The sequence below is a fragment of the Chelonia mydas genome, chromosome 14 (assembly GCF_015237465.2).
Source record: "Chelonia mydas isolate rCheMyd1 chromosome 14, rCheMyd1.pri.v2, whole genome shotgun sequence".
NCBI lineage: Eukaryota > Metazoa > Chordata > Testudines > Cheloniidae > Chelonia > Chelonia mydas.
Genome location: NC_051254.2, coordinates 34,205,686 through 34,267,955, shown reverse-complemented (window position 1 = coordinate 34,267,955; position 62,270 = coordinate 34,205,686). Strand labels below are relative to the sequence as shown.

Below are 62,270 nucleotides of genomic sequence, written 5' to 3'. Positions count from 1 at the left end.
CAGAAGGGCAAGAAAGGAGAAGTTTTATTGCCAAATTACCATCAGAGGGAAGTGGAAAGGGAGGTAAAGCTGTATAATGGCATATAAGTGGTGAGGAATGGGCCTCTAGGTATGTAATGATAGTAGCAGATGTTGAGGAGTGAGAAATGGGCTGTTATACAGGCAATCCTCGGACTTAAGACACAATTGGTTCCTGAAAATCACATCTTAAGTCGAAACGTCCTAACTCGGAACCGAGAGTTGTAAAGTTGAAACCAGCATTGTAAAATGGATTTTATATTTCAATTTATAAATGTCAAAGTGCCCTTTGTCTTAACTCAAAGGTCATAAAGTCGAGGACTGCCTGCACGAAATAATGGCCAGCATGTGACAAGAGTCAAGAACTGGAAAGAGGCAGCTATAGCAAGAAGAATCCACTAGAAGAGAGCAGAATAACAGGCCATTATGCTGGGAAATGAACACTAGATTGCAGCAGAGTAGAGGAAATGGTGGGGGGGGGGGGGGGGGGGTTGCAGAAATATTGACTAATGACCAATAGATTTGAAAAAAGAAAAGGAGTACTTGTGGCACCTTAGAGACTAAACAATTTATTTGAGCATAAGCTTTCGTGAGCTACAGCTCACTACATCGGATGCTCTGAAACCTGTCAATAGATTTGAGTTGCCAACACGATAATGGAAAAGTTATACTGTAAAATGGCCACTAGGTGGCAGCATGTTGTAAGGGTCAGATATGAGCTGCTATTTTCAGAAGTACCCACTCCCTATGGCAACATCTATTTAATATTAATAAAGGTTGTGGTGGGAGTACATTATAACAGTCCATCATCTTGGACAGGCATCTTCCAAAAATATAAGCTCGTGTTTGTTCATCATCAAAATATTTTCCATATAGGATCATTAGACTTAAATAAAATGCAGTTGTACAAGTCACACTGTACAAGTCCCATTGGGCATTGTTAGCCACAAATCTTTGGAGACACAAAACGAACCATGTGGGAGAAAGGTTGAAGTGGGACGTTATTAAAAAGCGTGAAGACCGAATACAAATAGGAGAGAGCATTTACACTTTGTAGATAGAAGGGGAAGCTCATTTTCCAAAGGTAGATCAACTGTACCTGCTCATTCCTTCAGGTAACTGCAGGTCTCTTCAGTGAGAAAATCCAATTTCTGCAGAAAGAGGAGAGACAAGAACCTCAGCTGAGGATCCTGAGTCTGAGTGGCCAAGCCCTGAGAAATAAGAGCTCATCGCTTCAAGCTTGGGCTGCGCTGTGGTTACAGGTGAGCACCATCTTCCTGATTGCATTTCTATACCTCCACCAAATAGGGGCATTAATGTGCTTTGTGAATATTAGAGGGACAAGGTGGGTGAGGTAATATCTTTTATTGGACCAGCTTCTGTTGGTGAATGAGAGAAGCTTTTGAACTACATAGAGCTCTTCTTCAGATTAATATATGTAGTTTTAGGTTCACCGTCCCACAGCAGTGCTAGTCAGCGTTCACAGCAGCATTTCACAGAGATGGAGCTTGAGATCCATGTCTTGTGACAAGTCCTCAGTTGGGGATCTGCCCCACTGACACAAATGGAGCTACCTTGACTTACACCAGCTGGGGATCTGGCTCAGTGTGTGCCCCAATGGGATGGCAAGTGGTGCTAGAATCTTACTAGCCCAGATCACATATGCCAGATTGTTTCTAGACTCCGAGTTCAGGGACAGCATCTTTCCCCCCCACCCCACCCCCCAGTGCCTTTCTTGTTCCTGTATTTTCATCCCACACTCGTTATGGAGTGCAGAGGGTCACTCCCCACTTAGGGTTGAACATGAACCTGGTTTTGCCCCTTCCTAAGATCCACCCTCCAAAGACCTGTATTTTATTACTGCACCAGTCAACATCAGGCAACAGAAAAGGCATTGCCAGTCTCTGACAACATCACCATCACACCCAGAGGAACTAAGGGAGAATTTACGCCACTTCAGACTTTATGGCATAAACTGATCTCTTGTGAGGGGCTGAAAATTATTCCTTCTCCGACAGGGCACTGAATAGACCAGAATATATGGTTAGACTAATTTCCATTAATTCTAACAGAAGATCGTGCCTAAGCATACTAGACTACACTGGAAATCTCAGTCCAAAATATTGGTTGATGTATTTATTGATTTTGACTCTGGTCATTGCCAGAAGTTAAATACAGCATTTAAGCATCATTGTTAAGCTCTAGTATGTTACTAGATGGGATATGACAGTAGCTAAAGAAGTGGTCTGATCTGTCTTATCAGTACTTGGTTACCAGAGAAATGGTCTATTATGTTAGTCATTGCTCTGATATGGCAGAAGGAGGTCTACATTGATACCAATGATCTGTCCTCGGACTGAAACTCCTGGCACTTAGCTCTGAAGTCTACATTTAGTCTAAAACTTACACCCTGTAACCAAGAGAGGAACGTGCGATTCTGAATATTTATGCAATTAATTCATGAGACTTGATTAACTTTTAACTCTATGTTCTTCCAATTCAATTGCACAGTTTGTTTTCTTGTTCCTTGACTCAACCCATGGCAGACAGAGACTGGAAAAATCAAACAGTTGTCACAGAATTCATCTTCCTGGGATTTGGGGATCTCCCAGAACTGAAAATTCTTCTCTTCCTCATGTTCCTAGTAATCTACATCGCAACCGTGACTGGGAACATGCTCATCACTGCACTAGTTGTGACTGATCAGCACCTTCACACCCCCATGTACTTCTTCCTGGGGAACTTGTCCTGCCTGGAGACCTGCTACACCTCAACCATCCTGCCCCGGATGCTGGCCAGTCTGCTGACTGGGGACAGAACCATCTCATTCAGTGGCTGCATCACACAACTGTATTTCTTTGGGTCTCTGTTGTCTATAGAATGCTGTCTCCTAGGAGCAATGTCTTATGATCGGTATTTAGCGATATGTAAACCCCTGCACTACTCAACTCTTATGAACACCAGGTTTTGCCTCTACTTGGCTGCTGGGTCATGGTTAAATGGTTGTTTGGCTACTACAATCTTTGTATTATTCATGTCTCATTTAATATTCTGTGGCCCGAATGAAATTGACCATTTCTATTGTGATCTCATCCCATTGATAAAACTTTCCTGCAGTGACACATACCTGATCAAATTGCTGAATTTTGTACTGGCCTTTGTATTCACCCTGCCTCCATTCCTACTAACACTGACATCCTATGTGTGTATCCTCACAACCATCCTGAGAATCCCTTCCACCACTGGGAGGCAAAAGGCCTTTTCCACCTGCTCCTCCCATCTCATCGTGGTGACGATTTACTATGGAACCTTAATGATTGTCTACATGCTACCGAATCGCGACACATTAAACATCCTAAACAAAGTGCTCTCTCTTTGCTACACAGTCCTGACTCCCTGGTTAACCCCCTCATCTACAGCCTGAGAAACAGAGATGTCAAGGAAGCCTTGAGCAAAAGCAGTCAGTAAATATGTGGCTTTCACAAAAACAGGCAGTGAATCCTAGATTTAACTTAGCCTAAATCACCCAGGCAGCTTTGAAAACCTCAGGCTATCAGCCTCCACTGAAATTCATTTGAAATCCCCCATTGAAAATCTCACCACTAATGTGAAAAAAAATGGAGATGATCTGTATGGAGTCACTGAGACAGTGTTGGCAGTCCCGTGCTGTCTCCATGTAACGGAACATAGAGGAAAGTGAGATTGCGGACAGCTCTGTCACGCTCTCGTGTTCAGCACTGACACACGCAGAATGATGGTATTTTTCTCCATAGTCTTGTCTTAACATTCACCCTCTGTGAGGAGCGTGTACAGCGTCTGAAACGGCACAGAGCTGACATTGTGTAAGGCACAAAATCCACTAACGATCAAAGTAAATCCCTGTGTATATCCACTGTTCATTGTTTCTCTATGCTAGATACTTAAGTCTTGTAATCAAATTCAGACAGTCTCATACAAACAAAACGCAATGGGTGACATCATCATGTTTTTTGCTGCAGACCGTTTCTCATGCCCCTAAGGACACAACGGAGAATCCAGCTGGAGCTCAGGTCAGTGTGGTCCATCGAAGTGGAAGGACCAGGGAGGGAAGTGGCCATAACCATGGTCCCATCACGGAGTTTTTAACTGCGCAACAGGCAGAGTGGAGACCATTTTAACCAAGTTTTTATATCCATAAAAGCCATTTCTGATCAAAATTCATGTTTGGACAATAAAAATACTAACTCCTGATGTAGCTGAGATGGAGACGTAAGCCTGGGGAATCTGCCACCCTTGAAATTGTGCTTATTGCCATCATATCCATCTGCAAACAAACCACCTTCCCGACACTCACACAGACCGGATGCAAACACCCAGGCCCCAGCAGTGGCCTCTGGACACTTCATCAGGAACAGCTTCATAGCTCTTACATGGGCTAAGCCCAGCTGTGACCAGCTCCAGCAAAGCCACAGCACCAGGCTCACCGGGCCCTTGCAGGCGGGGAGGTTGGGCAAACAAAGAGGTTGTTCTCACAGCGAAGCAGTGAAAGAGACACCCCAGGTTGGAAAATTGAGGGGACACAGCTGTCCCTCTGTGCAGATTGTACACCAAGTAATGTCACAGTATCTTAGTTCTTGCTTTATCTCCAGCACTTTTTTGATCCACTCTGCCATTCTCAGGGGGTTGATATCCCCTATCTTTGTGTCCTTATCTAGAGATTTTACTATTAGGTCATTTCCCCCCATTTCCTTTTCCTGCCCTCCTATTCTTCTTCTGGTTCCAGAGACTCTACGTTTTTCTTTTTCCTTGCTTGCATCCACTCTTCTTCAGTCTTCCCCTATCCTCATGGTCTAGCCTGGTTTCAGTTCATTTATCTCTTTCATCTCACACTGCCAGCCAGCCAGCAGCTCCTCTGTCAGCCCATGTGATACATAAAGGTGTGTGTGTGTGTCCGGGGGGGGAGTAGCTTCCTTTGATGGACACCCAGCCAGCCAGTTTGCTGTAAAATCTCTCTTGGTAGCTGTTATTTACTTGCTTTACCTGTAAAGGATTAAAAAAGTCCCCTAGGTAAAGAGAAAAAAAAGTGGGCACCTGACCAAAAGAGCCAATAGGAAGGAAGAGCTTTTTAAAATTGGGAAAGAAACTTTCCCTTTGTCTGTTGTTCTCTGGGCTGGAGGGACAGAGCAGCCATGCTATAAGCAGCTTAAGCCAGGTATGATTGCAAATGACCAGATCATGCCTAGAACTACTTACCTGAACTCCAACTGTGTAAGTAGATCAGAATGTTTAGCTAGACACGATTAGGGTTATTTCTTTAAGTTCTTATTGGCTTGTGAGCTTCTCTGTGCTAACCCCAGATGCTTTTGTTTGCTTGTAACCTTTAAGGTGAACCCTCAAGAAAGCTATTTTGGGTACTTGATTTTTGGAATTGCTTTTTTAAAATCTAGCAAAAACCTAAGTTCCAAATGTATTTTCTTTCTTGTTGTTTTTAATAAAATGTACCCTTTTTAAGAACAGGATTGGACTTTTGGTGTCCTAAGAGGTTTGTGCATGTTGTTTGATTAGCTGGTAGCCACAGCTAATTTCCTTTGTTTTCTTTCTCAGCTCTTCCCCAGAGAGGGGCTGAAAGGGCTTGAGGGTACCCCACAGGGAGGAATTCCCAAGTGCTCCTGCCTGGGTTCCAAGGGGTTGGGTTTTTTTGCATTTGGGTGGTGGCAGCATTTACCAAGCCAAGATCAGAGAAAAGCTGTCACCTTGGGAGTTCAATACAAGCTTGGAGTGGCCAGTATTAATTTTCAAAATCCTTGTGGGCCCCGCTTCTGCACTTGGAGTGACAGAGTTGGGATTCAGCCTTGACAGCCCACAATCACCACTGAGACAACCCCTCTTCAGACCTTAAACACTTCCTGCCACACCCCATGGGCTTATATAGGGTCAAGGAGCCAATCAGGGATTGCTAAAACCACTGTCAGTCAGATCACTTGAGGCGGAACGTACCATGGTGTTCTACCACTGCAGATTGCGTGCTGTGGGGAGTAATCAAATGACAGGTAGCAACGTTGGTTGCCTGGTAGCCCTATAGACCAGGGTGAAAGTCCCCCCAGGCCTTACATCACCCCTGTTGGCAGTGCTGCCCAGCCAGTTTCTTCAGTAAGGATGATTTGTATGCTTAGCAGATAAGGGAAGCTTGTCTATAAAATCCAACATAATGGCCACCCAGGGCCGAGATTGTGTTTCTGAAGGTGTTAGGGAGCTGAGGGGCTCCTCCTTCCTAACTGAATGGATAAGGGACAGGAGGCCTTGGTGAATAGGACACCTAGTAAATTATGGAGCTTGAGGATGCATGTCAGCTCTGTGTGGGTGTGGTAATGGTCAGGGAGGTAGTCCCCTTTTTGGGACAGGGCATTGGTTGCCTTGTTCTGGGCTCCTGGGTGATGGTAAAATAAAAGTGTGTGAACAACGAGGCCTCTTGAAGCTGTCTTTGATTCAGCGCCTTTGCCCTATGGAGATACTCCATATTTTTATGATCTATGTATACCTGTATCAGGTGTCAGGCGCCTTCAGGATGGTGGCACCATTCCCCAAAAGTGGCTTTGATTGCGAGAAGCTCCATATCTAAAATATCATAATTTTGTTGTGCTGGTGTGAGTTTCCGAGAATAATAGGCACAAGGGAGCAGGTGCTGTTGGGGAGCAGATCTTGGGGAAGTATGGTCCCAATTGTAACATTACATGCATCGGTCTCACCGACAAAGGCCCATGTTTTGTCAGGATGGATCAGGATTGGAGCACTGGTGAAGGCCATCTTGAGTTGGTTGAACACCCGTTGAGCCTCTGGAAAGCAGATGAAGGAGGTTGTTTGTGGAGCACTGTCAATGAGGGTATCTGGTCCAAAAACCCAGGCATGAAGTGCCTATAAAAATTAGCGAACCCAAGGAAGCACTGCAGCTCCTTGATGTTCCAGGAGGGCCACCCAGGTCCGAACAGCGTTCACCTTCCTGGGGTCCATCCAAAGGCTCTCAGAGTAACCCAAGTACTCCATGGAGTGATGGTCAAAGCTGCCCCCCTTTTGTTTGCAACATGGGGAGTTCCATCTCTCAACCCATTCAAGTGTATCTCGTGCCCCTTGGAACATGCTGGATAGGGGACGACCCACTGCCTCCATGTCCCACAAGGCCAGCCTTCTGCAAGTGTTAGGGGTGGTCCAGACAAACTGTCAGGATCCTGGACAAAGGTAGGCAGGAGTAGTGGCAGGAGCTTGGGGTCCCAGTCAAGCTGAGGGTCAGTGTCAAAGACAGAGTCAGGAATTGGGCTGAAGCTCAATACCAGGTACTGGTGTCCCACTCTAAGGTTCCAGGGGTCGATCAGGAGTCAGAATCCAAGTCAGAGCAGAGGTCAGTACCCTGCGTTCAGGAACAGAGAGGCAGGGCGGTTGTGGCAGCTAGCTGGAATCCATGTTGTTCCCTGGCCACTTCCTGGTGCGCCCCATGGGCACATATGGGAGTCAAGACCACTGTCAGTCCGATCACTCGAGGTGAAGCTTACTGTGGCACACAACCACTGCAGATTGTGGGCCACAGAGAATAAATTAGGTGCAGCTGCTGGCAGGTGGCTGCGTGGAGCTATTAGTTACCTGGTAACTCTACAGGTTCAAGTCCTGCTGATACTTACAGCCACTTTGGGTGGCTTGCTCAAAGGTAGATAAGGGTTATATTCTGCAGGAACCCACCCGTGGTAGATGTAGACAGAACTCAATGGTGTGGTGCTCAAAAGGACAATCCTAGGAAAAGTCCCTTGCGGGAAATGCATGAACCAGTTTACTAGAGAGACAAGATGGGTGAGGTAATATCTTTTATTGAACCAACTTCTGTTAGTGAGAGAGACAAGCTTTTAGCTACTATACTGCACGAACCAGTGTAGTCAGGTTCAGACGCCCTTCTCAACCCCCCAGGGGACCTTTGGGCAGGAACCCTGAACTAAAGGACTTTGAAGTGGATAAAAAAACAGCCTGTGGCTCAAAGGGTTAATGTGATGCTTGGATATATAAACAGGGTAATCCAGAGTAAAGAGGCTATTTTACCTCTGTATTTGGCACTGGTGTGACCACTGCTGGAATTCTGTGTCCAGTTCTGGTGCCCACAATTCATGAAGGATGTTGAAAAACTGGAGAGGGTTCAGCGAAGAGCCATGAGGATGATTAAAGGATTCGAAAACCTGCCTATTTGTGACTGAACTCCTTGAGTCTATCTGTTCAGCTGAACAAGGAGCAGGTTAAGGGGTGAACTAATCACGGTCTGTAAGCAACCATGTGGGGAACAGAAATGTGATAATGGAGGGCTCTTCCACCTAGCAGAGAAAGGTAGAACAAGATCCAATGGCTGGAAGTTGAAGCTAGACAATTAATACTGGAAATAAGGCAGTTTTTATCAGTGAGGGTAATTAACCATTGGAACAATTTTCTAAGGGTCATGGTGGATTTCCCATCAGTGGAAATTTTTAAATCAAGATTGGGTATTTTTTTCTCAAGGGTCTGCTCTAGTTCAAACAGGAATTAATTCAGAGAAGCCTCACAGGATGGTGTTATCAGGAAGATCACTGATGGATTGTAGTTTCCTCAGGAAGTCAGTGTTGTCTCGAAGATAGCTGGGAGTGCTGGTAGCGTAGGGCCTGAGGAGGGAGTCTACACAGCCAAACAATCCTGCTGTCAGGGTGCCAATGCCTGAGATGATGGGGCGCCCAGGATTTCCAGGTTTATGGATCTTGGGTAGTAGATAGAATATCCCAGGTCGGGGTTCCAGGGGTGTGTCTGTGCGGATTTGATCTTGTGCTTTTTCAGGGAGTTTCTTGAGCAAATGCTGTAGTTTCTTTTGGTAACTCTCAGTGGGATCAGAGGGTAATGGCTTGTAGAAAGTGGTGTTGGAGAGCTGCCGAGCAGCTTCTTGTTCATATTCCAACCTATTCATGATGACAACAGCACCTCCTTTATCAGCCTTTTTGATTATGATGTCAGAGTTGTTTCTGAGGCTACTACCCAAGATCCATAAACCTGGAAATCCTGGGCGCCCCATCATCTCAGGCATTGGCACCCTGACAGCAGGATTGTCTGGCTATGTAGACTCCCTCCTCAGGCCCTACACTCCCAGCACTCCCAGCTACCTGCGAGACACCATTGACTTCCTGAGGAAACTACAATCCATTGGTTATCTTCCTGATAACACCATCCTGGCCACTATGGATGTAGAAGCCCTCTACACCAACATTCCACACAAAGATGGACTACAAGCCGTCAAGAACACTATCCCCGATAATGTCACGACTAACCTGGTGGCTGAACTTTGTGACTTTGTCCTTACCCATAGCTATTTTACCTTTGGGGACAATGTATACCTTCAAATCAGTGGCACTGCTATGGGTACCCGCATGGCCCCACAGTATGCCAACATTTTTATGGCTGACTTAGAACAACGCTTCCTCAGCTCTCGTCCCCTAACGCCTCTACTCTACTTGCACTATATTGGTGACATCTTCATCATCTGGACCCACGGAAAATAAGCCCTTGAGGAATTCCACTATGATTTCAACAATTTCCATCCCACCATCAACCTCGGCCTGGTCCAGTCCACACAAGAGATCCACTTCCTGGACACTACGGTGCTAATAAACGATGGTCACATAAACACCACCCTATACCGGAAACCTACTGACCGCTATTCCTACCTACATGCCTCCAGCTTTCACCCTGATCACACCACACGATCCATTGTCTACCGCCAAGCTCTATGATACAACCGCATTTGCTCCATCCCCTCAGACAGAGACAAACACCTACAAGATCTCTATCAAGCATTCTTACAACTACAATACCCACCTGCGGAAGTGAAGAAACAGATTGATAGAGCCAGAAGAGTTCCCAGAAGTCACCTACTACAGGACAGGTCTTACAAAGAAAATAACAGAACGCCACTAGCTGTCACCTTCAACCCCCAACTAAAACCCCTCCAACGCATTATTAAGGATCTACAACCTATCCTGAAGGATGACCCAACACTCTCACAAATCTTGGGAGACAGGCCAGTCCTTGCTTACAGACAGCCCCCCAGCCTGAAGCAAATACTCACCAGCAACCACATACCACACAACAGAACCACTAACCCAGGAATCTATCCTTGCAACAAAGCCCGTTGCCAACCATGCCCACATATCTATTCAGGGGACACCATCACAGGGCCTAATAACATCAGCCACACTATCAGAGGCTCGTTCACCTGCACATCCACCAATGTGATATATGCCATCATGTGCCAGCAATGCCCCTCTGCCATGTACATTGGTCAAACTGGACAGTCTCTACGTAAAAGAATAAATGGACACAAATCAGATGTCAAGAATTATAACATTCATAAACCAGGTTTCAGAGTAACAGCCGTGTTAATCTGTATTCGCAAAAAGAAAAGGAGTACTTGTGGCACCTTAGAGACTAACCAATTTATTTGAGCATAAGCTTTACTGAGCTACAGCTCACTTCATTGGATGCATACTGTGCAAAGTGTAGAAGATCTTATTATATATATATATATATATTATATATATTCATGCTTTGTGTGTATATAATAAGATCTTCTACACTTTCCACAATATGCATCCGATGAAGTGAGCTGTAGCTCACGAAAGCTTATGCTCAAATAAATTGGTTAGTCTCTAAGGTGCCACAAGTACTCCTTTTCTTTTATTCATAAACCAGTCAGAGAACACTTGAATCTCTCTGGTCACGCGATTACAGACATGAAAGTGGCGATATTACAACAGAAAAACTTCAAATCCAGACTCCAGCGAGAGACTGTTGAATTGGAATTCATTTTCAAATTGGAAACAATTAACTTAGGCTTGAATAGGGACTGGGAGTGGCTAAGTCGTTATGCAAGGTACCTATTTCCCCTTGTTTTTTCCTACCCTCCCTCCCCCCGAGACGTTCTTGTTAAACCCTGGATTTGTGCTGGAAATGGCACACCTTGATTATCATACCCATTGTAAGGAGAATGATCACTTTAGATAAGCTATTACCAGCAGGAGAGTGGGGTGGGGGGAGAGAAAACCTTTTGTAGTGGTAAACACCCATTTTTTCATGGTTTGTGTGTATAAAAATATCTTCTGTACTTTCCACAGTATGCATCCGATGAAGTGAGCTGTAGCTCACGAAAGCTTATGCTCAAATAAATTGGTTAGTCTCCAAGGTGCCACAAGTACTCCTTTTCTTTTTGCGAATACAGACTAACACGGCTGTTACTCTGAAACCTGATTTACTGTGTAATACTCTGATGCTGTGTGGCCCTTGTTTCTCCCTCCATTTTTGGTGATGTGCACTTATAACTCTTGAGGATGTATAAAGATTTGAAAGTCTAAGAGGAATCAATACCAGTACTGTTAGTCAGAATAAAATTGAACTGTATTTTACTTGCTGAATGTGAGTAAAGGATATCTTGATGAATTCCATACACTGAAATAACTTAGGGCTAGATCCACAAAGGGACTTAAGCATTGCAATGACTAAACTTTAGCGCCATACCAGCCAGTAGGAACCTCAGCCCTGAGTTTGGCAGTCAGGCTCCCTATACGGTGCATGGGGAGAAGTAGGCGGCTAAGAAAGGGATCCCCAGAGGCCAGCATGCAGAGCAAGGAGCTACCTCATCTAGCCAAGCAGAATAGCCGGTTAGAAGAGAGTTGCCTTAGCCCCATCTCTCCCCTGGAGTTAGACATTATCTCTGTTTGTGATTTTCAGCTGGGAACGCTAAGGGGGGTGGGGGGCACTCAACAGGGTGTTGGAGACCCAGGTTCAGTCCCCACCCCCCTCTAATGTGGAGCAGGGATTTGACTGTGGGTCCCACACTGAAATGATTATATTGACTGTACCCAATTGGACAATGAATTGGCTAGTGTGACTGTATAACACTGTCTTCTACAGGACAGAATCTGTACTGTTCGGTTGCTTATCAAACACTCCAGTAGACCAATCAGAGGCCTATAGTTCTGGTACAAGATTATCTAATTTGTACAATTCCTGTGGCACTGAAGATCCACATGATCCTGGAACTTGTCAGGGATTTGGGAAGAACTTGTTTGTACTTTATAATCTCAGGTTTCTAGCCTCAATGCTTGGATGCTCTGGGCTTTTCCAAGAAGCCGAAAGTAATTTTCCAAATTCTCACAGGAATTCAGTGGGATTTTGCTGTATATTGTATACATTACCCCCCTTTTAAAATCCCAGCCTAAATATGTAAAGCACCTTGTTCTACCTGCATTTTATCTGAGTTTCAATCGGGTAACATTATGAAATACATGTAAGCTAACATCAGAAATGACTTAGGAGCCTGTCCTGTTGACTTTCAGTGAGACTTCGGCTGCTAAGCCTTAGTAATGAAGACACTTTTGAAAATGGGATTTAGGCACCTAAATCGCTTAGACACTTTTGAAAATGTTACCTGAACTGATTATCCAATGTTATTGGAGGGGGACTGGGTACAAGTGTGGCTGCTATTGAAGGCAACAGGAGGTTTCTTTGGAGACAGTACAAGCTCAGCTAACTATCTTGAGATTTTCAAAGCTGCTTAAGGGAATTGAATGTGACATTGGTGTCTAAATCACTTAGAAAAGGAGGACTTGTGGCACCTTAGAGACAAACAAATTTATTTGAGTATAAACTTTCGTGAGCTACAGCTCACTTCATCAATGCATCCGATGAAGTGAGCTGTAGCTTACGAAAGTTTATGCTCAAATCAATTTGCTAGTCTCTAAGGTGCCATGAGTACTTCTTTTCTTTTTGCAGATACAGACTAACATGTCTGCTACTCTGAAATAAATCACTTAGGCAGCTCTGGCAATCTCAGCCATGAACTTTATTCCTAAGCCCTTTGCCAACTGTGTCCACATATCTATTCAGGGGACACCATCATAGGGCCTAATCACATCAGCCACACTATCAGAGGCTCGTTCACCTGCACATCTACCGATGTGATATATGCCATCATGTGCCAGCAATGCCCCTCTGCCATGTACATTGGCCAAACTGGACAGTCTCTACGTAAAAGAATAAATGGACACAAATCAGATGGCAAGCATGATAACATTCAAAAACCAGTCGGAGAACACTTCAATCTCTTTGGGCACTCGATTACAGACCTAAAAGTGGCAATTCTTCAACAAAAAAACTTCAAAAACAGACTCCAACAAGAGACTGCTGAATTGGAATTAATTTGCAAACTGGATACAATTAACTTAGGCTTGAATAAAGACTGGGAGTGGATGGGTCATTACATAAAGTAAAGCTATTTCCCCATGTTTATTTCCCCTCCTACTGTTCTTGTAAAGTGCTGGAAATGGCCCACCTTGATTATCACTACAAAAGGTCCTCCCCACCTCCTCCCACTCTCCTGCTGGTAATAGCTCACCTTTCCTGGTCACTCTTGTTACAGTCTGTATGGTAACACTCATTGTTTCATGTTCTCTGTGTATATAAAATCTCCCTACTATATTTTCCACTGAATGCATCCGATGAAGTGAGCTGTAGCTCACGAAAGCTTATGCTCTAATAAATTTGTTAGTCTCTAATGGTGCCACAAGTACTCCTTTTCTTTTTGCGGGATACAGGCTAACAAGGCTGCTACTCTGAAACCTAGAATTAGTTAGTTATTACTTCACAATCAAAATAACTTTCACCCAGGAAACAGAAATTTGTTTAAGGATGAAAAGTGTTTTCTCTCTCCATGTCTTTCCCTTTGAGACTAGAAGTTTGACTTTGCTGACATCGCCTAATAAAAAATGAAACACTAACTTTTCCTTATCTGTTACGTTCCCCACAGCAGTCGTGCCTCGGGAGACTGCACCTTCCCACAGAAGGATATATAATGAATCAGAGAAGACATCCCCCATTTGGCGCAGGGTGTGATGCACAGGACATGTTACCAGACATAACAGAGCCACGATAGCTGTTCTGGGATATGATGTTCTATGTACTGTGCACATGGAAGTATATAAATGTGGTGGAGAGAGAAGATGGACTGAATAACCTGGATCCTGGTCCCAGAAATGCTGCGTGAGGAGGTGACATCAGATTCAAGTTTGTGACTCACCCGCCTTAGAGGTAAATCTACCTTTTCCTGCCCACTTCTTGACTCTTGAGGTTTTTGAAGCAATGTAAGTTTGTTGGATTCCCATGAAATTAGTTACCTAAGGGGAATTTCACAATGATCTCTCTTTAAACTCTCTACCCAAAGCAATATGACTGAATTTGGAAAAAGAAAATATCTCTCAGGTCACTACTATCCTAGCTCCTTGTATGGCCCCCATCACCATGGTATCTGGGCACCTCACTGTTTTTAGAGTATCTATCCTCCCATCACCCTGTGAGGTGCTATTATCCCAGCTTTACAGACGGGGACCTTACACCCAGAGGGACAGATTTATAGAGGTGTTTCAGCACCTAAAGACACAGACACCCCTAGTGGGATTTGTAATCGATGGGCATTAGGTACCACACCTACTCAGGCATCTGTGTGCATTTTTACGTACCTACCGGCATTTGGAAATCTGGCCTGAAAGTCACACAAGGAGTTTGTGAAGAAGCAGGGAATTGAACCAACATCTCTCAAGTCCAAAGCGAGCTCTTCAAACACTGGCACATCCTTCATTCTGCTTTGAGCTTCCCTCCATACTACATACAGGACTGTGCCCTTGATGGCAGCTCTCCCCTCACTGGGGTGTTGAGAGCATTAGTGAGATGAGGTGGGTAAAACAGAGCTGATATTTGCTGCTGTGCTCAGAGCTCAGGGTACAGACATTGGCTATAAGTAGGCTTGGCAGAATTTGCTTTTCTTTTTCTTTTGCCCTTTTGATGATTAATATTGGGATTTTTACCTTTACGATTCTTCCCAATTTTTCACTATTTCAATTATTACAGTTGCAGGAAATGCAGTGGTGGTAGGTTGGGGTCAGGGTTAGGGCAGTGGGGATGCGGGGGGCTCCCAGCAGTGACAGCAGGGATACAGTTCACTTTCTGCCAGCTGAGGGGTTCAAGACACCAAAGTGAGAGGGGCAGGGAAGGCGGCTGCTCTGGCCCAGTGGAGCAGAGATCCATGGCCAGGGCTGCGCGCGTGTCACTCATGTGACAGCTGGGTGCGCACAGCTGTGCGGCCAGTGACACCCAACCCTGCAGGTGTAAGGCGCAGCGGGAGGCTGGACTAATGTTGACTGTTACTGATCTTTCCTGTTGTTGATTTCAGTGTCTCAGCTGATATTGACGTTTACCAGCATCTATTGACTGAAATCAAATCCTGCTGAGCTATAAGTGACAAAGAAGGCTCAAGGAAATCAATGGGCCCCATCCCTGAAGTCAGTGGAGATTTTATCTTTGACTTCACCGAGAGAAGGCTCAGACTGAACAGAATTATTCCCGATTTGTAAAATTAACTCTGTGCATAGCTGTACGCAGAATCAGGTCCTTACTTAGCAGTTAATAAAGATTAGTAAATTGGTCCAATAAAAGATATTACCTCACCCACCTTGCTTCTCTAAGGATTAGTAATGGCAAGAGAGATTGTGGCTCTCTCATCTGCCATTACTAACAAAAAGATGGGGGAGAGAGAGAATTAATATTTTTAACCAATGTTAAAGAAGAAGAGGATAAGAAATAGAGCAGAAATTTTTGTCAAATGGAATATTTTTGCATCCGAAAATGTCAGTTCATTGAGATCAAAATGTTCCATGGGTACATATCAATTTCTACAAAAATTTGTTTAGGAAAAAAGTTTTTGTACATATTTTATAAAATAATATCAAATGAAATAAAATATAAAAATAAACTAATATAAAATAAATTTAAATGATCAAATAGGATTCAAATAAAATACAATAAATATATAAAATAACATAAGTAATATAAAATAAAAATAGTCAAGAAATAAAATTAAAAATAGATAAATACATTTAAAAAAAGACAAAGTTGGAATGAAAACCAACATTTGAAATCATGGAATTGTTGATGAAATGGAAATGTGGGTTCCACACCACTATCATAATATGAAAATAGCAAATTGTATAAAATTAGAAATTGGTAAGGGGAGTTTTTTCTTGCAATAGAGGATAAATGTCTACCTAAAACGGTGGTTTCTAGCTGGACTTTTGTCTGTTTGTTTGTATATTTTTAATGAAGATTGGGTCTCCGTGTAGAGTGTCCCACTGCAGGACAATGAAATATTGTCCTAGGAAACGACAGGTATTTGCCTGTTTAGGATAAAAACTTTCAAAGGGCGCTAATAGCGTTAGACTGTCCATTTCCACTGCAATTCACCTGGAGTTGGCCGCCCAGCCACTGCAGTTCCGAGCCTTATTTGCTTGGTTTGTTTCTTTGTTGTGGCTTCCCCTAAAATATAAAATCCTGACCCGTTTCAGCAGTGGAACTCCAGCCTGTCAAAGGACACTGTTCTGCTTTGATAGACCAGGAAGTGAAATGTATGACTGTTTGAACCAATATCTATCTGTGTTTCTGTATGGTTGTACATGAGACCCATCACCACAGTACTTAGGTGCTTGGTGTGATCTGTCCAGTTACTACACAGGTTTCCAGAGAGATTCACGTTTTGTTTAACCTGCAGTCTGATCAGATGTGAAATCTATCCCAGGGGTCAAGTGAGATGTTTTTTTCCCCATTTCCCATCCCCTAGCCTCCACTCTCTACTTAGCTATTGTTCAATAGCCAGCTGGGGGACAATGAAAACAATGCTAATGTTTTACTGAGTGAATGTTCTTCATTTATATCCCAGAGTGAATTTCTTTCCCGTAGACACAACCTATGATGAATCCAGAACAGGGAAATCAAACGTCCATAGCAGAATTCATCCTCCTGGGATTCGGCACTCTCCCTGAACTGCAAATCCTTCTTTTCCTGCTGTTTCTAGTGATCTACATTACAACCATGGCTGGGAACATCCTCATTGTGGTGCTTATTCTGGTTTATCGCCACCTTCACAACCCCATGTACTTCTTCCTTGGGAACTTGTCCTGCCTGGAGACCTGCTACACTTCAACCATCCTGCCCAGCATGCTGGATGGTCTCTTGAGTGGGAACAAAACTATTTCATATAGTGGGTGTCTCACACAGTATTATTTCTTTTCTTCTCTAGTTGTTACAGAATGCCTTCTCTTATCGGTAATGTCATATGATCGGTATTTAGCAATATGCAATCCAATGCACTATGCAGCCCATATGAGTGGCAGGTCTTGCCTCCAGTTTATAGGTGGCTCTTGGACAGGTGGCTTCCTATGTACTGGCATAATAATATTGCCGATATCCCAGTTATCTTTCTGTGGCCCCAATGTTATTGACCATTTCTTTTGTGATCCTATCCCCCTGATAAATCTCTCCTGTAATGATCCTCACCTGATGGAAATGTTGGCTTTCACACTCAGCTTGATTTTCTTACTGGTCCCATTCCTAATTACCTTGATGTCCTACATCTGCATCATTGTGACCATCCTGAGAATCCCTTCCACCACCGGGAGGCAAAAGGCATTTTCCACCTGCTCCTCCCACCTCATTGTGGTGACCATGTATTATGGAACTCTACTGTTTGCCTATATGTTCCCAACAACCAACACACTGAGAGACTTCAAGAAAGTTGTCTCTGTCATCTACACTATCCTGACTCCCCTGCTCAATCCCCTCATCTACAGCCTGAGAAACAAAGAGGTCAAGGAGGCTCTGAGGAAAGCTAGCAGTAAATTCATGTTTGGACGACACTAACCCATCAATTTCCATAGGTTAAAATAAAATAGACATACCATAGGCTGGTTTAGTGCCTGAACTGAAGCCTGCTCTAGTCCAAGGTCGTGTTTCCATTAGCTCATTAGGCTTCCTGTCATACTCTTACAGAGTCACAGCCATAGGAGAAAGTGGAGACAGATAGGTCCTTAAAAAATGGGGTCACAGGTTTTAAGAGGTCTATGTAAGATACCACAGATGAGTACTACCGAGCTGGTGGGAGATTGGAACTTGTGGCTGCTCTAAGTTCAGACAATAAGGGGCGATTGTGCTCAGTGAGAGGGTGCAGGGATAATGGCCTCACTTGGAATGCTGAGCATCCATTCCTTGTACGGTGAGAGACTTATATAAACACACACACACATCAAAATACATGATTCCTTCATTATACAAATATGCAGTTGAAACATCACCATGGAATGCTAATGTTAGGAAATTGTATAATTAAATTGTGTTTCTTATAGTGTATTTCATCCCCAGGATTCCTTCAAAAAGAGTAGAAAAGCAAAAGGAAACCCTCTAACCTCTGCCACAGAACACAGGATGCCCATATAGTGCCCATCTATAAAAAGGGAAGTAAGGACAACTGGGGAATTGCAGACCAGTCAGCTTAACTTCAGTACCCAGAAACATAATGGAGCAAATAATTAAGCAACCAATTTGCAAACACCTAGAAGATAATGAGGTGATAAGTAACAGTCAGCATGGATTTGTCAAGTACAAATCATGTCAAACCAACCTGATAGCTTTTGTTGAGAGGGTAATGAGCCTTGTGGATGGGGGGAAGTGGTAGATGTGGTATATTTTAACTTTAGTAAGGCTTTTGGTATCATTTCACATGACCTTTTCATAAACAAACTAGGGAAATACAACCTAGATGGAAGTGAGCTGTAGCTCACAAAAGCTTATGCTCAAATAAATTTGTTAGTCTCCAAGGTGCCACAAGTACTCCTTTTCTTTTTGTGAATACAGACTAACACGGCTGCTACTCTGAAACCTAGATGGAGATACTATAAGGTGGGTGCATAACTGGTTGGAAAACCATTCTCAGAGAGTAGTTATCAGTGGTCCACAGTCATGCTGGAAAGGGGATAACGGGTGGGGTCCCACAAGGATCGGTTCTGGGTCCCGTTCTGTTCAATATCTTCATCAATGATTTAGATAATGGCATAGAGAGTACACTTATAAAGTTTGTGGACAATACCAAGCTGGGAGGGGCTGCAAGTGCTTTGGAGGATAGGATTAAAATGATCTGGACGACCTGGAGAAATGGTCTGAAGTAAATAGGATGAAATTCAATAAAGACAAATGCAAAGTACTCCACTTAGGAAGGAACAATCATTTGCACACATGCAAAATGGGAAATGACTGCCTAGGAAGAAGTACTGTGGAAAGAGATCTGGGGGTACTCCCTTGATGATTACTCTCTGGGAAAGGTTTTCCAACCAGTTATGCACCCACCTTACAGTACCTCCATCTAGCCTGTATTTCCCTAGTTTGTTTCTGCACTACAATGGAATGCTGATAATCTGTTCTAATCTACCAAGTTAAAAGCAGCCGACTGATGGAAAGAGAGGCCAGAGTGACTAATTCACAGTTTAGACACTTGCGCTGCATCTACGCTGCAGCCGGGGGTGGGGGGGTGGTGAATGGCAACTTCTGTAGACATAGCCACTCTAGCTGTACTCTAGCTAGCTCGCTAAAAATGGAAGCGAGAAAATGGTGGTATCGGCTTCAGTGCCAGCTGCACAAGCAGAATATACCCTGGGCAAAGGGGCACTGCAGGCAACAGAGAGTGAGGGATGGGAAAGGGGCAGCTCTGCTGTATCATGGATACTAGGGATAGCAGAGGGTGAAGGCTGGGAAAGGGGTGGCTATACTAGAAAATGGGCATTAGGGAAAGTCAAGGTTAATGTGACACATGTTTTATGCATCCTTTCTAATGATCTCTAGATGGCAGCTGTTCATATGGAATGGCAAATAGTCAGTAATTGTTAAATCCATGACTTCAGTTAAGAAATATTGCTTAAGTCATTAAGAGTCAATAATCTGGGAATTAAAAATTTAAGCCACAGTGTGTGAAGATTCTGGTCCATCCCTGTGTTAGAGCCAATTTTCCGTTTAGACATGTATCCTTCAAAGTGTTAGGCAATGGGATTTCCTCGCTGTCTGCAAGTTTTGCCGGAGATTATTTAAAAAACAAAACAAAAAAAGAAACCTCTTTTTCCAAAATACAATGATGTGAGCCACAAATGTTCCACATTTGGGCATTATGAACAACAAAGCTTTGTGGACGCACAATTATTCACACTGGTGATACATTGGACTGAGACCTTAGGACATGGTTAGGGAGCAAATTATGCTAGGAGAGGACTGGGAATAACAATCTGCTAGTTTGTTTTGCTTTCAGAAATAAGTGTATACTTGTATTCTTCTGTAAAGGCTGGAACAAACCTTTCCTTCAGGACAAGAAGCACAGTTTTGTAGTCAAGTTGCAGAATATATTGCAATACACATAACTGAAATGATTATATTGACTGTACTCAGATCGGACCATGAATTGGCTAGTGTCATAAATATAAAGGGAAGGGTAATCACCTTTAAAATCTCTCCTGGCCAGAGGAAAAATCCTTTCACCTGGAAAGGGTTAAGAAGCTAAAGGTAACGTCGCTGGCACCTGACCAAAATGACCAATGAGGAGACAAGATACTTTCAAAAGCTGGGAGGAGGGAGAAAAACAAAGGGTCTGGGTCTGTCTGTGTGATGCTTTTGCCGGGGACAGGACAGGAATGGAGTCTTAGAATTTAGTAAGTAATCTAGCTAGCTTTGTGATAGTTTATGATTTCTTTAAATGGCTGAGAAAATAGCTGTGCTGAATTGAATGGATATTCCTGTCTGTGTGTCTTTTTTGTCACTTAAGGTTTTGCCTAGAGGGATTCTCTATGTTTTGAATCAAATTACCCTGTAAGGTATTTACCATCCTGATTTTACAGAGGTGATTCTTTTTACTGTTTCTTCTATTAAAATGCTTCTTTTCAAGAACTGAATGCTTTTTTCATTGTTCTAAGATCCAAGGGTTTGGGTCTGTGGTCACCTATGCAAATTGGTGAGGATTTTTACCAAATCTTCCCCAGGAAGTGGGGTGCAAGGGTTGGGAGGATTTTGGGGGGAAAGACTTTGCAAACGATGTTTTCCTAATAAAAATAAACCCAGATAAATGTTTGGTGGAGGCAGTGGAAGTCCAAGGGCAAGGGGTAAAATAGTTTGTACCTTGGGGAAGTTTTAACCTAAGCTGGTAAAAGTAAGCTTAGGAGGTTTTCGAACACATGAGTTATGAGGAGAGGCTGAGGGAACTGGGATTGTTTAGTCTACGGAAGAGAAGAATGAGGGGGGATTTGATAGCTGCTTTTAACTACCTGAAAGGTGGATCCAAAGAGGATGGATCTAGACTATTCTCAGTGATTCCAGATGACAGGACAAGGAGTAATGGTCTCAAGTTGCAGTGGGGGAGGTTTAGGTTGGATATTAGGAAAAACTTTTTCACTAGGAGGGTGGTGAAACACTGGAATGCGTTACCTAGGGAGGTGGTGGAATCCCCTTCCTTAGAAGTTTTTAAGGTCAGGCTTGACAAAGCCCTGGCTGGGATGATTTAGTAGGGATTGGTCCTGCTCTGGGCAGGGGGTTGGACTAGATGGCCTCCAGAGGTTCCTTCCAACTCTGTTATTCTATGATTCTATGATCTGTACCCTAGAGTTCAGAGTGGGGAAGGAACCTTGACAGCTAGTGTCAACATATAACACTGTCTTCTATAGGACGGAATCTGTACTGTTCAGTTGCTTATCAAACATTCCAACAGACCAATTAGAGGCCTACAGTTCTGGTACAAGATTATCTAATTTGTACAACTGCTGTGGCACTGAAGATCAACGTAACCCTGAAACTTGTCAGGGTTTTGGGAACAAACTATTTGCATTTTATAATCCCGGGTCTCTAACCTCCATGCTTCCATGGTCTGGGCTTTTTGAAGAAGCCTAATGTAGTTAGGTGCCAAACTCTCATAGCAATTCCGTGGGAGATGGGTGTTTATTGTATACGTTACCAGCCTTTGAAAATCTCAACCTAAATGTATAAAACACCTTGTTGCAGCTGCATTTTATTTGAGCAGCAGCCAGCACGTCTCGTTTTAGAAATGCCATTGAGATAAGGGTAACATTTTTAAAAAATCTTCAGCAAACTTCAAAAGTGACATAGGAGCCTAAATCCCATTGCCTTTCAGTGAGATTTAGGCTGGTAAGCCTTCATAACTAAACACTTTGGAAAATGGGGCGTAGGCTCCTAAATCACTTAGACTCTTTTTAAAGTGTTACCCAAACAGATTGAATGAGCTTATTGGATGGGGACTGGGTACACGTGTGCTTGCAATGAAGGGCAACAGGAGGTTTTATTGCAGAAAATGAAAGATCAGCTAATGTTCTGCTGAGATTTTAAAAACTTTCTAAGGGAACTGGATGGGAACTCAGTGTCTAAATCACTTAAGTGGCTCTGAAAATCTCAGGTGTAAATTTTATTTCTAGGGTTAATGCGTTATTTCTTGACAGTCAGCGTAGCATTCGCCCAATAAAGAGAGAGATTTGTTTTAGCATTAGAAGTTTCTTCCCTCTCCAGGACTTTCCCTTTGAGATTAGAAGTTTGATTCTACTGACACAGTGTTTGGTTTATTTTTAGACAAACTTTTCCTCGCTTGTTACGTTCCCCAGAACAGATGTGCCTTGGGAGACTGCACCTTCCCACAGAAGGATATATAATGAATCAGAAAAGACTTTCCCCACTTGGCGGAGGGTATGAGGCACAGGGCACGTTACTTGACAAGACAATGGCACCTCAGTAGCTGTTCTGGGATATGACATTCTATTTACTGGGAACATGGAAGTACGTCAATGAGGTGGGGAGAGAAGATGGACTGAATAACCTGGATCCTGGTCCCTGATATGCTAAGTGAGGAGGTGACAACAGAGACTCCAGCTGCTAATAGACTCGCCTTAGAGGTAAATCAACCTTTTCCTTCCTACTCCTTTCAGCTCAAGGTTTTGGAAGAAACATAAGTCTGTTAGATAACTGATTCCATGGGAATCCAAGGGGAACTGGGCAATGATCTCTCTTAAAGTCCCAACCCAAAGCAAAATGACTGAATTTGGACAAAGAAACGACCTGCCAGGTCACTGCTATCCTAGCTCCCTATCTGGCCCCCATCACCATGGTATCTGGGCACCTCACTGTAGTGAATGTATCTATCCTCCCACCACCCCTGTGAGATGCTATTATCCCTGCTTTCCAGATGGGGACCTGATGCACAGAGGGACAGTTTTAAAGAGCGGGTTGGGCACCTAAAGATACAGAGAAAGTCTTAGTGGGCGTTAGGTACCACACCTGCTCAGGCATCAATCCACATTTTTAGGTACCTACCGGCCTTTGGAAATTTGGCCTGACAGTCACAGAAGTTGTTTGACAAAGGAGGGAATTGAAGCAACATCTGCCAAGTCCACGGTGAGCTCTTCAAACACTGGAGCATCCTTCATTCCACTTGAGGCTTTCCTCCATGCTACACACAAGATTGTACTTTTCTTTCTGGCACAGACCTCGCTGGAGCATTGGGAGGGTTAGTGAGATGATGTGGGTACAACAGAGCTGATATTTGCTGCTGTGCTCAGTGCTAAGAGAGCAGACACTGGCTGTATACAGGCTTGGCAGAATTTGATTTTATTTGTACAATTTCAACAAATATTGTTTTGTATTTTTAAGTTTCTTTGTATTTTTAACTATTTTAATTGCAGGAAATTCAGTGGTCGGGGAGGGTTGGGGTCAGGGTTAGGGCAATGGAGCTGCGGGGGACTCCCAGCAGTGACAACAGAGGTACAGGTGGCTCCCTACATGGCCGAGGGGTCCAAGACACTGTGGTGTAAGGTGCAGGGAAGGTGACTGCTCTGACCCAGCAGAGCAGAGATCTGTGGCCAGGGCTGCGAGGAGGAGGAGAACTATGAGCCCTGGGCCATAGCAGAGGTCACCCCTGAGTTGAAAGGCTCCATGTATGGGTAGAAAAGCTCTAAAGATATAGAGCAGGTTGCACAGAGGAGCCAAGAGGCCAGTGAAGAAGCTTGGCAACATGTGACCTCCAGAAGAGGTAAGCGGAATGTCCGGGTTCCAGTAACACAGACACAGGTAACTAACCGCTTTCATGTTCTCTCCACAGGTACCATTGCGGAGAGTGGACCAGATGATATGTCTGGGGGGAGAAAGCAGAAGGAGACTCCGCTGGTTGGAAGGCATGAGATGCAATGTCCTGAGGTTGGGGGTTCCACGACCACCACTCCCAAGAGGAGAAGGCGGGTGGTGGTGGTCGGGGACTCTCTCCTCCGGGGGACTGAGTCATCTATCTGCCGCCCTGACCGGGAAAACCGAGAAGTCTGCTGCTTGCCAGGGGCTAAGATTCGCGATGTGACGGAGAGACTGCCGAGACTCATCAAGCCCTCGGATCGCTACCCCTTCCTGCTTCTCCACGTGGGCACCAATGATACTGCCAAGAATGACCTTGAGCGGATCACTGCGGACTACGTGGCTCTGGGAAGAAGGATAAAGGAGTTGGAGGCGCAAGTGGTGTTCTCGTCCATCCTCCCCGTGGAAGGAAAAGGACGGGGCAGGGACCATCGAATCGTGGAAGTCAACGAATGGCTACGCAGGTGGTGTCGGAGAGAAGGCTTTGGATTCTTTGACCATGGGATGGTGTTCCATGAAGGAGGAGTGCTGGGCAGAGACGGGCTCCATCTTACGAAGAGAGGGAAGAGCATCTTTGCCAGCAGGCTGGCTAACCTAGTGAGGAGGGCTTTAAACTAGGTTCACCGGGGGAAGGAGACCAAAGCCCTGAGATAAGTGGGAAAGCGGGATACCGGGAGGAAGCACAGGCAGGAATGTCTGTGAGGGGAGGGCTCCTGCCTCATACTGGGAATGAGGGGCGATCAACAGGTTATCTCAAGTGCTTATATACAAATGCACAAAGCCTTGGAAACAAGCAGGGAGAACTGGAGGTCCTGGTGATGTCAAGGAACTATGACGTGATTGGAATAACAGAGACTTGGTGGGATAACTCACATGACTGGAGTACAGTCATGGATGGTTATAAACTGTTCAGGAAGGACAGGCAGGGCAGAAAAGGTGGGGGAGTAGCACTGTATGTAAGGGAGCAGTATGACTGCTCAGAGCTCCGGTACGAAACTGTGGAAAAACCTGAGTGTCTCTGGATTAAGTTTAGAAGTGTGTGCAACAAGAGTGATGTAGTGGTGGGAGTCTGCTATAGACCACCGGACCAGGGGGATGAGGTGGATGAGGCTTTCTTCCGGCAACTCACGGAAGCTACTAGATCGCATGCCCTGATTCTCATGGGTGACTTTAATTTTCCTGATATCTGCTGGGAGAACAATACAGCGGTGCATAGACAATCCAGGAAGTTTTTGGAAAGCGTAGGGGACAATTTCCTGGTGCAAGTGCTAGGGGAGCCAACTAGGGGGGGCGCTTTTCTTGACCTGCTGCTCACAAACCGGGTAGAATTAGTGGGGGAAGCAAAAGTGGATGGGAATCTGGGAGGCAGTGACCATGAGTTGGTTGAGTTCAGGATCCTGATGCAGGGAAGAAAGGTAAGCAGCAGGATACGGACCCTGGACTTCAGGAAAGCAGACTTTGACTCCCTCAGGGAACAGATGGCCAGGATCCCCTGGGGGACTAACATGAAGGGGAAGGGAGTCCAGGAGAGCTGGCTGTATTTCAAGGAATCCCTGTTGAGGTTACAGGGACAAACCATCCCGATGAGTCGAAAGAATAGTAAATATGGCAGGCGACCAGCTTGGCTTAATGGTGAAATCCTAGCGGATCTTAAACATAAAAAGAAGCTTACAAGAAGTGGAAGGTTGGACATATGACCAGGGAAGAGTATAAAAATATTGCTCGGGCATGTAGGAAAGATATCAGGAGGGCCAAATCGCACCTGGAGCTGCAGCTAGCAAGAGATGTCAAGAGTAACAAGAAGGGTTTCTTCAGGTATGTTGGCAACAAGAAGAAAGCCAAGGAAAGTGTGGGCCCCTTACTGAATGAGGGAGGCAACCTAGTGACAGAGGATGTGGAAAAAGCTAATGTACTCAATGCTTTTTTTGCCTCTGTTTTCACTAACAAGGTCAGCTCCCAGACTGCTGTGCTGGGCATCACAAAATGGGGAAGAGATGGCCAGCCCTCTGTAGAGATAGAGGTGGTTAGGGACTATTTAGAAAAGCTGGACGTGCACAAGTCCATGGGGCCGGACGAATTGCATCCGAGAGTGCTGAAGGAATTGGCGGCTGTGATTGCAGAGCCCTTGGCCATTATCTTTGAAAACTCGTGGCGAACGGGGGAAGTCCCGGATGACTGGAAAAAGGCTAATGTAGTGCCCATCTTTAAAAAAGGGAAGAAGGAGGATCCTGGGAACTACAGGCCAGTCAGCCTCACCTCAGTCCCTGGAAAAATCATGGAGCAGGTCCTCAAAGAATCAATCCTGAAGCACTTAGAGGAGAGGAAAGTGATCAGGAACAGTCAGCATGGATTCACCAAGGGAAGGTCATGCCTGACTAATCTAATCGCCTTTTATGATGAGATTACTGGTTCTGTGGATGAAGGGAAAGCAGTGGATGTATTGTTTCTTGACTTTAGCAAAGCTTTTGACACGGTCTCCCACAGCATTCTTGTCAGCAAGTTAAGGAAGTATGGGCTGGATGAATGCACTATAAGGTGGGTAGAAAGCTGGCTAGATTGTCGGGCTCAACGGGTAGTGATCAATGGCTCCATGTCTAGTTGGCAGCCGGTGTCAAGTGGAGTGCCCCAGGGGTCGGTCCTGGGGCCGGTTTTGTTCAATATCTTCATAAATGATCTGGAGGATGGTGTGGATTGCACTCTCAGCAAATTTGCGGATGATACTAAACTGGGAGGAGTGGTAGATACGCTGGAGGGGAGGGATAGGATACAGAAGGACCTAGACAAATTGGAGGATTGGGCCAAAAGAAATCTGATGAGGTTCAATAAGGATAAGTGCAGGGTCCTGCACTTAGGATGGAAGAATCCAATGCACCGCTACAGACTAGGGACCGAATGGCTAGGCAGCAGTTCTGCGGAAAAGGACCTAGGGGTGACAGTGGACGAGAAGCTGGATATGAGTCAGCAGTGTGCCCTTGTTGCCAAGAAGGCCAATGGCATTTTGGGATGTATAAGTAGGGGCATAGCGAGCAGATCGAGGGACGTGATCGTTCCCCTCTATTCGACACTGGTGAGGCCTCATCTGGAGTACTGTGTCCAGTTTTGGGCCCCACACTACAAGAGGGATGTGGATAAATTGGAGAGAGTCCAGCGAAGGGCAACAAAAATGATTAGGGGTCTAGAGCACATGACTTATGAGGAGAGGCTGAGGGAGCTGGGATTGTTTAGTCTGCAGAAGAGAAGAATGAGGGGGGATTTGATAGCTGCTTTCAACTACCTGAAAGGGGGTTCCAAAGAGGATGGCTCTAGACTGTTCTCAATGGTAGCAGATGACAGAACGAGGAGTAATGGTCTCAAGTTGCAATGGGGGAGGTTTAGATTGGATATTAGGAAAAACTTTTTCACTAAGAGGGTGGTGAAACACTGGAATGCGTTACCTAGGGAGGTGGTAGAATCTCCTTCCTTAGAGGTTTTTAAGGTCAGGCTTGACAAAGCCCTGGCTGGGATGATTTAACTGGGACTTGGTCCTGCTTTCAGCAGGGGGTTGGACTAGATGACCTTCTGGGGTCCCTTCCAACCCTGATATTCTATGATTCTATGATTCTATGAGAAGCCATCCAGCAGCAGGGTGGCCTTCCCCACTGCCAGGGACTCATCCTCCTCCTCGCAGACCAGGCTGTGTCTCTGGGTTCTTTCCCTCCAGGACCACAGCCTGTCCTGCACCTTTGCACCTGCAGGGATGGGTGTCACCGTGCTGTGAGAGCTGGGGCACAAGGCTCCCTGCATGTCTGCGGGGCTGGTGACACCCATCCCTGCTGGGAGCATGGCATAGGGGAGGCTGTGCTAATGCCGCCTGTGACCGATATATTCTGTTCTTGGTTTCAGTGTCTCAGCTGACAGAGACGTTTACCCACATCTATCAATTGAAACCGAATCCTGCCGAGTCGAGCTATAAATTTCAAAGAAGGCTCAGAGCATTAGCTGTCCAAATCCCATTGAAATCAAAGTATCCCATCCTTGAAGTCAGTGGAAATTTTATCTTTGATGTCCGTGACAGAAGCTCAGACTGAACAGAATTATTCCTGAGGTGTAAAATTAACTCTGTGCATAACTCTGTGCAGGGATCAGGTCCTTTCTTAGCAGTTAATAAGGATTAACTAAATGTGTCTAATAAAAGATATGACCTCAACCACCTTGTCCTTATGAGGATCAGTAATGGCAAGAGAGAGAGTCATCATAGAATCATAGGTCTGGAAGGGACCTCAAGAGGTCTTCTAGTCCACTCCCCTGCATTGAAGGTAGGACTTAGTATTATCTAGACGATCCCTGAAAGGTGTTTGTCTAAACTGTTCTTAAAAATATCTCCAATGATGGAATTTCCTCCCTAGCAATTTGTTCCAGTGCTTAACTACCCTGACAGTTAGGAAGTTTTTCCTGATGTCCAACCTAAACCGCTCTTGATGCAATTTAAACCTATTGCTGCTTGTCCTATCCTCAGAGGTTAAGAAGAACAATTTTTCTCCCTCCTTCTGTAACAATCTTTTATGTACTTGAAACCTGTTATCATGTCCCCTCTCAGTCTTCTCTTCTCCAGACTAAACAAACCCATTTTTTTCAGTCTTCCCTCATAGGTCATGCTTTCTTGACCTTTCATCATATTTGTTGCTCTTCCCTGGACTTTCTCCAATTTGTCCACATCTTTCCTGATATGTGGCGCCCAGAACTGGACCCAATACTCCAGCTGAGGCCTAATCAAAGTGGAGTAGAGAGGAAGAATTACTTCTCGTGTCTTGCTTACAACACTCCTGCTAATATATCACAGAATGATGTTTGGTTTTTTTTGCAACAGTCTTACACCGTTGACTCATATTTAGCTTGTGATCCACTATGACCCCAGATCCCTTTCCGCAGTACTCCTTCCTAGGCAGTCCTTTCCCCATTGTGTATGTGTGCAACTGATTGTTCCTTCCTAAGTGGAATACTTTGCATTTGTCCTTCTTGAATTTCATCCTATTTACTTCAGACCATTTCTCCAGATTGTCCAGATCATTTTGAATTTAAATTCTATCCTCCAAAGCACTTGCAACCCCTCCCAGCTTGGTATCATCCGCAAACTTTATAAGTGTACTCTCTATGCCATTATCTAAATCACTGATGAAGATATTGAACAAAACCAGACCCTGAACCAATCTCTGCAGCATCCCACTTGTGATGCCCTTCCAGCTTGACTGTGAACCACTCATAACTACTCTTGGGAATTGTTTTCCAACCAGTTATGCATCCACCTTATAGTAGCTCCATCTAGGTTGTATTTTCCTAGTTATAAGATGCCTTTTTAAAAGTTAACATATACCAAAAGCCTTATTAATGTTAACATATACCAAATCTACCCCTTCCCTCCATCCACAAGGCTGTTTATCCTGTCAACAAAAGCTATCAGGTTGGTTTGACATGATTTGCTCTTGACAAATACATGCTGACTGTTACTTATCACATCATTATCTTCTAGGTGTTTGCAAATTGGTTGCTTAATTATTTGCTCCAATATTTTTCCGGGTACTGAAGTTAAGACGACTGGTCTGTAGTTCCCCAGTTTGTACTTATTCCCCTTTTTAGAGGTTGGCACTATATTTTCCCTTTTCCAGTCCTCCGGAATCTCCCCCATAGAATCATAGAATCATAGAACATCAGGGTTGGAAGGGACCTCAGGAGGTCATCTAGTCCAACCCCCTGCTCAAAGCAGGACCAATCCCCAATCAAATCATCCCAGCCAAGGCTTTGTCAAGCCTGACCTTAAAAACTTCCAAGGAAGGAGATTCTACCACCTCCCTAGGTAACGCATTCCAGTGTTTCACCACCCTCCTATTGAAAAAGGTTTTCCTAATATCCAACCTAAACCTCCCCCACTGCAACTTGAGACCATTACTCCTTGTCCTGTCCTCTTCTACCACTGAGAATAGTCTAGAACCATCCTCTCTGGAACCACCTCTCAGGTAGTTGAAAGCAGCTATCAAATCCCCCCTCATTCTTCTCTTCCGCAGACTAAACAATCCCAGTTCCCTCAGCCTCTCCTCATAAGTCATGTGTTCCAGACCCCTAATAATTTTTGTTGCCCTTCGCTGGACTCTCTCCAATTTATCCACATCCTTCTTGTAGCGTGGGGCCCAAAACTGGACACAGTACTCCAGAAGAGGACTCACCAATGTCGAATAGAGGGGAACGATCACGTCCCTCGATCTGCTCGCTATGCCCCTACTTATACATCCCAAAATGCCATTGGCCTTCTTGGCAACAAGGGCACACTGCTGACTCATATCCAGCTTCTCGTCCACTGTCACCCCTAGGTCCTTTTCCGCAGAACTGCTGCCTAGCCATTCGGTCCCTAGTCTGTAGCTGTGCATTGGGTTCTTCCGTCCTAAGTGCAGAACCCTGCACTTATCCTTATTGAACCTCATCAGGTTTCTTTTGGCCCAATCCTCCAATTTGTCTAGATCCCTCTGTATCCTATCCCTGCCCTCCAGCGTATCTACCACTCCTCCCAGTTTAGTATCATCCGCAAATTTGCTGAGAGTGCAATCCACACCATCCTCCAGATCATTTATGAAGATATTGAACAAAAACGGCCCCAGGACCGACCCCTGGGGCACTCCACTTGACACCAGCTGCCAACTAGACATGGAGCCATTGATCACTACCCGTTGAGCCCGACAATCTAGCCAACTTTCTACCCACCTTATAGTGCATTCATCCAGCCCATACTTCTTTAACTTGCTGACAAGTTCCATCTTTCTTGACTTTTCAAATCTCATTGCTAAGGGCCCAGATATCTCCTCAGTCAGCTCCTTGAGTATTCTAGGAAGTATTTCATCAGGCCCTGGTGACTTGAAGCATCTAACTTGTCTAAGTAATTTTTAACTTGTTCTTTCCTATTTTAGCCTCAGATCCTACCCCATTTTCACTAGTGTTCACTATGTTAGATGTCCAGTTGCTCCTAAACTTTTTTGTGAAAACAGAAACAAAAATGTCATTTAGCACTTCTGCCATTTCCGCATTTTCTGTTATTGTTCCCCCGCCACACACAGTGAGTAACGGGCCTACCCTGTCCTTGGTCTTCCTCTCACTTCTAGTGTATTTGAAGAATGTTTTCCTGTTACCTTTTATGTCTCCAGACAGTTTAATCTCGTTTTGTTCTTTGGCCTTTCTCATTTTGTCCCTACATACTTGTGTTAGTTGTTTATATTCATCCTTTGTCATTTGACCTAGTTTCCACTTTTGGTAGGACTCTTTTTTGAGTTTCAGATCATTCAAGCTCTCGTGGTTAAGCAAGGGTGGTCTCTTGCCAGACTTCCTATCTTTTCTACACAGTAGGATAGTTTGCTCTTGTGCCATTAATAATGTCTCTTTGAAAAATTGCCAACTGTCTTGAACCGTTTTTCCCCTTAAACTTGCTTCCCATGGGATCTTACCTACCCACTCCCTGAGTTCGCTAACGTCTCCTTTCTTGAGATCTATTATCTTTATTGTATTGTTTCCCTCCTACCTTTACTTAGAATCATGAACTCTGTCATTTCATGATCACTTTAACCCCAGCTGCCTTCCACTTTCAAATTCTCAACCAGTTCCTCTGTATTTGTCAAAATCAAATCTACAACAGTCTCACCCCTAGTAGCTTTCTCCACCTTCTGAAATAAACAATTGTCTCCAATTTGGCAGATTTGAAAAAATGGCAGATACAACAGCCACAAAAAGAGAGAGAGAATTAATATTTTTTAACCAAATGTAAAGAAAAGAAGAATAAAATGTAGAGCTAATAAAAATGTCTCTTGGAATATTTTCCATCAGAAAATACCAATTCATCAAGATCAAAATGTTACATGGAAACTAATTTATTTCTACAAAATTTTGTTTGGGAAAAAAAGTTGTTAGATATTCTTTTATAAATGAAATGAAATAAAATAAAATTTCAATAATTTGAAAATTTGCAAATAAAATTCAATAACAATAAAAAACCAAGTAATCTAAAGTAAAAATAATCTAGAAATAAAATTAATGATAAATGTATTTTTAAAAAAGTCAAAATTGGCATGAAAACCTCATCTGAAATCATGGAATTATCCATGAAATGGAAATTTGGGTTCCTCACTGCTCTACTAATATGACAATATAACATTTCTTAAAAATTTCCAATAGAAATCATTTATACAAGAGAGGGTAATTTTTTTTTTAGCAAAATAGGTGGATTCTTGCTTTAAAAGGAGATTGGGTAACTGTATGACCAGCAGTAACATTTCCAACACTGGGGGCTAACTGCAGGGTTTTTCAAATTTCATTCTTCCTTGCATAAGATGGTCACCTGGCTGAGTCTCTGTATGTGGAGTGTCCTACTGCAGGACTATGAACTATTGTCCTAGCGAAGGACAGGTGTTTGTGTCTGTTTAGCAGAACCTTTTCAAAGGGCGCTAATAGAGTTAGGCTGCCAATTTCCCCTGCAATTAATTTGCAGTTGGCTGCCCACCCATTGCAACTCCCAGCCCTATTTGCTTGGTTTCTTTCTGTCTTGCGGCTTCCCCTCAAATATAAAATTCTGACCCATTTCAGCCGTGGAACTCCAGCCTACTTTTTCTGCTTTTAGACACCAGGCAGTGATATCTGTTACTATTTGGACCGATACCTACCTAATCTGTTTCCTCTATCTGTGTTTCTGTGCGGTGGTGTCTGAGCCCCAACACCATAGTACCTGAGTGATTGGTGCCATCTGTCAAGGTACTACACAGGTTTCCAAAGAGATTCACATTTTGTTTAACCGACAGTCTGCTCAGGTCTGAAATCTGTCCCAGGGATCAAGAGAGATGGCATTTCCCCACCCCTGTCTTCTATTCTCAACTCAGCTATTTTTTCAGTAGCCAGAAGAGGGAGACAAAGAAAACAATGCTGACATTTATTGAGTGAATGTTGTTCATTTATATCACAGAGTTATTTTTTTCCCCATAGGCATGCCTCATGGTGAGCCCGGAACAGGGAAATCAAACGTCCATCACAGAATTCATCCTCTTGGGATTTGGGACTCTCCCTGAACTGCAAATCCTTCTTTTCCTGCTATTTCTTGTGATCTACATTGCAACCATGGCCGGGAACATCCTCATCGTGACCTTAGTTGTGACTCATCAGCACCTTCACACCCCCATGTACTTCTTCCTGGGAAACTTGTCCTGCTTGGAGACCTTCTACACCTCGACCCTCCTGCCCAGGATGCTGGCCAGTCTCCTGACTGAGGACAGGACTGTTTCATTTAGTGGGTGTCTCACACAATATTATTTCTTTGGTTCTCTGGCAGGTACAGAATGCCTTCTCTTATCGGTGATGTCTTATGATCGGTATTTAGCGATATGCAATCCAGTGCACTATGCAGCCCGTATGAGTGGCAGGGCCTAGATCCAGCTCGCAGGTGCTTCTTGGATAGGTGGCTTCCTAGGTAATAGCATAACAACTTTCTCAATATCACAGTTAACTTTCTGTGGCCTCAATGATATTAACCATTTCTTTTGCGATCTTATCCCCCTGATAAATTTCTCCTGTAATGATCCTCACGTGATGGAAATGTTGGCTTTCACACTCATCTTGATTTTCTCACTGCTCCCATTCCTATTTACCTTGATGTCCTACATCTGTATCATTGCAACCATCCTGAGAATCCCTTCCACCACCGGGAGGCAAAAGGCCTTTTCCACCTGCTCTTCCCACCTCATTGTGGTGACCATTTTTTATGGAACTCTGCTAACTGTCTATATATTCCCAATAACCAACACACTGAGTGACTTCAAGAAAGTTATCTCTGTCTTCTACACTGTCCTGACTCCCCTGGTCAATCCCATCATCTACAGCCTGAGAAATAAAGAGGTCAAGGAGGCCCTGATGAAAACTTGGAGAAAATGCAGCTTTTGACAATGTTAGCTGATCTGTTTCCTTAGGTTAAAATGAAATTGATATAACATGGGGTGATTTGGGGTCAGTATCAAAGCCTACTAAAGTACAAGGTCACGTTTCCATTCGCTTCCATTGGTTTCTTGTCATGCTTTTGCAGAGTCACAGCCCTGGGAGAAATGGAGGTGCATAGACCTTTTAAAAACCCATGACCCCGTTCTTTTTCAGACCAATATCAGATGCCATTGGTGGGTTCTAGTGGGCTGGTGGGAAACTTGAACTGGTGACTGATCGAAGTTCAGACAATGGGGGGAGATTGTGCTCAGGGAGAGGGTGCAGGGTAAATGGATGCAGTTGGAATGCTGAGCATCCATCCCTTGTAGGGTGAGAGATACACCCAGACACATACAACACCTACATTATAAAAACACACACAACGCCTACATTCCCATCTTTAAAAAAGGGAAGAAGGAGGATCCGGGGAACTACAGGCCAGTCAGCCTCACCTCAGTCCCTGGAAAAATCATGGAGCAGGTCCTCAAGGAAGCAATTCTGAAGCACTTAGAGGAGACGAAAGTGATCAGGAACAGTCAGCATGGATTCACCAAGGGCAAGTCATGCCTGACTAATCTAATTGCCTTCTATGACGAGATAACTGGCTCTGTGGATGAGGGGAAAACAGTGGAAGAGTTATTCCTTGACTTTAGCAAAGCTTTTGACATGGTCTCCCACAGTATTCTTGCCAGCAAGTTAAAGTAGTATGGGCTGGATGAATGGACTATGAGGTGGATAGAAAGCTGGCTAGATCCTTGGGCTCAAGGGGTAGTGATCAATGGCTCCATGTCTAGTTGGCAGCCAGTATCAAGTGGAGTGCCCCAAGGGTCAGTCCTTGGGCGGGTTTTGTTCAATATCTTCATTAATGATCTGGAGGTTGGTGTGGACTGCACCCTCGGCAAGTTTGCAGATGACACTAAACTGGGAAGAGTGGTAGATATGCTGGAGGGAAGGGATAGGATACAGAGGGCCCTAGAGAAATTAGAGGATTGGGCCAAAAGAAATCTGATGAGGTTCAACAAAGACAAGTGCAGAGTCCTGCACTTAGGACGGAAGAATCCCAGGCACCGCTACAGACTAGGGACCGAATGGCTAGGCAGCAGTTCTGCAGAAAAGGACTTAGGGGTTACAGTGGACGAGAAGCTGGATATGAGTCAACAGTGTGCCCTTGTTGCCAAGACGGCCAATGGCATTCTGGGATGTATAAGTAGGGGCATTGCCAGCAGATCAAGGGACGTGATCGTTCCCCTCTATTTGACATTGGTGAGTCCTCTTCTGGAGTACTGTGTCCAGTTTTGGGCCCCACACTACAAGAATGATGTGAAAAAATACTCCAAGGTCCTTCTCCTCCTCCGTTACTTCTAATTGATGCGTCCCCAGCTTATAACTAAAATTCTTGTTATTAATCCCTAAATGCATGACCTTACACTTCTCACTATTAAATTTCATCTTAAATTCCATGCTCTAGGGCCAGTTCCTGAGCTGGTGTAAATTGATGTGCTCTATGGTGACCGACACCAGCTGGGAGTCTGGCTCCTAGCGGCCACTGAGGACTAGGGCTTTTGACTGGCTTGAAAAAAAATTATATTGGCTTTATGTGAGTTCACGGAAGTCTCTGTTTTTTCTTCCAGGGGGCGCCGAGTGCGAACTCTGCCCCAAGGACTGGTGGGCGCACCGGGAAAAGTGCGACTGGGATTCTAAAAGGAGTCAGATCTGGACTGAGAGCTGGAAAGACTGTGAGTCGAAGAATTCACAAATGCTCAAGATCCAGGACCAAGAGGAGATGGTAAAGTGAAATGCACAAGGCCAGTTCCCCAGCTGGTGTGAATCAACGTAGTGCCACTAATTTTTTACTCCTTTACCACTCAGCAACTCTCAGGGAACTGGTCTATTCTTCAGTACCACAGAAGCTCTCCAGTGAGAGGGTATCATGCAGTGTGCTGGCCCCGTTGGGTCAGAATCCATTTCAGTTGCATGTTTTGGGTCTCTGATAGATCTCCTGGGGAGATGGGGGAGCGGGGGTCTCTGTATATGCAGGGGGCATAAGACCATGTGAGAGTCACCCAGATGCTTGCTTTACACGTCTGAATCAGCCTGAACAACACGTCCCACACCAGGAACTGGAGCTGGGTGGACGGCTCCCCTTTAAATCAAACACTGTGAGTGTTGCCTAAGAATTCACTGTGACAAAGATACATTTTTCTGAGAGACACAGAACTTAGAAATCAGAATGGAGTTCTCCGCACTCCTCCTTGCTCTGACTCAGGGGTACAGTCCTTGCTGGGTGCATTCGCCCCCTGCACTGATTTGGGGTGCCGTCCCTGCCAGGTGCATTCCACTGCCCCTCACTTGCACCATAGCTCATTGCAAAATCCATTCCTTCCCTCCCTCTCTGTCTTCGCAGATTGGGGTTTGCTGTCACGGTCAGGTCAATTGCTCACTAGTGCCTTGCCTAGAGAGTGGGGCACTGTCACTGCAGGATGCACTTACTTCATGCATCTGGGAAGCTGGGAATCTTGTTGCCAGGTGAACCTCCCAGAAGTGGGGAGATGCTGTAGTGCACGAGGTAGCAAGGGTGGAGTGTTGTTGTTTGGTTCCTTCAGTCAGCTGCGGGCATTGTGAGGGAAACACGCTGCCCTTGTGGGATATTTCCCAGCATCTTGGTCCAGGAGGCTGCTAACAGAGGCTGCCTCTTGTGTGTGAGCCTTTAGCCAGTGCCGGGGCAGATGCCTCCTGAGGTGGTAGATGGTTGAGCAGAGCAGCCGGCACCAGGGGAGAGGGAAGTCTGAACGCTCCATACAGAGGGAGGGGAGGGGTATTTGTTAAGATTCAGCCTTAACCGATGTCAGGTGGGGGTTACCCAGGGTTGGGGAAGGGCAGGGCCGTCCCTAGCTATTCTGGGGCCCTACACAGCCTCCCCGCCCCCTGTGGGGGTGTGGCGGGGGCCCAGGCTTCCAGGCGGGGAGGCTGGCTTGGGGGGCAGGGGAGAACTGCCCCCAAGTACTCACCGGCGGCGTGGCTGGGGCCAGGTCGCTGCATTTCCCGCTGCCGGGCAGTGTAGGCCCAGCCCTGCTGCAGTCCTCAGGGGAGTGAGGGTGCAGCTGGGGCAGAGCAGATGTGGGAAGATGTGGGGCTGGGGCGGAGCAGGGGTGGGGGCTTTGGGGAGGGGGTGGAGTGGGGGCAGGGTTGGGGCGGAGCAGCAAGCAGCTGTGCAGGGCACGAGGAAATTTGGTGCCCCAAATTTCCTGGTGCCCTATGCAGCTGCTTACTTTGCATATCAGTAGTGACGGCCCTGGGGAAGGGGTCCCAGCTCCCATCCATGTGCCTCGGCACAAACAGGGGTCAGGGGTCTATACGGGGGTCAGAGTAACCTAGAAAAGCACCACTCTTAACAATCCCACAATGCTTTTATTTAACCCAGGCAAGCCGGGAGCAGACCCACTTTAGGATCTCTAGCAGGGGGCACACACATTCCCTCCCCCCGGCATACAGAAAAATAGCTCTCCCCACACCCGTCCTGGCTAGACACACTTAGACTCTCTACACAGTGCCAATGCAATTCCCTCCCCTGCCTGGGTCAATCCAGCCTCTCCAAGCTCTGCTCTGGTGCTGGCGCCTGGTTAACACCCCATTAAGGTGCATGGGGCAGCACACAATTCCCACAGCTGCCTAATGGGACTGTATCCCACTGCAGCCATGGCTCACAGTCTATGCAAGACACTAGTGCAGAGTTAACCTGGGGTAAATGAAAGGTTCAGTCTGTGAAAGCTGAAAATTAACTTCAGAATCACTTTGTTGCATTTTAAGGTTAACCAGGAGATCCCATGACTTTGTGGGGCCACAGATGGGGAGTGTGTAAATGAAAAGGTGAGGGAAAGAATGCAGCCAAAATCGTAATAAAATATTTGTGAGGAGCCGGAAAAGGGACTGCAGCATGGCACACTCTAAATATACGTGTGCCAGGGTTTCCCTCATTTTGCAAAAAGGGCAAGTATCTGGGATGGGGGTGAACCACGTCAAAAACACGCCCGTGCTCACAGGTCCGTGAAGGAGCCACCAACTTATGTCCCCGACGGGCCTCGGGACCAAGGTGGAATACAGGCTGGCCCACCGGGGCTGCTCACCCTCCAAAGGTGGCAGGTGGTCCCGCCACTTTGTATCGGGGCGGGACACCAGGGTGAGGGCGTGAAGAGTGTGAAGCGTGAGTGTGTATAGATGTTTCCTTGGCGCGGTTTGGAAGCTGACCGGCTGCAGTTCATGCAGCCGGCTCGCAGTAAAAGGGTGAGGGGTTTGTTGCGATCTACGGGGTAGGGGCCCAATTGAAAGGTCCAGTGGGCTTGGGGTAGAGGGTGGGCGGGGTGCGCCCTCGCGCAGGGCTCGGTTGAGAGAAGCCCTAGCAGCGGGCGTCAAAGCGGCCTTCACCTCCTGAAGTACGCGCCAGGCGGTACGAGGTCTGGAGAGCCCCATGCGCTGAGCGAGTGTCAGGGGATCCAGCCAGTCTCCCCGGTTGTAGTCCAGGAGGTCTCCGACTCTCATGACTTCCGCCAGGACCAAACTCTGTCGCACCGAGCGGGACTCTGCCACCTGCACATGGAGCTGGGGTTTGTGTAGCAGGGTCTCCACGAGGAGATCTGCTCCCACAGTGGCCGTCGCGGATCTGGTCGTTGAAAACAGTTTCCAGGTCCAGAGGAGGTCCTGGTAAAAGACCAGCAGCCCAGAGAGGTCTCGCGGAAAACCTCTTGGACAGATAAAAGAGATGTCAGTCGTATCGGAGCCCTTGGAAGCCGTGTAGGAAGGCGTATGCTCCACGTCAAACTACCTGCACTACAGAAGAGCCTCTGCAGGGCCTGGAGGCGGAAGACACGGACCTGAGTGTGCAGACACTTCAGGCCCTGCCCTCCTTCCTTCAGGGGTAGATGAAGAACCCCAACAGGGGCCCAGTGCATTCCTGACCAAAAGCACTCCAGAATCGATGTCCGGAGGTTGGTCAGGAAACCCGGGGCCGGGACCAGGGTGTTGAGCCGGTACCAGAGCGTGGACAGGACTAGTTGGTTAAGCACCAGTGCTCTCCCTCGGAGGGAGAGACATCGGAGTAGCCTCGTCCATTTCCGGAGCCGCTCTATCACCCCGCCTTCTAAATTTTGCCAGTTCTCCGGCGGAGAAGGGTGCGTGGCAGAAAGGTAAACGCCTAGGTAGAGCAGCGGACCCGCGTTCCACCGGATAGTCTGAAGCGTGGGTGGGAGGGAGCTCACCTGCCGCCAGTCCCCCACCGCCAAGCCAAAGCTCTTGACCCAGTTGACTCGGGCAGAGGAGGCTGCCGAATAGATGGCCTGGCAAGCCTCCACCCGCGCCAAGTCGCCCCGGTCCTGGACCACAAGGAGCACGTCATCGGCGTACGCCGACAGGACCAGCCACAGCTCTGGCTCCCGCAGCAGCAACCCTGTCAACCTTCTTCGGAGGAGACAGAGGAAGGGCTCCATCGCCAGAGTGTACAGCTGGCCCGAGAGGGGGCACCCCTGCTGTACTCCTCGCCCGAAGCTGGACTGGTCAGGGTCCAGTTGAGCCTAACCAGACACTCCGTGGAAGCGTACAGCACCCGGAGAAAACTCACAAACTGAGGTCCGAATCCAAAAGCCTGCAGAGTGCCCAGGAGGTACCCATGGTCCACTCTATTGAACTCCTTCTCCTGATCGAGAGACAGGAGGGCGAACGACAGACCGTCTCTACGCCCGAGTTCCAAAAGGTCTCAGACTAGAAATAGGTTGTCAAAAATGCTGTGACCCAGGACAGTGTAGGTCTGGTCTGGGTGGATCATGTCCACCAGCACGGACCCTAGGCACAGCGAGATTGCTTTCGCTATGATTTTGTAGTCCGTGCTAAGGAGCGAGACGGGACGCCAATTTCGTAAATCGCGGAGGTCCCCCTTCTTCGGCAACAAGGCGAGCACTGCTCGCCTGCACGAAAGAGGGAGGACCCAGCCCTGCAAAGGCTCGGCCCAGACAGTGGTTAGGTCCGGGCCAAGGATGTCCCAGAAAGCACGGTAGAACTCTACGGTCAGCCCGTCCATGCCCGGAGATTTATTGGTGGGCATGCAACGGAGGGCTTCTGAGAACTCGGCCAGGGTGAGAGGCAGCTCTAGTCGGTCTCGGTCGCCCGCGCTGACCATAGGGAGTTCCTCCCAGAGCACCCTGCAAGCGCCAGGATCGGTCGGATCCAGGGAGAAAAGGCTTGTGTAGAAGTCACGGGCCCTCCCACACATCTCCACCAGATCCGTGGGGGGGGTGCGGTCTTCTGCTAGAAGGAAGGTGATATGTTTCTTGGCCCCCCTCGTTTTCTCCAGGGCGTAGAAGAAGAGGAAGCCGCGATCCATCTCCCGAAGGAGGCGGATGAGGGATCGAACAAAGGCACCTCGGGCCCAATGGTCCTCGAGGGCCCGGAGAGCAGAGCTGGAGAGCAGAAAAGAGCACTGGAGGAATTGGAGAAAAGTCAGTGTGATGGCTGGGTCATGGGCAGCCAGACCTCGTGGTCAGAGGCAGAGTCCACACTCACAAGACAGGAGTCGAGAGTCAGTGGGTCAGGACACTGGAAGAGCAGAAGCAAAAGACCAAATTGTGTTCAGAACCTTAAATCAGATGAGTCACCCCGAGTCAGGATGCCAGGAAATCAAGCCTGGGGAGTGGGAACAGGAACAGCTAACACACAGTCCAGAGCGGGCAGGGGGGAGCTCGGGTGTTCAGACAGCTTCTTGTTCCTGCTGCTGGTTTAAGGAGGTCCTGGGGGCTGATTATCTGCTCTGGGACTGCCAATAGGCCTCAGGGATGGAGCCTCAAACTGGGTCTGGACTTCCTTAGTCCTAGCTAAGCAGTTTTTCGTAGGCTTCCAGGTGGTGTGCTGGAGTGTGGCTGCTCCCAGGAACCCTGAAGACCAGGGTTAATGACCCATGGGTCATGACAGTGAGTGATCTCTCCCCGCTCAAACCTTCTGCAGGAAACCGTCTCCGGATCTTGGACGCATCCTCTGAGAATAAAAAACAGTCATGATGACAAATAGGCTATGTAATAGGAGCCCCCTCTTTGTTGCAACAGCCCCAAGCACCCAGAAAAGCGCACGGTTCTTACCTCCAGGAGATGCCTCGGCTTTTCCATGTAAGCCTCAATGGGACCCCTGTTGCTTGGTTTGACAGGATGAGATCATCTGTGCCCACTGCTCCCTTCTCTGGGCTGGCTGCAGCACACATCTGTGTAAAAGGCTGGGCCACAGAGATGTTACAATCAGGGTCCAGGCACCCCAGAAGGAGAACAGAGGGTCTGAAACCAAAAGACGAAGCAATCAAATCAGTGGATCGACAGAGAAGTTTTGGACCGTACAGGGACATCAAAGGTCTGTTAGGAAAGCTGAGATGTTAGTCTGGAAACTGCTAAGGCAAAGATTGTGACTTGTTAAGATTCAGTTTTAGTTACTGCAAAGTGTGTTGTGTTTTGTTTGTCTGTTTGAAATTTGTCTCTTTCTCTTGCTTAGTTTCACTTAAATCTCTTCTTTGTTACTGTGCTTCCCAAACCACCTCAGTGTTGTGTGTTCGAGTGAAGTCTGATTCTCCAGCCTACCTAACAGGCTGAGCTGTGCCCTGTCTCTTTGAAGGTAGTGAATAATTTCTGAGTGGTGCTGGGCACAGAGTCCAAGGTCAGTTCACCAGACACTGACCCATGGGCACTTCCCAGAGAAGAGGCTACACAGGGCTCCAGACACAGCCAGCAGGATCCCTCCCACAAGCTGGGCCATGTCCTTCCCCTCCCAGCCCCACAGCTCCCTCCCCACCCCAGCCTCAGGAACCCCTCCCATCTCCCTGCTCTCCCCACCCACTCTCCATTACCAGGCTGTTTCCAGAATGGAAGCAGGTGTGTACCACAATTCACTCACCGCTAGACGCTGGCCAGGCCTCGTGTCACCGCTTTCTCGCTGGGCTAGCAACCCCGCTGATACTCACTCTTGCAATTTGTTGGCTGGGAACTCAGCCCTCCAACTAGGTGCCTGCCTTTTAGTCCATTCCTTCCTGGGTCGTGCGCCTTCCATACAAATGTCTTGAACAGCAACAAGGCCTTCCACGCCCGTGGGGAGCTCTTCCACAGCCTGATTTCGGCTCGGCCTGCCCTTCTTGGGTTTCTATGGTCTTCTATGTCCCCTTCCTTAGGGATGGTGAGAGAACCCAGTCCTACCCTGGACTCCAGGTTTTGGCCCAACGCCGTCTACTGAACAGCTCGATCTGCTTCTGTACTTTTGCTGCTGTTTTCCCTTGTTTCCTCTCAGGTGGGGCTCACTTGGTCATCAATTTGGCCTAGCTCTAGGCTTGGCAGCCACAGGCCAAGCCACCCTGTTAGATACCCTCCTCCTTCAAATCCGGTCCAACCCAGCTGACAGGTTTGTTGAGGGGATGGTGAAACCCCATTGCTGATCAGAAAGAAGTCAGAGTCCGTTCTCTAGGAGCTGAAGGTTCATTTATCCTGCTGTGGGAAGTGGAGCTGGAGAGCGGAGATGTTATGTGAATGAGACTGCATGATGCAGTTGCAGACTGAGGGACAGGAGCCTCCTCCCAGAAATGCTCCCAGCCAGGCTATGCTGCAGGTATCCCATTTCTCCCCCAAGAGACCCATATGCCCAAAGAAGTCAATGGCTCTTACCTCCATGGGGGAGCGGGGTCTTCCCTCTCAGCCTTTTTGAGAACTAGCACTGCTTGGTTTCCTAGGACAAGGTGACCTGTCCTCACTGTTCCCTGAGGTGGCTCAGCTTCTGACTGCACACATCTGGGAGGCTGTCACACCACCCCAGGGCCTAGAAGACACGGGGGGAGGAGGCTCCTCTTCATGTCAGACTCTGAGAGCCCATAGAAGGGCCAAAGGAAGAATAAAGGGCAGGAGATGCAGCTAGCCCTGAGCCTCTGTCCCATCCTCACCTCCTCAAATGTGGAGCTTCCTGAGCTTCAGTTGGGCAGACAGTCTGTAGCCCTGACCCAAAGGTCCTTCTGCATCATATGGGGCAGGAAGATCTTTGCCTGGGAACAAGGGGAATGGGATGGGGGTCAGATCAAGGAAAGAGGGGAGGGGTATGGGTGTGAGGGAAAGAGCTCCTGCCCCACATGAAGGAATTTGGGGGACTGAGAGAAGGACCCAGCTCCACAGAGAGGGGAGAGAGTTTCTGTGAGTGCCAGGGGCCTCCATTTCCGCTTCCACTAGCCCCCCATTTACAGTGAGACGGAGCAGTACCTGCAGCAGGGAGCAGGAGTTGCTGAACATGGGAGGGGAACCTTTAAGAGCATCAGATGAGCCACAGCCCTTGCAGCGCCTCGGGCATCTGGCACAAGTGCCGGATGATGTGGAGCTGGCATATCACCTTGGCTGTGACATCCTTGTGCTGCAGGGGAACGAGAACATGTCAGAGACTGAGACACTCCCCAGGAATCAGGGAGGATTAAGGGCACCTGGAACCAGCACCATCATTTCCACCCAGCAGCTGCTCATATCTGAGTGGTGGATTCACCGTCCTGATCCCCAGGATGGAGGCTTGCTGTCCTCTCTAGTGACCTCCAGTGCCAACCCCGCTCCTTGTAGAGTGAGCTCCTGCCACCTCCCCATCAGTGCCCCTGACAGCTGTTCCACCTCCAACCCACTTGGGGACACCGCTCAAGTTCGTAGAACCCTCTCCTCCACCCCTACCTCTATCCCCACCCAGGTAGGGCAGGGACGGGGCTCTAGCAGGGTGGCAGGGGGCAGGAGGGATTCTGGCAGCAGTGAAGTGGGATGGGGAGAGGTTGAGACCTTTCCCCAAGTCACCCCAGTGGCAAAAGCTGAAGCCACAGGATGGCAGCCCCGGTGAACAGGGCAGGTCAGCAGCCTCTGCTGACTAAATACTCCCGTTTTCTCTAGAGTGGGTCCAGCCCTACCAGCAGCAAGACCAGCTTCCCACGCCCATGTGCCTCAGCCCTTCCCAGTCAGTCGCCACCATCAGTCAGTCCTTGGCCTCCCAGGCTCCCAGGGATGGGAGCAACTCTAAATGGTGGCTCGGGTGACATGGACACTAGGCCATGGGGAAATGAGTGCAGGTCTGTGGGGCAGGAAAGGTTCACAGAGGGCACGTAGGGGACTCTCCTGCCCTTCCCAGGAGTGATAGCAGAACACCTAAGAACAGAAGTCCATGAAGTCCAGAAGCCCCCACTAGGCTCCTTGCTCCCAGGCCAGCGAATGGCGATAGGATGGGAATGAGGCCCTGGGCCCCACCCCAAGCTCCTGAGTCTATTGCAGCTGCTTACCGTGACCCCCATCAGTTGCTGGGCTTCCTCCAGGAGGGATTAGACTAGCACCAGTCCAGCCTGGCTGACATGCAGCAGGGGGTCGTGGATGGCCAGTACCGCTGTCTGGAGGAAGTATCTTCTCTGCGCCTTTGAGAAGAATTTTCCAAAGACCTAAAACCAAGAGGACATGAGACTCCAGCAGATTGCCCAGAGCCAGCCTCCAAGTCCTGTTGGTACAATGGTATCACCGTCCAGTGGCCCAAAGGGAGGGTAAGAGAGCTGCTGCAGCCAAGGCAGTTCATTCCCCAGGAGGCTTTCAGGGTCCCATGGCTCAGGGAAGCCCCTTTATTAAAAGGTCGCAGACCAAAGCCTCCAGTGGCTATTTCTGGAGGGCAATTTATCCCAGGGGCCATGATGGGCTGGAAATGGATTTCTAATGTGTGTGAGCAGACCCACTCTACTGTGCAGTGCACAGAGATGACAGGGGACCCCTGTATTGCTTCCAGCAGAGAGATCTCCTGCACCTCAGTGGCTAGAGGAGTGTGCGTACGTGTGGGGCGAGTGGCAGGGGGTTGGAGCTGACAGACCAAAGGTCTCTTCCCCCCAACTTAGTGATTTCTCTAGTAGCTGGGTATGGCCTCTGCAGCTCCTTGGTTTCTTCCAAGGGGAATCCAATCTGCAACATGACAAGGATAAGGAGACTCATGTCCCAGTCCCCATCACAGGCACTCCTAGGAGACTTTTCTGCTGTTGCAGCAATTCAGCTTGTGGGAGGCGGGACAAGCTTACACAGTCTCTCTCATGGGGCGTCTGTAGAGCAGCATTCTGTAGATGCCCTTGTCAATCCAGGAGCCATTCCAAGGCCTCCTCTGTGATGTTGTACAAATAACCCATTTCACCTTTGACTCCAGTCTGTGTTATGGTGTTATGGTGTGTTCAAAGGTTTGGCAATTCTCACCACAGTTGTGAGATGGGCTGGGGGTGGGGGGGCGGGTCTTTGATTTTCTACTTATTCAGCAAGTAGCCGCAACTTGGGTCAGTGACAATGTGCTTCTTTGGAACAGTAGCTAAGGTCTAGATACTCTGCCATTCCCTGGCGGGGTCTGGAGACATGAGTGGGGCGCATGTGGTCCATATTGGCTCTGGAGCTCACTGTGTCCCCTACCCAGTTCCCAGGTTGGGGCATTCTGCTCCCTGACTGGCAATGGAATTGGGCAAAGCCCACCTCCTTTCTGTGCTTCTACAGAGTGCAGGGAATTAAACAAGGGTCTGATCAAGCAATAGTGACTGACTGACCCAGTGCTCTCCTCTCAGACACTTGTGATCAGCCAGGGGGACAAGGAGCAGAGAGACACCCAGAGCCACAATCCTATATTAACTCACCCACCCAGGGATTCTCCTTATGCCACGTAGCAATGGATCCATGTAAGACACTCAAATCATGGCAACTAGTGAAGTTCCAATGTGGGACCTTTCGCACCAGCCTGTCCCACTGGTTGCTGGATGCGGAACTCTGAGCTGGAAATAAGGAGTGGGCTCTTTTCCTGTCTCCAGGAGGCATCCCACTGCAGGGAACCCAGCCAGCCCCGCTCCCTGAACTGTGTCATGCCCTGGCACAGTGCCCTTACCTCCCTCACCCTGGCTGTATTCTTGTAGCCCAGGAGCTTGCTATCCTGGTGCCAGCTGTAGCACCACAGATCTTCTGCCTCATGAATTGTCAGCCCTGGAAGAGAGAGAGAGAGACTTTTATCATTCTGGTTGCAGTTTCTGTGTCCTTCCAATCCCATTGGTGGCTCCACAGTGGAGTGGAGAAGAACAGAGGCAGAGAGAGACTTGTCCTCCAGCTGGGGTCAGTCTGAGAGAAATTGCCTGGGGTCCCATTATCCATCTGTGGTCACTCTCAGTCCCCTATTGGGTTCCGTGGAGCATCAGCTGGTAGAGCCTGTAAGTCCCCTCCCTGGCCTGCCAGCTGATGTCCTTGTCTGGGTCACTGACAAACAGAGCCAGCTGGGCCACATGGTGACCCATCCTAGGGAACTTGGCTGAGATCTAATGGAAGGGAGAGCAGAGGGGACTCCATCAGCATTTTCCTGTCCACTCCCTGTCCTCCCTGAGCCAGAAGGCTCCTTCCCCTTAACTCTTCTGCAGGAGATGCTGGGGGAGAGGAGCTTGAGATCGAGCCTTCATTTGCTCTGCTGCCAAGGGAGCCAGGAGCTGCTTTGGGATGCCAAGCAGGGGCTGGAGCATGGTCCCCTTAAAGGCCCAGGGACAACACTGAACCAGGACAAGAAGAACTTGACTCAAGCCTAGCTCAGTCTCTGCTCTGACCCTGCCTCCCCATGAAGAACCCTCCTAAGCCACAGCCCCGGCAGCAGCAGATCCTGCAGCCCGCTGGAGCCAGCCTGCCTCCGCCTGGAGTCAGGAAGCTGGGGTCAGAGGTCATTTATGGAAAACTCAGGGAGGGTGACTGTGTATCTCAGCAGGGCTGTGCTGCTCCGAATGGCCCTGGCTCTCTCCTGGGACATCCTGGACACGATCCAGAAGCTGACATGCTGTGGGGAAAGGAGGCAGGTCAGACTCAATGGCCACATGCACATGCTTTGCAAATAAGCCCCAGACCCAGGGGCCTGAGACATTCTGTGCAGGGGGGAATATCTGAGTCATTGGTGGCAGAGCTGTAGAAGGGGATTCTTTCCCCTCAGACGCAGCATGTATCCTGCAGGATACAACTTGTCAATGTCTCTCTAGATTGGGACAATGTTCGGTGTCGGGACTGGTCTCATCCTCCCAGAACTCCTAATTCCTGAACAGTTCACCAGAAAGGAAACTGAACCCTCGCCCTTCCCTGCTACGCAAATCCTTGGGGGGATGTAGGGAGTGACTGAGAGCACAATCCTCCCAGGAATTTCAGAGCAGATCAGAGGGAAGTGCTGATTCCCTGGGGTCCTCCTGTTTCTCTAGGAAGGAGCATGTGCCTCTTCTCTGAGAACCATCTCCCAAATCTCATGGTGTGTGTGTGTTGGAGTGGCGGGGGAAGGGTGGGTTTTCAGACTCTCACTCCCCAAGACAGCCAGGGGCCCTGTGGTTAGTGTTCAACAGAACCAGGCAGAGTTCTGGCTTGAAGTCCCAACTCCTTCCTCTGTCCCTCAAGAAGGAAGGACCTGACACTGCATTGCACTGACCTCCCCAACCAAGGAAGGCCCACTGGGGACCCTGCTAGGAGGACAGAGTTGAAAATGGATCTTCCAGTCTCTCCTTATCAGTCCCCCAAAGAGTTAAGGTAAAATTGGTCCCCACCCCTCCTTATGGGGCTCACCTCCATGATGTAGTGGAGCTTGTCTGTGTCTGGGGACTCTGCCAGCAGGTTCCCCAGCATGGCATCCAGGACCTCTGGCATGACTTTGTGCAGAGCCTGCAAAGCATAGGTCAGAGTTAGGGAAACTGGGCCTACACCTGCCACAGGATAAGAAGAGGGGTCTCTGGGAAGCACTTGGGAGACTCCCAAACACATATCCTGACCTCTTTCATTCACATATAACTGCAGGCAATTTGCAAGAATTGATGACAACTGGATCTTTGATCCATGAGCTTAGCAGGTCTCTGCAGAGGGCCTTGTAGGCAGAAGAGTATGCAACAGCGAAGTTGCTGCGGATGGAAGCTGGGCTGCTGGGCAAAACACGGCATATGAAAGAAAGAATTATTTTACCCTTTGCCCTTGGACTTCCACTACCGCCACCAAATGTTTATCTGGATTTATTTTATTAGGAAAGCATTGTTTGGAAACGTCTTTCCCCCCAAAATCCTCCCAACCCTTGCACCCCACTTCCTGGGGAAGGTTTGGTAAAAATCCTCACCAATTTGCATAGGTGACCACAGACCTTAAGAACAATGAAAAAAGCATTCAGTTCTTGAAAAGAAGAATTTTAGTAGAAGTAACAATAAAAAAGAAGTAACAATAAAAAGAATCACCTCTGTAAAATCAGGATGGTAAATACCTTACAGGGTAAGTAGATTCAAAACATAGAGAATCCCTCTAGGCAAAACCTTAAGTTACAAAAAGACACACAGACAGGAATATCCATTCAATTCAGCACACCTTAATTTCTCAGCCATTTAAAGAAATCATAATCTAACATACCTCTAGCTAGATTACTTACTAAATTCTAAGACTCCATTCCTGTTCTGTCCCCAGCAAAAGCATCACACAGACAGATCCTTTGTTTTCCCCTCCCCCCAGCTTTTGAAAGTATCTTGTCTCCTCATTGGTCATTTTGGTCAGGTGCCAGAGAGGTTATCCTAGCTTCTTAACCCTTTACAGGTGAGAGGATTTTTCCTCTGGCCAGGAGGGATTTTAAAGGGCTTTACCCTTCCCTTTATATTTATGACACCTTCTATACAGGGTCGTCTGTTTTCTAGCAAAACCAGTACAAGACAAGGAGAAAACTCTGAAGAGGGTCCTCCTTGTGCTCACGTACGTGAAAGTGAATGCTCTCTCAGTCCTCCAGGAGAGACCTCGAGAAGGAGACGTGCTGAAGCAAAGCCACAGGGATCTCCGAGGTGTCCCCTGTCCTGCTCCCCTGTCCTGCCTGGCTGATGTCAAGATTTCTCTGTGAGATCATCGCCTCCCCACCACCTTTGTCCGATAGGCTGAGGTCCTGCCAAAGGCCCTTGTGATGTCACTGCCACACCCACCCCACCCTTGCAGTGCTGATGTCCTGTCCCTGTCCAGCCACATTGGATGTTTGAGCTGCTTCCCCTGGATCACCCCACTCAATGACTCTTCATTGTGGGGATGACACCGACTACACAGTAGAACACAGAGGCTCTTCCCCAGGCCGCAATCAGATTTTCATAAGTTAGTAGACTTTATGGCCAGAAGGAACCATTAGAGCATTTAATCTGATCCCCTGAGTATCCTAAGGCCTCCTGTATGTCAGAAGAGCTGTTTTTTTCTCTTACTCAAACATTTTCCAGAAAGGCATCTAGTCTTTATTCAAAGATATCAAGAGATGGAGAAGCTATCATTTCTCTTGGTGGTTTGTTCCAATGATGAGTCACCCTCTTACAAATCTGTGTCTTATTGTCATTATACTTCTTCCGATTTCTGCTTCCATCCATGGGGTCTTGTCATGCCTTTCTCTGCTTGATAAAAGAGACCTTTTATACTCAACATTTTCTCTCCATGAAGTCAAGCAACTCACCTCTCATTCTTCTTTTGTATGTACACTAAACAGATTAAGCTTTTTCAACGTCTATTTAGAAGGCATCATCCCCATCACTCAATTATGAATCTTTTCTGTACCCTCTCCAATTGTTTTAACATCATATTCAAAATGTGGACACAAGAAGTGGATTCAACATTCCAATGTCAGTCTCACCAATGCTGTATCACTTCCCTTTCCATACTCACTAGTCTATCCATCCAAGAATGGCTTTAACCTTTTTTACCACAGTTTCACATTGACAGATCATGTTGAGCAACTCATCAACTATGGCCCTGGAATCCTTTTCAGTGTCACTGCTTTCCAGCGGATTTTCACCCATTCTGTAGGGTGCCACCTGACTCCTTTGTTACTGGAAGCATGGGTTTGCACATGGCTTTATTAAAACCGAATTATTCAGTAAGTATTTTAGAAGAACTAGCCCATTAGAGAGAGATTCATGAATTACTCAAAGACAATGAATGGAGAAAAGCATCAAGAGCAATCAAATACATGTTTGGTTATGGCTTATTTCCTTGGTCTTAAAAGAGAGTAACAAGGACCTGAGTCTCCTCCCTCACAATAGCCCCAAGCTCACCCAATCAGCATTGAGACTCTGAGAATCAGAAAGCTGACAGTTCTCACCAGATATCCCAGGTCACCACCAGAGGGAGTCACTCTTAGAGCACTGTTCCAGCCACATGTCTTTGGGAGGGCCTTCTGCAATGAGAGTTGGAGGGCAACCACCCCACCCCACCGCCCCGTCCCCAACTCCACACGCACAGACAGCTCCTGGTGGTGAAAGGAAAGCAGGGAAAAGGACAAAGATGCAAGAGAAGAAGAGAAAGGAGGGAGAGACAGGAAAGGGAAAACAAAAAGGAGAAACCCCAATGTTCCCAGGAATTCTAAGGGACAAAGTCCTAGGTCGGAAATAAAATGCTTCCCCCACAGTCTAGTGTTTTCCTTTCCTAAAAATCAGCCGGCACCTGATGGATCAGACTGAACAGGTTCCAAACCTCTCTGCGGCTCTTACCTTCTTAACAGGGACATCTGATTTCTAGCAAAACCGGTACAAGACAAGGAGAAAACTCCGAAGAGGGTCCTCCTTGAGCTCATGTATGTGCAAGTGAATGCTCTCTCAGTCCTCCAGGAGAGACCTCGAGAAGGAGACGTGCTGAAGCAAAGCCACAGGGATCTCTGAGGTTGCCCCTGTCCTGAACCCCTGTCCTGCCTGGCTGATGTCAAGATCTCTCTGTGAGATCATCGCCTCCCCACCACCTTTGTCCAATAGGCTGAGGTCCTGCCAAAGGCCCTTGTGATGTCACTGCCACACCCAAGCCTCCCCTGCAGTGCTGATATCCTGCCCCTGTCCAGCCACATTGGGTGTTTCAGCCGCTTCCCCTGGATCACCCCACTCAATGAGCGTTCATTGTGGGCTCAAGCCGACTACACAGTAAAACATCAGAGGCTTCTCCCCATGCTATGCTCAGTTTTCCATAAATTAGCAGACTTTATGGACAGAAGAGATAATTGGAGCATGTCATCTGACCCCCTGCATATCACATGCTTTCTGTAGAGCATAGTAGCTAGTTTTTGACCAAATACGTTCCAGAAAGGCATCTAGTCTTCATTAGAAGACACCAAGAGATGGGGAATTCCCACCACCTCCCTTTCTAGTTTGTTCCTTTGGTGATTCATCCTCACTGTCGAATATGTGTGCCCTCTTTTGAATATGAATTGGTCTCTTTTGAGTTTCCAGCCACTGGGTCTTGTTATGCTTTTCTCTGCTAGATTAATGAGCCCTTTAATAGCCGATATTTTCTCTCCCTGAAGTCACTTCAACACTTCAATGACTTCACTTCCAGATCTTTTTTATCATGTAAACAGGCTGAGCTTTTTCAATAGCTCACTAGCAGGCAGTTTTCTCCAGCCCTCAAAACTTTTCATTGCTTTTTGCTGCCCCATCTCCAGTATTTCAAAATCTTTTTCAAAGGTGGATGCCAAAACTGGACATGTGAATGCAGCTCCAGATCTGGGAGCAGCTTCCATTTGCTGGCAGGAGACTGTGTATGAGATTTTGCAGGTTGTAGGGGGGTGTGAGACAGGCACTAACATGGGCATGAAAGTTTGGGGAACAGGACAGAGGCCAGGGTTGGGCAAGGTGGGCAGGGACTTGGGAAGAAAGGGAGAAGATCAACCACTTTCTGAATGTGGGTCAGGATTATCCCCACTTTAGAGAGTGGGAAATTGAGGTGCCATGTGGGAGCGGGATTGCCATTTGGACGAGCGTCTGAAGAATCGCTACAGCTAAAATAGAAAAGCTATTAAGTGTCAGAAGAAGATTAATCATAGAATTCAGAGTTCAGGGCTGACTAGCAAAGGTGTTGTATATGTCATAAACCAGTCTGCGCTCTGCCACCTCCCTGGTCTCGGAGACAGGGGTCCATCTCTTGGACAGGGATTAGAGGATCTTTCTCTCAGACACACAACTGTGAATAATTTGGAAGACAAACCCTGCTTGTAATTTTGTTCACTGGCCCTGCTAGAAACTCCACCCTCCAACCATTGTGAACCAGGACCAGGGACACCATTCCCCTCTCCTGTCCACATGTACCTGTGCACCTGCAGACATTGCAGCTGGCACATGCATTGGTGCAGGCTCTGTCACGGAGCTGGATGAATCACCCTGCTGGCCCACATACCCAGCATTCTCTCCCTGAGCAATCCGTCCCGCTGTCTGTTCCACCTCTCGTCATCCAGGAACCTCTAGAGCAGTCTCTCTTGATGGATTGTGTCCTTCTCCTCCTTGGCTCTTTTGGAAGCAAGGTGCTTTTGGCTTCTCTTTGCCCCTATTGGCAAACCTCCTGCACGGTCCTCGTCCTTCTGGCCCACTGCGGGCCATTTGTAGCACCCGCAGTCCCAGGCAGCAGTCTTGGCCCAGCAGGTGTGCAAGTGTCTTCCAGTGGAAGGAAACAGAGGCTATATTCATTGTATTGCCTGGGGTGGGGGGAAGAATCTGTCCACAAGGCCATGATTTGCAACACTGTGGAATGCTTCTAGGTCACTCCTTCATAAATTCTTGTGTACTCTCCATCTCACTTCAGTCCTTGGAAGATTCACAGAGGCACAAGCAACCTGTCTTCCGACAATGGCCAATGCCAGGTTCTCCAGAGGGAATGAACGGAACAGGTATTCATCAAGTGATCCATTTCCCGTTGACCATTTCCAGCTTCTGGCCAACAGAGGCTAAGGACACCATTCCTGCCCATACTGGCTAATAGCCATTGATGGACCTGTCCTTCATTACATTGTGCTGGGCGCTGCACAGACATAGAATAGAAGATCATCCCTACTCCAGAAAGCTTACAGTCTAAAAGACAAGCCAGACAAACAGGTGGAGACAAACAACAAAGAAAACAGCTTCCCAGAAATACAGTAAAATTGCTTCCCCGTTTCCCTTTCATATAACAACTCCCCTCTTCCACTCATCTCCCCTGGGCTCAGCTTTCAGTCAAACTCTTACAGCCTGGGTTAGACCAGAACAATAGCCTAACTGGTTAGGAATCATGTTTCAAATGCATCACAATGCCAAATGCTTAAGAAACAACCTATAACCCACCCTACTACTCTAGGTATTTCTGCTGCATTGTACAAAGGACATTGCTCCCTGAACTGAGGTAGACATCAGTTTATAGAGGGAAGAATGATTGATAGTTATTGTAGCCTGATATTTTCAAAAGGGTCAGAGGGAGTCAGTGCAACAGAAGCTGGGTGACTAACTCCCTTTTGCTTCTTTGAAAATCCCAGCTGTAATGCCTATCCTCTCCATTGTAATTTGAAATTATTCATGCACAGATAACAATACTTAGCACTTGTACAGCTCTTTACATGTGCATAGCAATGTGCAAAGAAGGATTATTAATCCACACAACATGACTACACACTAGAGATCTGATTTAAGGCACTTTGGAGTGAATGGTTGACAAGGTCAGTAGAATTGTTCCCATTTTACAGATGGAGAAACTAAAGCAGGGATGTGAAGCTATCTGTTCAAATCACAGAGACAGCTGAGGACAGAACACAAGAGCTGATATTAACACTTCTCTGTCCTGTGCAGTATTCAGAAATAGATCTATCTATCTGTCTACCTTCTCCTTTTCTTATTTGCTGCTGTTAAGTTACTATACCAGAAAATTCCACAGGTAAATATATTAGAGCTGCTTGAAAGTTTTCCACCAACACATTTTATCAACGGAAACTGTCTTTATAATGAAACTGAGATTGTTGCAAAAGAAAGAAAGACGGAAAGAAAGATGATAACTTGGGGATTTTCATGAAAACAATAACAACAAGAAGTTGTTTCTGGTGCAAAAAGTACAAAATATTTTGGCTTAAACCTGAAAACTTTTGGCGAACTGAAAACTCATTTGTTTTTTGACAAAAATCTGAAAAAAAATTAAAACAAAAATTGGACAAAAATTAAAATATTTTTCATTTTTGTCAAAAATTTTGATGTAAAACAATAATTTCCCAAATGGCTCTATTAGTTTTACAACTTACAAAAAAGTACTATTCCCTTTGTTCTTTCTAGACTTTATACTATATTACAAAAAGGGAATAAGATATATCCATTCTTTCAGTACATGTGTGTTGACAGCAATTTCCAGGTAGCTTACATTACAGAGAAAGGCAAACTTATTTCTCAGTACAGTTACTTTAATCTGTAAGGCCAGGATAGGCTTTCGCTATCTGGTGGATCTAACTTACCATGTCTTCTGATAGAGCTTGTCAATACAACCTGGTTTCATTCACAATCTTTTTCTCTTTGGATGACACACTATAGCACGGGTGCTGAAAAATAGTGCATCCTGAGATCGTATATCTTCCTTTCCCCGCATCTAAACATACAGCAAATACAGGAATATTTCACTTGTGGTTCACATTGACATCACAGTCATTTTACACCTCTGTAGCTGTGTAAAGGGGCCTTAAAATGTTTGTGATAAGTATAATTCACTCCAACGGTAAGCCCCCATTCCACTGCCAGAGTGGTGTGAAGTGTCCTTAGCAAAAATGCGAATCTGCCTCTTCAAAACCAAAAGCCTCCGGCAAATTCTGTAGATTTTGACATTGAGAGGAATCTGTTTCCATCATCATCCAACTGGCTTTACCCCTACCTACCTTGTTAATGAACTGCTGCTGAAATTGGCTGCATGGGGGGGTTTGTTTTGTACTCCACGCTCACCTCCCCATCACCCTGGGGATATTTGATCTCAGCAGAATTTCACAGATTTTCCTAGGATATGTAGTGAACTCTGCTAAAGCAGGCTGGTCTCCTGGTGAAAGCACGGTACTGGCAGCCTGGAGACCAACATTCCAGTCCTGCATTTGCCAAACTGTTGCTACACAGTGGGAGCTTTGTTGTCTTAGTTAAGCCCCCACCCAGCCTCATTTCCCGAGCTTTAAAATAATGGCAAATTCCAAAATTGGACCCCTTCGACCTGCTGAACACAGACAAAGAGCTGGACAGAGGAAGCCCCAACAGTGAATTGTATTGGTCCTACAAAACCAAGGAGGTATGCTTCATATACTTGACACCATCTTCTGGCACCTAATCAATTCCCCATTTCCATATATCCAGATATAGAGAACTCCTGTAAGAGAGGGGAGGAAGCTGCATCTAAGGGAGTCAGCTGCATCGGTAAAATGTTCAAGAGTTTCCAAGGGCCAAATTTTTAAAGGTATTTAGGAGCCTAATTCCCATTGAAATCAATAGGTGTTAGGTGTTTAATCTGTTCCAAGATTTTTGTGAAATACTCAAGACATCGACCAGCAACTTTGGAAGCCTAAAGAGCTCTGAAAATCTAGCTAGGGCAAGATTTTTCAAGATATTTGGCACTAGTGGACAATTTCAAAGGTATATAGGCACCTAACACCCATTGAAACCAGGTGCTTTTGAAAATCCCATTGGGTGCCTAAAAACCTTTAAAAATCTGGCTTTATAAAACTTTTGAAAATGGGACTTAAATGCCACAATCCCTTTCGTACTTTTCAGTATTTTAAGCCCAGTTCCTACCGGGATGTAATAGAGAAGTGGGCCTCTTGTGTAGCAAGTGCATCTCGTTTGTGTTTCACAGATGTAGCCCTTTAACCCCAGAGGTTTCTGGGAGTTGTAGTCTCCAGACAAGGCACATGATGAGTTTGGGTCAACCGACCAAGTGTTATTTGATTACCTGCTGGAGATTATAGAAAGTGAGGTTCCAGGCTCAGTCTTTGGAAGATGAGGATTAAGGAAAGACCCTGAAGTCGTCTGCTGCATGGAGATCTAGCAGGAGTCCAAAGGGGTAGCCCAGAAGAGCTAGCTAATTGCTTTTCCACAAAAAAGTTTTAACACCAGACAATGTTTTTGTTGAACTCAACATTTTCTACAGGAAAATGTCAATTTTGCCAAAAATCTCGAGTTTCTCTTGGAAAATCAGAGCTGTATATTTCATTTAGATTTGACATTAAACTATAAAACCACATTTTTTCCTTTCCAAACTTTAATTTGAAACAAACTATTTCATTTTTAAATATGGATTCTAAATCATAGAATCCTAGCAATGTTGAGCTGGAAGGGACCTTGAGAAGTGACAAAGTGAAGCCCCTTGTGCTGAGGCAGGACAGGGTAGGACAAAGTAAACCTCGACCACCCCAACATATGTTTGTCCAAATCTCCACTGATGGGGATTCCACAATCTCCCTTGGGAGCCTATTCCAGAGTTTAACTGCCCTTATAGTTAGAAAGTTCTTCCTAATATCTAACCTCAATCTCCCTTGCCGCAGCTTACATTTATTGCTTCTTCCCCTACCTTCACTGGACATAGAGAACAGTTGATCATAGTCATCTTATAGCAGCCCTTAACATATTTGAAGATTGTTATCAGCTTCCCCCTCATTCTTCTTTTCTCAAGAGTAAACATGGCCAGTGTTTTTAACCTTTCCTCAAAGGTCAGGTTTTCTAAACCTTTCATCATTTTTGCGTTGCTCTCCTCTGCTCTCTCTCCAATTTTTCCACATCTTTCCGAAAGTGTGTCACCCAGAAGTGGAAATAATACTCCATCTGAGCCTCATCAGCACTGAGTAGAGGAGGACAATTATCTCCCATGACTTACATACAACATTCCTGTCAATACACCTCAGAATGCTATGAGCCTAGTTTACAACTGCATTGCATTGTTGGCTCATATTCAGTGTGTGGTCCACTATAATCCCCGGATCCTTTTCAACAGTACTACCACCTAGCCAGTTATTCCCCACTTTGTAGTTGAACATTTGTTTTTTCCTTCCTAAGTGAAGTACTTTGCACTTATCTTTACTGAATTTCATCTTGTTCTTTTCAGACTAATTTTCCAATTTATCAAGGTCCTTTTGAATTCTAATCCTGTCCTCCAAAGTGCTTGCAACCCCTACCATCTTGCTGTCATCTGCAAAACTTATAAGCATACTCTCCGCTTCATTATCCAAATTATTAATGAAAATATTGAATAGGAACAGACCAAAGACTGACCTCTATGGGACCCCACTAGATACACCCTTCAAGTTTGACAGCAAACCCTTGACAACTACTCTTTGAGTACGTTATTTCAACCAGTTGTTCACCCACCTGATAGTAATTTCCTCTAGACCACATTTCTTACTTTGTTTATAAGAATGTAATGGGGACTGAGTCAGAAGCCTTACTAAAATTAAGGTATATCCCATCTACTGCTTTCTCCCATCCACCAAGTCAGGAACCCTGTCAAAGAAATTAAAAGTTTTATTTTGACTTAATTGGACATTCAAATGATAAATTTTGATGTCATTTTTAATCAAAGTGCCACTTTTTCATTGACAATTGACAATTTGAAATGGAATATTTCATTCTGAAGTGTTGCAAGTACAACTGATTGAATTTTTTCTAACAGAACAGTTCTACGGGAACGTGTTGATTCCATAAAAACTTTTTAGAGTGGTAACTAAGAACATCTGGAGTATAATACATAACTTGTTTGTAGCAATTGTGAATCATAGAATCATAGAATATCAGGGTTGGAAGGGACCTCAGGAGGTCATCTAGTCCAACCTCCTGCTCAAAGCAGGACCTAATCCCCAAATAAATCATCCCAGCCAGGGCTTTGTCAAGCCTGACCTTAAATACTTCTAAGGAAGGAGATTCCACCACCTCCCTACGTAACGCATTCCAGTGTTTCACCACCCTCCTAGTGAAAAAGTTTTTCCTAATATCCAACCTAAACCTCCCCCGCTGCAACTTGAGACCATTACTCCTTGTTCTGTCATCTGCTACCTCTGAGAACAGTCTAGAGCCATCCTCTTTGGAACCCCCTTTCAGGGAGTTGAAAGCAGCTATCAAGTCTCCCCTCATTCTTCTCTTCCCCAGACTAAACAATCCCAGTTCCCCCAGCCTCTACTCATAAGTCATGTGTTCCAGTCCCCTAATCATTTTTGTTGCCCTCCGCTGGACTCTTTCCAATTTTTCCACATCCTTCTTGTAGTGTGGGGCCCAAAACTGGACACAGTACTCCAGATGAGGCCTCACCAGTGTCGAATAGAGGGGAACGATCACGTCCCTCGATCTGCTGGCAATGCCCCTACTTATACAGCCCAAAATGCCATTGGCCTTCTTGGCAACAAGGGCACACTGTTGACTCCTATCCAGCTTCTCGTCCACTGTAACCCCTAGGTCCTTTTCTGCAGAACTGCTACCTAGCCATTCGGTCCCTAGTCTGTAGCGGTGCATGGGATTCTTCCGTCCTAAGTGCAGGACTCTGCACTTGTCCTTGTTGAACCTCATCAGATTTCTTTTGGCCCAATCCTCCAATTTGTCTAGGTCCCTCTGTATCCTATCCCTACCCTCCAGCATATCTACCTCTCCTCCCAGTTTAGTGTCATCTGCAACCTTGCTGAGGCTGCAATCCACACCATCCTCCAAATCATTTATGAAGATATTGAACAAAACCGGCCCCAGGACCGACCCTTGGGGCACTCCGCTTGATACTGGCTGCCAACTAGACATGGAGCCATTGATCACTACCCGTTGAGCCCGACAATCTAGCCAACTTTCTATCCACCTTATAGTCCATTCATCCAGCTCATACTTCTTTAACTTGCTGGCAAGAATACTGTGGGAGACCGTGTCAAAAGCTTTGCTAAAGTCAAGGAACAACACGTCCACTGCTTTCCCCTCATGCACAGAGCCAGTTATCTCATCATAGAAGGCAATTAGATTAGTCAGGCATGACTTGCCCTTGGTGAATCCATGCTGACTGTTCCTGATCACTTTCCTCTCCTCTAAGTGCTTCAGAATTGATTCCCTGAGGACCTGCTCCATGATTTTTCCAGGGACTGAGGTGAGGCTGACCGGCCTGTAGTTCCCAGGATCCTCCTTCTTCCCTTTTTTAAAGATGGGCACTACATTAGCCTTTTTTCAGTCATCCAGGACTTTCCCCGATCGCCATGAGTTTTCAAAGATAATGGCCAATGGCTCTGCAATCACAACCTCCAACTCCTTTGAAGGGGAAAGGCCAGATGGCTATAGTAAAATAATGGGAGACAGCTATATTAGCCACAGGCTAAATAAATCCCTGTTACCAGCATAAGCAAATGGCAGCTGCTACAGGTCAATTAAGACACCTGGGGCCAATTAAGATCTTTCCAGAACGCAGGGAGGACAGCTAGGTTGATTGGGACACCTGAAGCCAATCAAGGGCTGGCTGAAACTGATTAAAAGCCACCCAGTTAGTCACGTGGGCATGTGTGTCAGGAGCTGTAGGAGGAAGTTGTGCTGTTGGAGAGACTGAGCAGTACAAACCATAACAGGCACAAGGAAGGAGGTTATGAGGTAAGGGTGAAGTGGATCTTGAGGAAGTGGGGGCTGCTGTGGGGAAGTGGCCCAGGGAATTGTACGCATCCTGTTTCTAAAAAGTCAGCTACCATAATTGATACTATTAGGGTCCCTGGGCTGGAGCTCAGGGTAGAGGGCAGGCCCAGGCTCCCCCCTTTGTACCCCTCCCCCCCGGCCGATACAGACCAGTCAGCTTAACTTCTGTATGTGGAAAGACAATGGAGCAAATAATTAAGCAATGTATACAAGAAGAAGTCATAGGAGGGGCATCTCTGTTCTGCTCTAGGGGAACAGGATCCTGCTGTCCTGACTGATCAGTACCATTGTAGCAGCCATACATGTGTTAGTGTACCTGTAGCTCCTATGGGCGCTCCTAATACAGTGCTTTGTGGACAATAAATCTGGCCAAGCACCTTCATCACTGAACCAAGCCTGTGGTCTTTATGAATAACATTGAGGTCTGCTGAATCTTCATGCTGCATTCTCTGCTAGTGCAGCTAACACCGGAGTTCCAAGAACAGCCGCATTAGCATCATTAACAACTTAGCATCCTTAACAACACTCTGCAGAACTAACAACATATATCAGTAAGGGGGGGGGGGGGAGTTATGGTTTGCTGTACCCCTAAGGGCAGCTAATCATCAACAGGCCCCCTTACCTGGTGTCCCTCTGCTTTGACTGCAGTGGCCTATGTTCTTAGCCACTAACAGGCGGTGGCTCCATTGGTTTATAGTAGTCAGGAACCCTTCTTTGCCTCCCTATGTGGTTTGGACTATCCCCAACCTGGCACTTATCCTTATGACTAGCCTGATACCTCATACGTACACTCTTCTGACACCTCCATAATGGATGAACCAACAATCAAGGTACACTTTATTTACAATGGGAAATATAATATAATTGAAACATATAAAGGGAAGGGGAAGATTGATGTGAATTGGGTACATCAGTAACACCAACCAACCCACATGTAACGCTACCCCCACAGTGGATTTCCTTGGATTCACAAGTTCAATTTATTCCACACTAGTAGGCTCCCGAATGTGGAGGAGCCCACATACCTTCATGAGTCATTACAGGCCTGAAGGTGCTTGAGTGAAGTGAGATGATGAGGGCACCAATTCATCCAGGGGGAACACCTCTCTGTGGCAGCAATACGCATTACTCACAGGGAAAAATGTCCCCATGATGTAGGAGGCCTCCTCAGTGTTTCTAAATCAGTTGTTCTCTCCCCTTTCAGGGCAAAATAGGTAGGGACAGACAGTCAGGAGAACACTCACTCTCCCTCAGGCAGAGATCTGCTCCTTTTATTCCCCCTCCAATTGGCATAGTAAGCCTTCCATCCCATAACGTTCACCCATTCACAAGGCTCAATAAACCCCTGCCTTCTACCGGCTAGGTGAGCACAGTGCAACCTTTCTCATCTCTCATCTACCCAGCAACAAGCTTGCCTCTCCTTTTCATCAGATCTCTTAACCAGGGCTACATATATAATATAAAAAGAAAAGGAGTACTTGTGGCACCTTAGAGACTAACCAATTTATCTGAGCATAAACTTTCGTGAGCTACAGCTCACTTCATCGGATGCATACTGTGGAAAGTGTAGAAGATCTTTTTATATACACACAAAGCATGAAAAAATACCTCCTCTTACCCCACTCTCCTGCTGGTAATAGCTTATCTAAAGTGATCACTCTCCTTACAATGTGTACGATAATCAAGATAAGCTATTACCAGCAGGAGAGTGGGGTAGGAGGAGATATTTTTTCATGCTTTGTGTGTATATAAAAAGATCTTCTACACTTTCCACAGTATGCATCCGATGAAGTGGGCTGTAGCTCACGAAAGCTTATGCTCAAATAAATTGGTTAGTCTCTAAGGTGCCACAAGTCCTCCTTTTCTTTTTGCGAATACAGACTAACACGGCTGTTACTCTGAAACCTGTCATATATAATATAATAGGTTATAAACATAGAATATATGTTAGACACAGAGAGAGAGAGAGAGAGAAATAGTGTGTGAACATTTTCATGTATTGATTTTTTTTCAATATCCATTCTGAGATTTTTTTGATCATTTCTTCAATCAATTAAAAAATATAGACAAAACTGCATGATTTCTTGTGATCAAAACTGTTGACAGTGTTGACAATTTCAACTAAAAAGGGACAAATAGTTTCAGTGGAACTACTGTTTCTTGGAAAAATGCCAGGAAAATCAAAATAAATAAAAGCAGCAGCCAGAATCTCTTGCTATTCAAGGTCACCTGCTCCGGACCAGAGCGGGGTGTGTATTGGTGGCTTAAGACACTGTTTAATTCATCAATCCTGGGGCCCCTATTTGGGATGCTGGTCCCAAATGTAAAGTAAAGCCACCAAAATCCTACTTTCATGTGTGTCAGATGCCAATGGCCTTCAAGGGCTATTCCAAAAGCCGGGAATTGGCCACACAGATGGATATCTTTGCCATGTTCTTTTTCCTGAGCAGCAAGAGGTGGGTTGGGTAGGAGTCATAACAACTGTCCCACACAACTGGATCAGAAGGAATATTCTAGGGGACAGATCTGCTATTTTATGGGTGTTGATCACTATCTATGGGCCAGATCTTGAGCTGGTATAACTATGATCTATTGTGAGGGTGTAGAGGTGGGAATCAAGTGTTTTTTTGCAGGCTCATTGCACAGATTTCAATTTTTCTCTATGGCATTAAATTATCATTTAACATGTACCCCTGGAGTGAAATCCTGGTCCTATTCAAGCCAATGGGAGCTTTGCTATTGACAGCAGTGTGGTCTGGTTCACCCCTGGAATCTTAAAATTCCACATCCATCCATCCACCTGTTGGAGAGACCTCACAAG

The 62,270-nt window shown here is 46.4% G+C and overlaps 3 protein-coding genes across 3 annotated transcripts; all 3 read left to right on the top strand.

Moving 5' to 3' along the window:
* Nucleotides 1-2,557: 2,557 nt before the first annotated feature.
* On the top strand, nucleotides 2,558-3,442 carry LOC119567671 (olfactory receptor 10A7-like). Its single transcript, XM_043528511.1, has one exon. The coding sequence runs from the start codon at nucleotides 2,558-2,560 to the stop codon at nucleotides 3,440-3,442; it is 885 nt and encodes a 294-aa protein (XP_043384446.1).
* A 13,394-nt stretch (nucleotides 3,443-16,836) lies between these two features.
* Nucleotides 16,837-17,787, top strand: LOC102947407 (olfactory receptor 10A3). The gene is made up of 2 exons (XM_043528524.1): nucleotides 16,837-17,107; nucleotides 17,393-17,787. Exons 1-2 carry the CDS (start codon nucleotides 16,837-16,839, stop codon nucleotides 17,785-17,787), a joined length of 666 nt encoding a protein of 221 aa, XP_043384459.1.
* A 15,258-nt stretch (nucleotides 17,788-33,045) lies between these two features.
* On the top strand, nucleotides 33,046-34,014 carry LOC119567670 (olfactory receptor 5V1-like). Its single transcript, XM_043528523.1, has 2 exons — nucleotides 33,046-33,343; nucleotides 33,629-34,014. Exons 1-2 carry the CDS (start codon nucleotides 33,073-33,075, stop codon nucleotides 34,012-34,014), a joined length of 657 nt encoding a protein of 218 aa, XP_043384458.1. The 5' UTR covers nucleotides 33,046-33,072.
* The last annotated feature ends 28,256 nt before the right edge of the window (nucleotides 34,015-62,270 follow it).

Bases quoted from the DNA above. Each gene is read 5' to 3' on its own strand.
- LOC119567671 (XM_043528511.1), top strand. From the start codon at position 2,558: ATGGCAGACAGAGACTGGAAAAATCAAACAGTTGTCACAGAATTCATC.
- LOC119567670 (XM_043528523.1), top strand. From the start codon at position 33,073: ATGGTGAGCCCGGAACAGGGAAATCAAACGTCCATCACAGAATTCATC. The intron at 33,344-33,628 runs AGGACAGGACTG...GCGATCTTATCC, and splicing joins GCTGGCCAGTCTCCTGACTG to CCCTGATAAATTTCTCCTGT.
- LOC102947407 (XM_043528524.1), top strand. From the start codon at position 16,837: ATGATGAATCCAGAACAGGGAAATCAAACGTCCATAGCAGAATTCATC. The intron at 17,108-17,392 runs GGAACAAAACTA...GTGATCCTATCC, and splicing joins GCTGGATGGTCTCTTGAGTG to CCCTGATAAATCTCTCCTGT.